The 57,500-nt window shown below is 42.5% G+C and overlaps 4 protein-coding genes across 8 annotated transcripts; all 4 read right to left on the reverse strand.

Moving 5' to 3' along the window:
• Window positions 1-4,836: 4,836 nt before the first annotated feature.
• On the reverse strand, window positions 4,837-10,001 carry tent5ba (terminal nucleotidyltransferase 5ba). Its single transcript, XM_046046166.1, has 2 exons — window positions 9,630-10,001; window positions 4,837-6,418 (listed from the first exon to the last, which is right to left on the reverse strand). Exons 1-2 carry the CDS (start codon window positions 9,783-9,785, stop codon window positions 5,390-5,392), a joined length of 1,185 nt encoding a protein of 394 aa, XP_045902122.1. The 5' UTR covers window positions 9,786-10,001; the 3' UTR covers window positions 4,837-5,389.
• Window positions 10,002-21,933: 11,932 nt separating this feature from the next.
• On the reverse strand, window positions 21,934-29,656 carry zdhhc18a (zinc finger DHHC-type palmitoyltransferase 18a). Of its 2 annotated transcripts, XM_046045549.1 has the most exons (10): window positions 29,047-29,656; window positions 28,700-28,860; window positions 28,281-28,430; window positions 27,365-27,502; window positions 27,192-27,243; window positions 26,268-26,370; window positions 26,053-26,165; window positions 25,777-25,882; window positions 24,489-24,559; window positions 23,625-23,763 (listed from the first exon to the last, which is right to left on the reverse strand). In XM_046045549.1, the coding sequence occupies exons 1-9, from the start codon at window positions 29,277-29,279 to the stop codon at window positions 24,518-24,520; spliced, it is 1,098 nt and encodes a 365-aa protein (XP_045901505.1). In that variant the 5' UTR covers window positions 29,280-29,656; the 3' UTR covers window positions 23,625-23,763; window positions 24,489-24,517. The 2 variants fall into 2 exon arrangements, with proteins under 2 accessions (XP_045901504.1, XP_045901505.1); XM_046045548.1 differs by lacking the exon at window positions 24,489-24,559 and having other exon boundaries at window positions 21,934-23,763.
• Window positions 29,657-33,048: 3,392 nt separating this feature from the next.
• pigv (phosphatidylinositol glycan anchor biosynthesis, class V) lies at window positions 33,049-36,564 on the reverse strand. Of its 2 annotated transcripts, none has more exons than XM_046043965.1 (4): window positions 36,433-36,564; window positions 36,171-36,349; window positions 34,706-35,872; window positions 33,049-34,604 (listed from the first exon to the last, which is right to left on the reverse strand). In XM_046043965.1, the coding sequence occupies exons 2-4, from the start codon at window positions 36,237-36,239 to the stop codon at window positions 34,317-34,319; spliced, it is 1,524 nt and encodes a 507-aa protein (XP_045899921.1). In that variant the 5' UTR covers window positions 36,240-36,349; window positions 36,433-36,564; the 3' UTR covers window positions 33,049-34,316. The 2 variants fall into 2 exon arrangements, with proteins under 2 accessions (XP_045899921.1, XP_045899920.1); XM_046043964.1 differs by having other exon boundaries at window positions 36,171-36,332; window positions 36,433-36,512.
• A 757-nt stretch (window positions 36,565-37,321) lies between these two features.
• On the reverse strand, window positions 37,322-55,546 carry arid1aa (AT rich interactive domain 1Aa (SWI-like)). Of its 3 annotated transcripts, none has more exons than XM_046043962.1 (20): window positions 54,329-55,546; window positions 51,622-51,840; window positions 50,902-51,498; window positions 50,686-50,781; window positions 49,259-49,499; window positions 48,285-48,374; window positions 48,011-48,181; window positions 46,979-47,312; window positions 46,656-46,801; window positions 46,482-46,564; window positions 46,133-46,342; window positions 45,828-46,032; window positions 45,517-45,670; window positions 45,205-45,374; window positions 44,904-45,090; window positions 42,731-42,856; window positions 41,969-42,062; window positions 40,886-41,738; window positions 40,596-40,726; window positions 37,322-40,497 (listed from the first exon to the last, which is right to left on the reverse strand). In XM_046043962.1, exons 1-20 carry the CDS (start codon window positions 55,253-55,255, stop codon window positions 38,605-38,607), a joined length of 6,927 nt encoding a protein of 2,308 aa, XP_045899918.1. In that variant the 5' UTR covers window positions 55,256-55,546; the 3' UTR covers window positions 37,322-38,604. The 3 variants fall into 3 exon arrangements, with proteins under 3 accessions (XP_045899918.1, XP_045899919.1, XP_045899917.1); XM_046043963.1 differs by having other exon boundaries at window positions 45,205-45,368; window positions 50,902-51,501; XM_046043961.1 differs by having other exon boundaries at window positions 50,902-51,501.
• Between the last annotated feature and the right edge of the window lie 1,954 nt (window positions 55,547-57,500).

Genomic DNA, 57,500 nt, shown 5'->3' on the forward strand with positions numbered 1-57,500 from the left:
CCCACGCTCCCTGAACTCTGAAGTGAAATACCAGATTCTATTTCTCTCCTGCAAGCTATTTTGGTACCCCAACGCACACACCCACCACCTCAAATTACCCCACTCTCTGCCTCACATTGCCCCAGTAGAGACTGTCCTGTCTCATTGGCATTTTCTAGCATGTTCCATCATGACATCACTTTCTAAGTGAGTAGACACATGAACATGAACACACATTCGTCTGGTGATTCACAATCACGGCTTGAGTCAAACCAGCATCCAACTGCATCTGAGTCCTGTTCAACTCTCTGATCCACCCTGAGTTTAGGGTTTAATACAGATTTAAGATGTTTGACATGATCTTTTTCATAAATTTACATTTAATTTATTCACAGGCATACTAAGTTTATAGGTTATTTTAATGGCATAATTAGTGGTAAGTATGGTTTTACCAGTCATAAAAAGTCATATAAAGCAAAACTGGGTTGCCAGGTGAACACATATGGTAGAAAGTCCAATATTTTGGGAAATTTGCTTAATCATTTTTAGGGATTTTCAAGAGTTAGATGAGAGGATTGATGCCACTTGCATGTCTGTAAGGTAAACATGAAACAAAGTCATTATTTGCCTATCAGCACATCTAGCTAGTTGTTTTACTGTTTTGTTTAATCAATAATAATGCATCATATATTATAAAGTGATCATACATTTTGTGTATGAACTTTAAAGTCCATAGTCCATCCACATAGGTGTTTTCACATGTTGAGTGATCGGACCTCTTCTGTGGACTGCGTGTGTGTACCAATTATGTCAACTTTTCCCCTCGCCCTTCTGTTGCTGTTGTTGCACTTTTTAGGGCAGGACAACGTAGCCCATTATCAATGTTATTTACTCAAGAACAGTACTTGACTATATGTACTTAGTTACATCCCAGCAGTGGTTAATGTTTGTGTATATTGTTTTTTTAAACCAGCCAGCCAACCAACCAAGAGCTCGTCCAAGGATTGCATGACCTCTTAACTCAATGGAACAAAGCTTTAACACATCCAGGCCAAAAGAGATTTTCACATTTTCATCACTATTTCCAAGTGTTCATGTTTTCAGACGTGTTTTCATGTTCCACATTTTCAGATAAGAATAAGACATACAAGCTTTTTTGTTAATGAGAAATGTATATGCTCATAACCCTTTCAAAAACCCATTGAATTAAAAATGCCTTTTGGAGATACAAGGTTTTCTCCTGACAACAGCAACTCATGATCTATAGTACTATTATTTATAACTGCAGGCTTCACAGCTTATTCTAAAGTGTGGGTTTCCTGTTCATAATACACTACGAGATAGCTATGGCCACAATTGTTTGGAGTCTCTCCCCTCTTGAAGAACTTGTGATGAATTTATGGACGTTTCTCAGCGCTGTACCTCAGCAACACAGCAACACACAGACGACGGCCCACGCATATCCTCCAGCTAAAGCTGCACTGTCAGCTTGCTCCAATCACGCTGTTCAGCAAACACATGTGTTTCCCCTTTGCACCCTCGGGATGATGTCACATCCACAGAGTCATGTGCTCTCCAAGTGCATCTTAATTTAAAACATCTCCATTTCCTGAGTCAGGTCAGTGTGATCTGAGTCAGGGGAGACAACATGGAGAGAAAGTATGCACCAAACAGAGGCACAAAGTGAGAAACTCCCTTTGGATAATGGGTAAGTGAGACATTATAATCGCTCCCTTAGGTGAATAAACCCTTTTTCAGAAGAGGCAATAGCACAGATAGCAGGCCAGGGTGGCTTTGATTTGTGTTGTGGCAAGAAATTATGAAATCTCTGTCATTACCGCGTCTCTGTCCTGTCATCACCATCCTTTCGTACAGACATGTGCACAGAACCTCAGCCCACACGCATTTAATGTCTCCAAAATCTCACACAGTTTTCCCTGAGATCAAATTTCATGGTAGTTGATAAAAGTTGTTGAAATCGCTGCTACTACTTCCTCTAGCGATGAAGTGTAATATTGCTTTATTCATACTCATGTTTTTATGATATGATAAGTAGATCAGGGTTTCAGCTGGAAGCCAGGGAAAGTGAAACTATCTTAAATGTCTTATATTCACCAGTCCAAAGAATCAATATTGTTCTACTGACAATAAAGATATTATGTTTCAGCTCAACTTATGTGCAAACAATATAGGAAAGTTACGAGAACACACCCTTTGTCTTGGCACCTTTCTTCTAAACACTCACTGCTGCTTGAAAAACACACACAAAGGAACAACTCACTGACACTTGGATATTGTGCCAGAACAAGCAGAGTCAGTGATCATGACAGATTACCAGGATGTTGGATTCAAAACCTCTCTATTGGAATAGGCCTCGCACCAGAAAGAAATAATTTCCAGCATGTTTAGTGCTAAACTACACCCCAAAGAACCCTTCAGCTCATAACATATCACTGTTCTCCAAACATTTTATCCTTTGTTGAAGCAATGTGCTGTTATTTTATATAATGGAAGAAAGGATTGTCATGTTCAGGGATAACCTAGACAATGAATAACAGGTAATAGATGATAATTAAGCACTGTAAGATTCCATAAACTATATGTCTCAGTGGACACAGGTAAATTGAAAAACCACATTAGGAAACTACTACTACTGTCATTCAGGTCATTTGCATGTAGCAGCGTGTAGATGGCGTGATCCTTAACATGCATGTGGCTTACCCCTATCTGCGAAGCTTTCATGTCAAATCCATTCTCTACCACGTTCACTCAGAGTTACAAGAGTTACAAATACAGAAGAAGACTGCATCATCTCTACTTGAGCAGTTGCTCTAATGTAAAGAATCCCCTGAGCCTTGAGAGCATTCATCATTTTGTATAAACCAATGTGAGTCATCTTAAAGCACTGACTAATGTTACTATAGATAAAAAAGTTGCAACAACTTGTAATAGTAAACTATCTTCTGTGTGAGCAGGGGCTCCAAAATCATCAGGGTCACTGCACATCACTTAAGGGGATCTCTACTGGTTTACTATTACACTAAACTCTTGTGAGTCCCTGAGTCTCTGGCTCACAAGAGTTTAGCGTATGAAGAAAATTCTGGTGAAAATTGATGCAGCAAAGGCTGACAAATTTTGACTTTCCCCCCCCCCCTATTATGGGGTCAACATCTGAAAACACTAAATCCTACAATTCCCATAATGCGGATTGATATTACAATAATCAGACCCTCACTGCCTGGTAAATGCCTATGTTTTACAAACTCTGCTCACAGTTTGTGATACAAGCATTTTTGTTAAGAATTTGTAGTCCAAGTCGAGATAAGAAAGCCAAAGAGAACATTACACAACTGTTTTCACAGGCTGAGTAGTACTGCCAATAACAATTGGTGGAGTGCCCCTTTAATTACATTATTTAGGAAATTTGCACCAGTTCAGCACATCAACTAAGGCTGGTTGCACCGGATTTAATGGAGGTGACGGAGTACATATACTGTGCATTAAATAAGGTGTCAGTAGGGGCCCAATCGCAAATCTTTGCCCTGCGTTCCCCTAACAGGTTAATCTGACCATGTGTGCAATAGAATGTGACATAAAAAGAAAGAATTTCATGTTAAGAACATTAACAGGCTTACATTACTTTATATTGACACCAGTACAGTACTGTTTCCTGTAAATCAATGGTTCTCAAACCTTTTGTGGCTGTGGACCCCCATTTGATAAGATTTTATCCCAGGATTGTACATCTGATGTTGACTTGTAGAAGTTTTATTCCAGCAAGTGTATAAAAACCATGACTAATATAGTCATACATTCAGACACTGTGTTACTTATTGATGTAATTGTAATGAAAATAAATTATTCTCCTTTTTGCTGGGAATCCCCAAAGGACCCTTTGGGGTCCCCGAACCCCTTTTGAGAGCCACTGCTGTGAACTGGAACTGTGACCACCACCGGCATCCCTGTATTTAACAGATTTATATAAAAGTTAAAGTAGTTCAAATATAGTCTTCAATAATACCACATTTCTAATGCTGTCTTTCAACACCTGACTTAAAAATCTACTTAGGAGTTCAGTGTGATGAAGGAATGAATGAGTGTGACACACAAATGGCAAAACAAACTATTTTTTGTTCTCAGTTTGCACAGTGGATGTAAATATTGACCCAAATGTGACCAGCAAGGCTTGTAAAGATCCAAGGTCTGCTAATAATCTATATGAGCTGTGTTGTTTCCACCATGTGTGTCTTTTGGTAAAAAAACGTTACGATTCTAGCTATACCTGTAGAGATTTTTGATTCTGACTCAGGCAAAATGACATGGACATGGTATCAGTCAAGCAAACAGGGCTGGGTTTCCAGTGGTAACATGGGTGGGAGAACAGGCCAGTCTTTGTTAAAAAGATTTAGTATCACTGAGGAGAGAGAAGCCATTGTGCTTTAGAAAAGCCCTTATTATGGTTCATGTCCTCGGATTGTAATGGATCCTCAGGCCCAGTTTAACAAATGCAACTCACTCAGGGTGACAGTATATGCATTTCAATGGGTCTGGTTGCTGGAAATGAGCCCCCTTGTTATCATCAGCTTATCAAGTATAGAACAAACAACCTCCCATCCATCCCATGCATCCAGAGTAAGGACAAAGGTCTAAGTCAAAGCTTCTGAAATTCTGCTTTTTTATGATGGCCATGTGAAAATACACAACTCGACTGTGTGAATGGTGAAGCAGATCAGATAATGATCAGTTCAAAATCACTGCAGCCCTTAGAACAGAAGATTAAAATGTCGACAATCATTTCAGGCCAAGGTTAAACTAAAATAACCATGATACAATAAAAAAAAACAAAAAAAAAAACACTTTGTTTTTCCTTTTTTTAATCTCACAAAAATGAATGCTTCTGTTCCTGAAAAGAGATGGAGTTATCTAGAAAACAGTAAATGCACAGTTCTCATTTTACAGATGTTTTTAGAACATTTCATGGTTCATTTTAGGCACTTGGAATCAAAACAACATTCCCTTTCTGAACAACAAAAATATCTTTGGTCCGGTATGTAATTCAAAAAATTAAAAGCCAGAGTATGAAAATAACACCAGCTTCAATGTTTGTCTCCTCAAAAAATGTATTTTTGACATGTATAAAGCTTCATAAAGACTTTTTTTTAATACTTAAAGATGATATTATCGCTACATCTCAGAAATGACCAGCAATCTTACAGATGTTTTGCAAGACAAAACAAGTAAGAAAAATCATTGTGTCGGCTCAATCAGATGTACAGCAGTACAGGATTGTTTAAGTCAAGTCATATTTGGCAAACATTAGTTTCTTTTTTTGTATTTTCAGTCCACTTCCTTTGAAAGATAAAGAGTGACGGAGACATGTCCAGGCAGGTCTGCCCTTCTCACAGCCAGTTCAGCTACAGGGCAGCCACGTTTGATATGAGTTACTGCAAGGCGAAACGTGCGGCGGCTGCACATGTGCAATATAGTAATTACTGAAGTTGATGTCCTGGACGTATGGAGCCGGCTGGTAGTAACATGTGACATTTGTTACAGTGGGGATGGCGTTCTGCTCAGCCAATACCCTCAGTGCCAGCATTGAGATGAGGCTGAGCGTCTGGCGCCGCTCGTGGCCCATCAGACACACAGTGCTCTCATTAACTACTTCGTGCAACGTCATCAGGCACTCGTACCGTTTGTGCTCCATCCCAGCAAAGTGGTTTTGCAGGTAGGCCTCCAGTTTCCTCTGCTGTTCACCTATGTCAGAGAAGTCAATGAAGAAGCGTGAGCACATGTAGCGCTGCATCTGCTTCATGTCCGCCTCTGAAGAGGGCCTGAACCCTCTCACCAGTAGGTGGCAGTACTTCAATAAGCCGCCCCCTCTGATTTCTTCCGGGTTGCGTGTAGCTATGGTCCTCTGGCACAGGTGGTCCATGGCCTCCTTGAAGTCCCCATACACACTCTCCCCGATCACAGTGGGGTGAAAACTCTCAGACATGGGCGTCTCGGAGCAGCGGTCAAACAAGAGCAGAGAATCAAGGCAAATCTGGAAGGAGTCCACGCTGAATTCAAACTGCCGCCGTAAAGAGTCCACAAATTTTAGCTCCACATTCTTGCCTGTGTTGTTAGACAGCGAGATGAGGCTCCAGCGGTCCGTGTCATTACAGACTTTCACCAGTTTCTGTACATAGGCCTCTTTGAGGGTCAGTGCTGTGATGCGTTCCTTAGAGACCCCGGCTGGCAAGAAGTCAAACAGGCAGTCCAGCACGACGTCCTTCACCAGACGGAAGGCCTGGTCGTCTTTCAAAGACACGCCAAAGATCAGGTCCAGATCCTTATAGCCCAGTCCGGTGTCCTGATGGAGCACGTGGCTGGCAGCCGAGCCGTTCAGCCTCACGTCCTTAACACACACCCCCCTCTCCTCCAACCTCGCCCGCACCACCTGCACAGGGACGAGACAGAGACACAGCATGTTACTAATGACAGGTTCTCTTTTAAGATGATAAGAGTAAAAAAAATGGGGGGTCAGAGGGAGCTCTGTAGTTGCAGAAATGATGAAAGAAACACACATCTAAAAAGACTCGAGTTAAACTAAATATGTCCAAATAAGCTCCACATGAGCCCAGTGGAAATCAATTGTTTGTGAAGGCAAGATCAATACCACTGCTCACAAAAGTCCATGAATGAAACCTAAAGAGCCCAAACAAAGAGCAGCAGAGCTGGTGAGTCTGTGCTCCACGGCCATCACCCTTTGGGTCAGATTGTCTTATCTTATCACAGAGATATGATTTATAATCCTGAATTTCATTCAAGAGAGAGTGAACACCAGCGTGCAGGTGAAGTGTAGTTGATCAAAATTTTTGCTTTAGGCTATACATCACAACCTCAGTTCATTAAGGTTCAGCAGCATTTCCCTTCCTCTGTCCCAGTGACCCGTAAGATGTTTAAACGACCTGGTCCCACCTCAGTGCGGTCACACTGGAAGAGGATAAGCAACAGCTGGACAGGGTATACCAACATCCCTGCTCGCAAGCACAAAGGGGAAACATGTCTGGGCTCTGAAATAAGACATCAAACATAGTTTCAGCGGAGTTGCCTGAAGGGAAATGATAATCCACCCTAAAAAACGTCCCGTTCTCAAAACATTTGGAAGAGATCAAAGTGTTCACCGGAAAGATCTGAATGATATGACACATCAACAACTAGCTGCAGCGCCCTTGTTTTATCTGGCAAGCTATTTGAGAGGTTTCTCATATTTATTCAGTGTATCCCTAGCAAGCAGGCACTTGTTGCTAAAAGATGGGATACATGTAGCTGACTGTGGCAACAAATGCATGCCCGACAGACTGTTCATGTAAGAAACACCTGCTCTACAAGCATTTCCACTGAGCAAATAACAATTGCACACAGTAAAGGGCAAAATCTGCAGCACAAATGAGTTGTACACACTCGCACACAATCCTAAATCTCCCTACTGGCACTGACCTGTCAGATTAGTGTCTGTCAACTCTCTCTCCCATGGTGATCAGATAACAAGCTGGCTCTATATATACATACTGGGTCAGGCTACAGACAAACAAACATTTGAAGGCAAATCAACCCCTCTAACAGGAGTGCTGAATGATTAATCGAAATATTATCGAAATAGCAATATTGCCCAGTGCAATCTACAAATTGCAGAAGCTGCACTGATTTGAGGAAGGTAAAATGTGTGACCAAACCGCATCTTAATGAAGTAGTGCAGTTTGTTTAGTACAGACCCCACCAAATGTCACACAATCATGATTTTAATATTTTTTTTAGTGCCACAAAAATGATCATTCCCACTGAAAAATGATGCAAATCATTATTTCTGTCAAAATAATTGCAATGGGATTTTTTTTTTTACAATGTCGTGCCACCCTACTTGGCGGCAATAGCACTGTAATCATTCTGCCATAAAGCCGTGCAGAATGGGTTCAAACTCCAATCAGAAGTGATAATATTTCTGTTTGTGTGCTTCTGTGGTCGTCTCCATATGTCAGCGCAGTCAGAGCCAAATTCAGGGTCAGGCGTACACTTAACACCTCTCCACCCTCTGACTACAGGTAGTCAGCCATACATACTTGAATACAGGTGAGTGGATAAGCCCCTGGCAGCACAGGTATGTCTCTGCTGGCTTTGCAAATCCTGCCAGAAACAAAACTCCCGTCTAATCAAGTTGGTCTCATTTCTTGAGATAAAAAAGGAGCTTAATAAAAGTTAAGTGGAGTAAAAGTGAAAAGGGTTGTGTAATATGGAGTGGCTCTCTCATAGGCTCTGAGCCACAGGTTTGAGTTGTCAAGCAGAACTTGTGTTGTAATCTTAGGTCTACAGTTACAGCTCTCACTCCTTCGTCTCCTGAGCTTCCTGATGCTGCGGGACAAAAGGTCCACACTCTCTTTCATGCCCTCTGTTATGCACCAAAACTGATTAAATATTTAGGCTTGACAGAATATTTTTAGGTTGCCATGACAGGAGACTTAATGTTGATCAATGTTCAGCCAACCACTGTCTGATTCTATGTGGCAGATGGCTGATTTTAGTTAAATAAAATTATGTGATTTCCACAAATCCCGGGGAAACGAGAGTCCCAAAATTTGGGGCTCAAACCTGCATTTAAGCCTCCTGCATACTCAATGGAGCATTCATGTTTCCACAACCACAAGCATGAAGTTCTGGGCTTCACAGGCTCGTTGAGCTCATCTTGAATATGTCAATGTGGAAATGAAATGGACAATTATACAACAGATTACCTGACTTGACTTTGGCGGTAGGAATCGGCTGTATGTTAAATTTGAAATTCTATGATGGCATTAATCTTGCACTTTCACACATACCCAACAATGTAGAAACACCACAGGAGAAGTGAAATGTGATCCAGCCACAATGCAGTAACAGACTGGAAATGTGGAGGGACTTTGGTATGTGTGTGTTTCATTTATTTTAAGTCAAACCAGGGGAGTATATAACTCAATATGTTCCCCTCAGTCTGCTGTTTGAATGTGACAATGATGGACACACAGACCAATCAGAATGAAGAAGACCTTTTCATATTTCATTTTAAATGGTCTGCTGGCTGTGCAATAAAATTAATATATATTTTAATTTAGTGTCACCAAGAGGCAAGATATACAAGCAATACATAGCAGTCAAAATTTCAAGTTCGCCCTCAAAACAGGAAACAGATCAAACCAAATTATGACATAATGTGTCACAGAAATACAATTAAGGAAGGAAGGATCCACAAGATCCTACACAGGCTATATCCTGGGTAGGTCAGTGGATCTCAAATTGGAAGTTGGAGACCACCAGGGGTCCTAGAGAGGTTTCCAAGAGTGTGCAAGATTAGTGTTCACAGTGTCTGACTATTTGATCCACATGTTTCACTGTATTCACTACTTACCCAACAACAGTGTGGTCACCTTTAATAATCAATGTAATATATAGTTACATAATATATGAATAATTTCATTCTAACTAACTCTAAAAAGAAGGGATGCCCAAACTTAGATCTGCAGCAAATAAACAAACAATTAAAACGTGTTGTGGAATACACAAGTGAGTGTATTAGTTATACGTGAAAACGTATGTGTGGGTTAGTACCATACACTGTATTGTAAAAAGGTTAGTACCTGGACAATCTCGCGGGGTTGCACGGACAGAGTGGGGAAGTTTCCTCGACCGTGGATGGGGACAGCCTCCCCCAGGATCGAGTCCAAGCGCTGCACCTGATCCCAAGACAACACGCAGAACCGCCGACTCTGATCCGACGCATCACCGCAAGACATCGCGATGTTAACTCTCGGGTCCCCCCAACAACAAATTAAAAAGAAAGAAAGAAAGAAAACAGCAGAATATGACGAGCTCTGTGTCTTCTCTCTTCAGTAAAATATTCCTGTGGATGTCAGCAGTGTGCCGGTCCGGTTATCTATCTTTAAGTGCTGAAAAGTTAGTTGAGTCAGAGGTGCGGAGGTGAGAGTGGGTCAGCCGTTTCTCCCGGTGCGTGCCGCTTTAATCCGGTCAGTCTGCAAAGCACCGATTCATCTGAGGGTTTAAAGCCTCTTCATTAGCATCAGCCCTGTGATTGGCTGCTTTGTTTGGTCATTGATTATGGACGCCCTGTCTGCAGGGAACACCCTTCATATGACGCATTTGACAGCCTCCTCCCCTCTGCTCCACTCACTGTGCATCCTACATGCTGACAGGGTTTCCCCTTAAGGATCTACTGATAGTCTAATCTACATCGCCTCAACTGCACCTCTGAGAAATGAGCATGTGTTAATATATGGCCGTTTGTGTCAGATTGAAACAGATAAGTGAAACGGATTGATGGTTACATAGATCATTGTACAGCTGTGCAAACACAACATCTCCTTTTGCTCCTGTGTATTTGTTTTATTTGACCAGGGAGCATGCAGGATGTTTTCTCAGCAACGCCCTGCTTCCAGATCATACATTTGTAAAAACATAATTTTATGTGTTTTGTAGGCTCATTATTAATCACTGGCACATATAAAAAAATACATTTTCATATTGAACAACCGGTCACAGGGAAATGCAGCATCAGGCCACTAGCAAAATGTGTTCTCCTTTCCTCTTCAGCTTTCTTGTACATTTGAACTAATGAACTACTTTAATAGATTTATATTTAATCAAATACATTTAAAAATGTGAGGCTGCAGAAACAGCAGTAAGCTAGGGTTTGCTTTTAACGGGACTAGTTCATCTGGTGTTACTTTGTTCTCCTTTATGATTAGATATAGCCTACTACCTTTTTTATGTGGTATAAAACACTCAGTTATTAAGATGTTGGAGCACCAAAATAGATGTTTCTGTCACAGGAAAACTTGGGTGAATTATCTTTAGCTAAGGCTATCTCACCATCTACCACAATCAGCCAGAGTGCACTGCAGTTTGGTTTTTACCCATTTTTTTTTTGTCAAAACTTACACCTATCTATGGCAACCCAGAACCACACCTATCTATGGCATAGTCTTTTTACATAAAAAAACACGTCAAAAAGTCTTTCTTTGTATTACCTCAATTTCTGACAAAATATAAAGGTAATACTACTACAGCATTTTGGCATTGTAGGACAGTAGCATATAGTCCTCTTCACTCACTGCCTCTAAAACATCCACACCAACATCAAAGATTCTGAAAAACTCCTATACTCCTCTGTAATAGGCCCACTATTAAAAACACATGATGCACATGGTTTTTTATCTTCATTGTTTTGTTAATAATAATGCATTTTGTTTAAAATAACTCATGTGCAGCCTCTTGCACCAGAGTCTGGAAATCCATGATCTATTTTGTTGAAATCCAGAAGTTCCTTGTCAGCCGCTGAGCACTTAATCTATGATAGCAGGCTTTTAAACTTTTAAACATTTAAATAAAATGTTGCTTGCTAATCACACATTTTTATAGGTCCTTATCATTTTTGGTCTGGCCTTGTTTGAAGTGGAGGGCCTTACCTTTATATTGTTTGTTTATCCAGCTAATGGAAAATTAAAGGCTACAACCACACGAGCAATCATTCATTCAATTTGCTCACGATTGTGCAGTGGCTTATGAAAAGGCTCTGATAACCTGCCATGCCCTTTAAGCTTTCCATTTACGTTTTCAGATACCTCACTGCCACTTCTTTCCACTCTGTGGTGCAGATTGTTTTTATTTTATTCGTTTGGTGCAGACACAGAGACATTTCCTGTGGTCTGAACCAAACGCTTGTCAGCTTTTTATGATTATAATGTTCAACTGAGGCATACAAAATCATTACAGTGAGAGGTTATTAGATTGCTTTATTTAGCTGTTGTCAGATGCAGTCAGTGTCTTCCAGTTTATTTGACCCATCTGAATTTCCCAAATCTGTCAGTCTCCTCTGCATCAGTTTGTGCAGGAGTGGATTGTGGTCACATCGTCACGGTCTTTGTATCTCATCCTGTCCTGCATGCAACTATGTTTAAATCCACTAAATATGCCCTAATGAAGGACCTCACACAATGGCAGACATTACTCTTTCAGTGGTGAGAAGGACTTAAGATTCTGCCAGCATGTAATTGCCAATGTATTGAACAATACAGGTGAAAACGTCTGTAATTTACTCTTTTAAAATGACCCACATACGTCATCATTTTTAAAATCCCTAACCGCTCATGCCTGTCCATAAAGCAGGTAAAAACCTGTTAAATGTTTACAAGAGAGTGAAGTTCACTTCATGATTGATCGTGTGGCTTTTTAGTGATGCAGCAATAAAACACAGACAGACGGAAACACACACTCCCCAAACATATGTGTGTGTGTGTGTGTGTGTGTGTGTGTGTGTGCGTGTGCGTGTGTGGGTGGGTGTTCATTCACACACTTCTCCACTGTTCTCCACTGTCCACAACACACAGCTGGAGGCTGACAGTGTCTCACGGGCCTCAGAGAGGCCAGGTTGTGGGCGTACCACAGATTTCTGGTCTCCACCGAAGATCACTCCAAATCCTGTGATGTCAACATAATCCTGTCTCCCTGGAAACAGCATCCGTGGTTGTCGGGCAGCTGGGGCAGAGGCGTCTCCTGCTGAGGGTCCTGCCAGGTGCCGATGTGAGACATCTGCGTCATCCGACTATAAATAACCCACCATGTGGCAGCTGCGCATCCTGGTAGAAGAGCCAGCCTTTACCTGAATATGAAACACTTGGGGAAAGAGAGAGAACAATGACGGTAGATAAATGTCAGGCCACTTTACATTCTCAGGTTCCCTCACAATCTCGTGGCAGAGGGCGCCAGTCGGATGCGAAGTTAAGATGTTCGTGCAGTGGAAGACAAACAACACAATTTAGAGAAAAAGCCTCCTGAGATGTGTTTACCTCTTTGTGCATAATTCCTGATCTCGCATTTTCTTCATTTATGTCCCTGTCACTGGATCCTCTGTTTGTCCCTGAGTTGACATCCTGGTGCCATGGTGACTGAGACTGTGAGTCTAGTAGGCGTGGTGAGATAACCAGTATTTAACCACACCTTAAACAAATGATGCGTTAGACAGGCGTATGTTCCAGACCTAGCCATGATCAAACATTATGAAGAACTCTTGGTAGTCTTGAGTACGTAATATTAAAGAGCCAGAATGAAAGCCTGTTGAAGACACGCGTTTGTGCTCAAAGACAGATAAAAGACATCACAGAGTTTTGTTGTCAAATATCTCTATCTGCAGTTGCAACATGGGCAGCAAGAGGAAGAGGAACAATGCTGGGCTTCTCTCAAGTGCAGGGACAAAATTGAACGTCACAGTGTGTCATAAAAGCGTGGCTGAAAATTGATGTCCCCAACAGTGAAGTGTCACAATGATCAATTGTGCGAAGACAGATAACACTCTGTCTGTTGCACAGGATGAGACGTGAAGCTCTTTTCACACTAGTCTGTCAGAGGCCCCTACAATCTAAGTGAATTATTTCCCCGAAAAGACTTTCCTCACCTGTCACTGAGCACATTCAGACAGGTCATACTAGAAGACCAAGTGTTTTCTATTATTAGAGTGTGTCTCACGTGTAACTTTGGACAGAACTGCCACAGCTAAAACAGTGATGCAGCTGCTTCTATTACATTGCATGTCTGATAATACACTGCGTGTTTAGTCTTGTGTGATTTTGAAAAAAGTTGGATTGTATCAGAGTTGCTTTTCAGGCTCAGTGTGCCCTGGCAGCAGATAACTGGTCTATACAGCCAGGTTGAGTTGACCCTTCAGGCTGGACACAGGTGGGGGGCTACTTTGGATAGAGAGAGTGTATGATAAGAGAGGTAAATTTACTTTTCCGGATTGCTCCAGATGACAAATCTATGGGACAGTGGAACAAGGTTATTTAAGCAGCCGTGCTGCTGACGTCAGGCTCCCTCCGCTGCCTGCTTGATTGATTATAGTAGTGCTTGGCAGAGTCAACCAGTGTGATGCTGGAAAAAATAAACAAACTATAGATTCAAGTGACCTTATACATGAGCTCTCCATCTGTCCACACCTGAATGGTGAAACGGAAAAATACAAAATTGTGAAAAAGGAAACGCACACTATTTGGTTTTCTGTTATAAGCTTTGTTACAACTATTGAACTTAAATCAAATCCTGACTAGTGTTGTCCTGTTGCCCATACCTGATCATTACTAATAACAAACCTGTGATTAGTGATTATTATATAGTGTTTTATGTTTATACAGAGATAATGAGTATGTTAACACTGGTTTAAGTAATAAAGCTGATGACTTTATGTCCTAAGATAATTTCTGTTCATTTCATTGATTCTACAAAAATTATTAAAAGAGTTAAAAAAAATTAAACTGAGAGCTGTGGCATTATTTTCTGCAGATCCATAGTTATGCAGCAGTACCTTTAGCTAAGAGAGTTATTGCATAGTTGAAGCGCTCTGAAGTTCAATGGTCAAATATACTGTTAGGCTATTATGTAAGGCTCGGCTCACTTTACTCTCTCAACGGGTGGAAAGGGGGATAAAGCTGACTCACACTGAGGTTATGTATAACGTCAAAAACACTATAGAAAGAGAACGTAAGTCAAATAGTGGAGTGTTTAGAAACACCTGTACAACAAGGAAAGACAAGAAATTCATTTAGATGGGGTGATTAAATCTCTATACCACCAATAAATGCCCAGTTTATGTGACATAGAACTGAGAACTGGGAGTCGTGCACCCATATTTTCCTGTATCTATGATGAATATGTTTTCTCTTTCTTTTCCTCAGACTCTCAGCCAGGTTGTGGATATTGCACATGTGAGCAATTCTGGCGTGTAGAGGAGCACATGTAGAAAAGAGGAATGTATGGCCCCGGTAATAAAACACCCTCGCCTCCTTCTGTATGTCTGGGACGTCCTAACTTGGATAGCTCCCTTCACTGGAGCATGTTATGCAATGGCCCAACACCCACCCCAATAGGACAATTAGGGTCCCTGTTGCAAAGTTACCTTGTCATATGCTACACAAAAAGAAAAAAAATCCCAGCTTCACTTCCCAACTTAAGTGTTGGTAGATTCGCTGTGAGGTTCTCACTCGGGTATTATTCTCCACCGCTCAAATACACCCAACTACACTACAGAGACGCAGAAACAAGTTGACAGCTGCCTGCAATGTGCAGATAACCGCTGAGTCAACAAATGCAACCATAAAACCTTATAAAATAAACATGTTCTGTAATTTTCTCAACACATGTGCCTGGTGTAGACATTGCATATTAAAAGCTACCAGAGAAGAGAACTGGAGCATTTTCCAGAAGTGAGAGGGAACCCCTATTTAGCAGCGAGCTCTGATTTCATTCCCAGAAAGCCTGCTCCTCACCCCCGGCCAGTAGCAGAGAGAAAAATTCAGCCCGAGCGGCGATAAAGAGTGGAACACGTCGGAGGGCTATTGTGTCAACTTTGGGGTTAAGTACAGCAGCGATACGGAGCAGGTCCCTCAGGGACGTGGCCTGTGAAGGTCATGATCGTACCAGCACAGTTTGACTCATGTAACTGATACTGCTCAATGTCTGAAGACAGCAGAGCCAGTTTTATCCAACCTTTCAGTCAGGTTAAAACCTCCACCCAATTGAGCAACTAATAAAAATGTCTATGCCGCACATTTCTCAGATCTTCATCCAGATTTCTTAAATCCTCCCCCTGGAAGGATTAAGGGATCGGTAAGAAAGTGTACACCCCATCATGCCTCGGGTCAGAGAGAGCCAGATGGCTGCTCCAAGAGCTGCAAAAAACTTTTATGATGCCTAAAGAACAAAGTACACTTAATAGATTCATATATTTACGATCATCAAGTTGCAGGGATTTCCAAATTTGTGACAGGTGTTTGTGTGTAGTAACAACAACACAAGCCTGGCTTGTTTTCCATAGTTTGAAAGATCCTTGTGAGGTTTTCTGGTGAAGGGTTGAGATTTATGTAGTGCTGTAACTGAAAGCAGGCAGGAGGCAGGCAGCATGTTGCACACATGGCCAAAAGCTGAGTTACAAACTGTACCCAGCAACTGGGGCTCAACAAACCACTCAAAAGTCACCCCACAGTCTCGAGCATTTTACTGTCTTTGCTACCTTTCTCCCCTTTACATAAGTTCCTTTTAAGTAACATATAGGTAAACTTTATATACGACAGGGAGCATTTAACCTGCTGTTTCCTCGTAAGGCTGTACTGTGGCTTTTGCTAAGACAGACATGCTGGGAATATGTCTGGTCATGCACTTCTAGTTACTCAGCAGCTACTATCTATCTGTCTGTCTGTCTGTGGGTCATCTCCTTTTCCCTCTCACTTTTTTGTCGTTGCTACATAAACCTGGCCATGACCAAGTGCATGAAATTCAGTGGCCTTTAAAGTTATTGCACAACCATCACCTGTACATAATCACATTCTTACAATGTATGGCTGCCTAAAGATCCATCCACACACTAATATAATAGATTATACTGTTAAAGCCAGTGGTGACATGTCCTTATACCTAAATAACAAAATAGGTTGTTTGTCAATGCTCCCCAAAAGGACACATCTGAGTGTTTCCCGCACCACTCTGACGACAGGCGTACCAGACGGTAACTGCGTTACGTAAAACACATGATGTTAAACTCGTGGTTAATGTTGTGATACAGTCGCAGTTTGGTTAGGTGTAGGCTACAAAACTACTTGGTTAGGTTTAGGAAAACACCATGGTTTGGGTTAAAGTAAGTATGTTACGTAAGTCACGTAAATCATCAGTAATGCTTTTTAACATAAAACTCTTTACTTGGTTTCACATGGGACTTGAAAGCCAGTCTCCTGTGTGAAAGTCCTGGTATTTGACCCATCCATCCACACCTTTTTTTATACAGTCTATGATCCACACCCGTGTGTGGACTTTCTCACTCTTTATAATACGTCACCTGACTTCCTCATTTACTACTGTCATACTGCCATTAGAGGTCACATCCACAAAAAAAGTAAATATGGGTCATAATAAGCTGCTTGGACTGGTGAGGACAGGCTGGAAGTACAAATATTTCATGATTACTTATGTAAATGTATTAAGTTAGGTTCCATTACTGATTAAAGCAAAAACAAACATTGTAATCATCTGCTATCGAAGCAGCTGAATTGGTTTAGCCAGTAAAGATGCACAATGTCAAACTGCAGTATAAACCTGAAATATTTTAACTCAAATATATCAATATAAATACATCATTTACAGATTTTTGTATAAGATTAATCATACAGTCCACTCAGATAATACCTTTTAAATGAAACAAAACAATACACATTTTTTTAGGAATGAGACCAACAAAAAGCAGGAGGCTTCACCTATCATTATACATTACACATTACACTATAACAGTAAATAAAGGTATTTAATTTTATTAAAACCATTGTTACAATTGTATATAGAGCAAGCATTTTAGCAGTACAAAATAAATGATACAATTGGGCTTAACATGATTCCTATGCTATCAGAAACTGCCATGGTGTGAGTGATAGATGCACAGTGTTTAATGTTAACATGATGGTTTATGTTACAGAGAAATGTGCACATTGATGCATTTCTGTCCGGTGCAGAGGTCAGGTTGCAGGTTTTCTTTCGTGTTTTATAGTGGAAGTACTATGTACACATGAAAGCTGATCAGCATATCCCTTTTCAAAATCGTCCTGGCCAAGAAAGAACAAACAGTGATGAGTTATCAGACGGCATTTGAGCCTTAATATTTTTATTATTTTTAAATGACCTATCAGCAACCAAAGCATTTTTTTAGAAGATTGATCGAGGCCATATCAAAAAGTCTGCATAATAATGGCTGCTGTGATAAGGTCTGACCCTATGGTACCCTGGTACACTAATCCAGCTCCATGGCACATATTCAGGTTTCCATGGGGAGCTCTTTCCACTTCATCACGCACAGCTGAAGTTTTTCCACTGCAAGTCCCGAGGATATCTTAAGTCTTTTTTACTTATTCACTTATCTAATCTGTGCACTGACAAAAAAACAGTCAAATACCAAATGTTTCAGTTTTACAGATACGGTATCTTGGGAAAGTGGAAATAGTTTTCTATGATTATTTAGGAGATATGACAACAGGGGGGTGATTATTAGAGCTATATATCAAGACAAAGATTTTTATGTAGAACAGTAAGAGTTGCAGCTGCATGTCTGGGATGCAGTGGCAGCCCAAAGCAAAATGCAATAATTAAATAACAATGTAGAGTATGCACAAAAAGATCTCACTAACTAACCTGTGCAAAGGACACTGGGCAGTGAGATCTGTAACCCTGCACTCCTCTCTAATCTTTCAACAAATTGGATTGGTCAGTACGCCTAATTCACAGCCAACCAATAACCAACACTAAACTCATCTATCATAGGCTTTATGTACTAAATAGCTTTCAGGGCTTATTAGGTGTTTACACATATAAGCTGACATAAGACACCATGCCCAAACACACAGATAATCAAACGTTACACCCAGACACATTCCAGGAATAGCAGTGCACAAACACATGGTTAAGTACTGACCAAACTCCATGCATGATATACTAGGAAGAAATCTTTACTTCATTTGGTGTTCATCTGTTTGATGCAGGAGATTACATTTGTATCTGTTTTGACCCTTGTCAGGAGATTAAACACTTTGCAGTTTTGTTATGGAAATTTTGCAGCATGCATCCCCTTGTAGGAAAACACAAGTGTGCAAGAACCACAGGCTATTTGGTTGCATTTCAAATTGAACATCCAGGATGGAGACGTTTTAACCACCATGTGCAAGTTACCCAGAGGATTCAGTCGTTTAATGTTCCACCGGCAGTGGCAACAAACTATGTCTGCTGGCAGCTGCAGCCTCCTGGGAGCTGGTTCAAGGTCGAGCTTCACCACCCAGCACGGAGGCACACTTTAAGCTCTCGAAATCACATTGACTGTGATGTTGACGGCAGCCCTGACTGTGAGTCATCTTTTTTATTTTCGCAGGGGTACTTCACTTCTGCTCTGGTCAGGCCAGCGAGCGATAAGGAGAAGACTTGTGTGAGTGTGGCACACGGCTGCACACATGACAGCACCAAATGTGGCTCGCTGAAGAGGAACGAGCAGGATGAATCACAGTGTGGGCAGCCGGAGGTAAATTGGTAGTGGGTTATTTAGTTTATTCGTTGTAAGTGAAATGGGTGGCTTTCCCGGCTGATCCATTACTGTCCGTTGCTCATGCGTTTCAAGAAAAGAGAAGTCAAGTAAAAGGGTCACATTAGACAATGAAGTTTGGTCGAGGCTGAGTCTATGACAATATTTAAAAGGCCTGTCTGATCGAACCCCTTCTACGCAGTCACCTTTTTTGATTAGAGTACATCCTCCAGCAGCAAAGCAGGCCACTCTCCCCCGCTGACTGTGTGGCCGTATCTGTCTCTATGACACAGCAGTTGGGGTTAAAGAGCATGGCACACTCCAGCAAGCGAATAATCACCTGCAGCCAGCGAGGACTCAAATAATCCACATGTCAACACTGCTGACAAATAAACCCACTGCATGCTGATGGCCTGGTGCATTTACAGCTGTTGTTAAATTGAACTCATCTTCACATATGTCTTCCTCTGCAAACAATGTTTTTTCTTCTAGGCGATGGAGGGCTGTGGTCAAAATGCAACACAGCTGCTGAGGCAGTGATGCTTTGGCTTTTTTCTTCTGCCAGATACTGGGCAAAAAGTCTGAACATCTGTTGTGTGTTAGCTTAATATACACAGGTTGCTATACTGACATGCATCAGCAAGGAGTCTTTGGAAGTCAGATTAGGTAATAGATGCATAAAGAGCTTGAGAAATCCATTACGCTTATCATATTTCACAACAAAATATGTTGTTCTGTTGTGCAAGGTCCGTGCCTTGCCAACATGACATCCTCTGTCTGAATCCAGCCAGAGTTTTAGTTTGTCTTCAGCCAACTTTTTCTTCCTCCGTCACCCCTTCTAGATAGGGTAGACCGGGTATGGTTGTAACACTTTTTGCTTCAGCAACTATAACTCGAAGAATTTTTTTAGCTAGAGTTCTCAAACTTTCATACAAAGTACACACATTTGTTCACTACAAATGGCACCAATTCAATTCTCTACAAGAATATCACAGACCTCGATTTGATGTCAAATCCATGGTGTTCCGTTGTTACAACCTACCCCACTACCGGGGTATGTTTTAACACGTGCTGGGTTAAGTTGTAATAATTAGACAAAATAAGTAAAAATGGATGCCAGACCATATCAACTAGGTTGGTATAGCCGATTGACTTGCCCGTGTGTGTGTGTGTGTGTAGATTTGTCAATCAGAACATACTTACTTAACAGCATACTTAATAAACTCTACTACAATGTACCTAATTAAAGAAAATCTTTGTACATCCTTCGATCTAACAAAAACAAACATCTGTATGTGTGTATATTCTTGATCAGAGTCACAGTCAGTGCTTGCACTGCATACCGATGAGTATAGGCACTACTACATTTTACATTATTTGGTGTCCTGGGACTTTTTCTTGCGCACCAGCACTTCTCACAAGCTGCTGGTACTCTTTTCAGCCCTCTCCATCGGTGGAGACTGAGTAGGGAGAAGATCAGGTGCAGATACATGCACCAGCATGTGAACTACATGTGAATGGAGAGTACTGGTCACAGAGCTGACAAATGAATGCTGGTGAACTCTGGAGTGCAGGCTTGGTAAGCCCAGAGTAAAAACATTAAAATCAACAATCAATCAGCAATCAAAACTCCCTAGTTGTGTTACAACCCACCCCACCCCGGTTAGCCATTGTTTAGCTAGCTGTATTAGCATAGTGATTTGAAATTATCAGGGTAAAAATGATTCACGTTGCCCAAGAAACTACATTTTATTCTGATATAAGTCATACAATTTTATCTGCAATAGTATAGATACTACACAAAACATAGTCCAGGGAGGAAGTAGGGAAATACTGATAGGATCTCTCCTATCTTATCTGTAATTGGTGGAATTGGTGTTGTTACAACCATACCCGGTGTCCCCTGCAGTAAAAATGGTATTAAGATACATTTTTAAAAATTGCTGTAAAGTAAAAATAAAGTCCTAAAATTGCATCCTAACTAAATACATATTTGTTTTATATGTAAAGACTTCTCTCCTCTATGAAAGGAGACAGCAGCCGCCACATGCAGACACTCAATGGTGATTTTGGTGTAGCTTAATGCAACATTCTCACTTTATTGCACCCAGTAGTGACAGCTGAGAGCAGTCAGACTCCAACCTCAGCTGCCACGGTCAATCCGTCGTCCTCACCGGCCTTCAGGATATTTTTCTCCAGTTTTCAATTTCAATAATTACAGGCGAAAATAAAAGCGTCTTTTTAAAAAGTAAAACCCGGAGCACAGAATAAACATCATGCCATCAGCTATGCCAAAGAAACAATTCACCACACTGAAAAAATATATCTATTTTGCATGGCTATTTCCAACAGAGGGAAAAAAGTCCAAAAGACTTAATCTTATTATTGGGCAGATGGAGAGAGGATACAGTTATACGGTCTTTAATTTTTGGCTTCTGGTGAATATATAATGCATATGATCTGGTTTGTTAACAAAAGACTTAGAGGTTTATTAGCTAACAAAATGTGTGTATCCCATCCTGAGTTACCCTGTCACCTCATTGTAACTATATCATAGGCAAATTTATCTAGTCCTAACCACACATTTTTTGTATTACCAGATCTTCGCCTCCTCATTGTTTCCATGAGGGAGCTGTCAGAAAGGATGAACCCAAAAATCACTGGTGAAGCAAACTGAACATTATAGTTTGACATTATTTCATGCCTGTTTAAAGGCACTGTAGTTTCATTAAAGCGAACACAGCCTTTGCATGCTAACTCTACATATTTTTAATGATGGAAATCTGAAACAAAAATAAACTGGAGGTAAAAAGAGCCCAAAAAAGCCCAAATCAACAAAACTCATCATTTTTATTAACCAAATGTTACAGTTCCACTGTTACATCCTACGAAATACGAACAAGTTTGTTCATACAAGCACTGCTTGTAATTGTTTATACAACCTATGGGTCTTGATGCAGACTGATAAATGACTATGGCAACGTGGTTCTTCACAAACTCACAACCTATGTACAGCTTCAACGCTCAATTACAAAAAATAAATATGACATCAAAAGGCCTTTCTGTTAATGGTGTGTTACTAAATTGCCCCCTTACTAGGCTGCAGTCCGTATTCACAGGCTGCCCCCTAGTGGCACATACTAACTCTTGCTGTTTCCTCCTACAAGAAATGTGTTGCCTACTCATCGTCATGAAACAGAGGGTGAAGTTCCATCCTGTAAAAAGTAGGAAAATAAGGTTGCAGCCATGAAAATTGCCCTGCATGTAAAGAGGTCTCATAAACATTCCTACAACATTACTCTGCTTGACACAGTCCACACGTTGGGCCCGTGCTGTAATAAACAACATACTCAGGAAAATAAAAAGCAGGTGCTCAGTCGTACCAAAAGCATCTCAGTAAATCATATTCACAAAAAACTGGCAGCAACAAATTTGATTTTGAGTTCAAATAAATACTGGGTTTTGACATCCAACTAAAGCAATATGTAGAGGAACTACTTCTGAAAATGCTCCAGTCAGTTAGTGTCCAGTCATACATGAAAAATATCTGCACAAATTCACTGTTTCACCTGTTTTAAGTCTAAAGTGATACACCTCACAAAAAGAAAACGGTATACGGTGTAAGAGCAGCAGACATTCAAGACATGCAGAACTGATTACAAAATACAGCAAAAACCTCGATATGTATACATTATACATAAAATAAAAACCTGCACCTCGCCATCCCTCTTCAAACTCTGGAAATCCTGTCAAGCTGCATCCACCTGATGATGATGCTGTGATGATGTAGATCTAGACGACAGGAAATGGCAGCACATGACATAAGGCTAAACTCTTGAGTCGATAATCCTGAAATGGCTCACTATCCAGAGCTTGCCAGTTTAGTCAATCAAAACTTTCTTTTCTCTGTACATCCACACTCAGACTTTAAGTATTCACAGATTTAAAGACATTTGCATAAGGTATTAGCGAGAACCTAAACACTGCGGTTGTGACGTATGGCTTGAGGTTGTGTGGAAGGTGTAGAGGCATGTTCAGGGTGTCTTCGTAAAAAGGTGTTAAAAAAATATCTCTATATTGTGCTTCCAAGTATTACTAAGATTTACCTCCATCCTGAAGGACACACATAGTATAGTAGGACGCTGTTGATAAAACTCACAGAAGATAAAAACCCTCCAGTTAACGCTCAATCAACTCATCAATGACATCTTGAGATACCAAGTGGCAAAAAACAGCTCGACCACAACTATGAAAAAATTTATATGTAGCCAGAAACATTGCCAGTGTTACAGAGTGGCATTACGTGCAACAGGACGAGCGCACGATGACTCCTTCTGTTCTCTTATGGTTACTGGGTGTACTCAGGGTGGCGGGATAAAGCCAATGTCAGGTGCATTGCCTAGAATCAAGGTGGCGCGGCCCAGCGACGGGGAGGGAGAAGCCAGACGGAAGGCCGGGTTGATGGAGTGCAGCGAGTCCCTCTTGCTACTTCTGCTGAACGTGGGACAGCCAGTGGAGGGTGACGCTTCTGTGAAAATCGCTGCCGTGCTGGAAACCTCCTGGCCCAGAGGGGTGGTCTTTGGGGTGCCAGGGGGGCACAAGCCATGAAAGTCGAAGGTGTGGACCATCCTCTCCAGCACATCCTTGGTGCTCTGAGTGCACTGTGTGAGAAGGGGGAAAAAAAGAGTCAAGAAAAAGCACTGAAATGGGCCACATCATCAGTTTGTGTTATTAATGACTGAACAGTAGGAACAGGACAAACACATATAGAAAATTCTGCAATGTGATTTAAATGATTAGGACTCATAAAAGCACAGTGAAAGCGATAACAGCACCAATGAGAGCATTGTCAAAAGCTTCAAATGGAGGAGCATGGAAGAAGTGAGGCAGATGCAGACAATACAACACAGGTAGAATGTGTGGAGAAGCTGCTTCTCCCTGGGTTTCTTCTGGCTCTGATCACAGTAGAAAGGAAGATGTACAGTTTATGCAGACTAACTTGCATCACCATGCATGCACAATAATGCCCCAGGCACACTCATCTAACAGAGAGTACAAGAGTAGGATCACCAGCCTTCAAACATGAGCTCCGTCCCCATACCAGAGTGAGCGAGCGAGTGTTAATGACAGGAGAATGAATGGTAGTGAAAGCATGCACGTTAAGGCAGCGTACCCCTCCACACCATCACTACAGCCCAATCACAAGATCTGCCCCACCTGCGCTTGAGTTTATGCAACACCAACAAAAAAAGATATTTCTTAGAAAGGAAAATAACTATAAAGATGGTGGCGATTCCAAACCTAAACACAAACCATGTGTTATCAAAAATAAAAGACACAATGAAGAGATGTTGTGATTGGTTTAAAGTTCAAACCCTACTCTTACCATCAACCGTCTACATGCGGCAGTGCCCTTCAGGCTGTGCAGGAAATAGCAAAATCCTGACAGTTCTCCTCCTAGCAGGGTGGAATGGATACAACACTGAGTGTCAGACCTTTCGTCTAGCAGTTATGTTACAGACAAACGAAACAATGAACTCCAAAGAATAACCTCAGAAATTACAACTTTTCTTCTTCTCCTTTAAATATGCAGTAAGGAGCATGGAGGACTGAAAAAAAAAAAATGAAGAGGCAAAGTAAACTCAAAACAGAGGCCAAAATACAAAAATAATGTTTATTTAAACACATAAAAGAAACTTTTAAGGTAAATAATATAAGTAGGTCAAAATAGAGCAATATAGCTAATTATATATCAGACATTTAATATCCCGACAAAACAGTGACAAATGTATTGAAGACCTGTGACAAATAATGTGTGATAAAGTGCTGAAAAACCAAATACATAATATGATCGAATATCATCTGCATGTCCTACTAAAAAGCAGTAATTAAGTCCTTTGTGTGTGCACCTTCACCACAACATACAAGCAAACCCAGTACTACAGCAACAGGGAGGTAGATACAGCAATAAGTTGAAATGTAAGCAACCAAAAATGCAAATCAAATATAAAAAAAAGGTGCAACGATTGACATGTTTACTGTCCCACAGCACCAAATGACCATAATATATGTGCGGCAGTCTGACTGGGTAACCTCAACAGATGGTTTCATTTCTGGCTGTAAAAACTCTTAAAGCTCTCTGCCCATGTTCTTGCACTGTGAATTGCTCAATGATGTCAAACAGTGTTACAGGTGGTTTCCAAAACATTTTGTTCCGAAGCTCAAAGAACAAGCGACACAGCAGTATTATTTCAGCCTGCTGATAAGTAACCTCTTCAGTAGAAGTTTCTGTTGAATGCCAGCTCTAATTAGCAAGCTCAATCATTTCTACTGTGGATATGGATGTCAGCATAAGCTGAGCCCTGGTGATGTTTTTCCAGTCTAGTCATAGACAACCTAAGAGGCCATCGATTATTTTAAAAAATCCATGATCTGCTTTCTGTTGTCATAAACAATACAAAAATAAATGTACAAGTTTCATAAACCTGTGCGCAGATTCAACACACCACATGTTGACAACTCTAGTTGAGGGAGTGAAGTTGGTAGTCTGGAGGGTGAAGGAGTGGACACACAGTGGAGAAGGCACACGGGGGGAGGGGTGGGCAGCCTAACAACAACACAGGAGCTATGGGGAAGTTGGGACTTGGGAGGGACCACAAGCTGGTTCACCCTACCATGTGCGTGTCATTCTTGGCCACGAAGGGAGGCAGCTCGATCTCCGTGGCAGAAGAGGTAGGGACTGTCTCGTCAAGGGACAGGAAACCTCTTCGGTCAATCAGACTAGAGAAGAGAACAGAGGATTGTGTTATGATGCACTAACATGAACTGTAACTGATGCTATCGTCAAGGAAGTGATAACGAAGCCACTGGTACTGAAAAGAGGAACATGTTGGATTAAAGAAAAATGTGTTGTTCAGCTTATATCCCATATGGGGGACATCTTAACTCACCTTGGGGGCATGGGGCCACATAACGTCGCACAGCAGTTGGTTATAATACTGTTGTAACTGTACGGGTTCCCAGACTCCTCTGCACCCCTTTTACTTGACCAGGAGCCCTTTATCTGCACAGTGAATGAATAAAGTAAGCTGTCAGTTAGAGGATCAAGTCTATTTTACACAATCATGACCCAAACTGTATCATATATAGATGCAGGAGTACTTACATCTTCATTTGTTGTGAGATTGGAGGCCACTAAGTAAGTATGGAAGCCTGAGAGGCCCATTATAGACCAGATGGAGAAGAAACAAATCACCAACTCCACCACAGTGCACAAGGAAGAGGAGTCAAGGCATGATAATTTTACCAATGATTATTTAAGACAGATTAAGCAATTAAAACCTGATGAGTAAAAGCTATAACAAAGCTCAATGTGTGTAAGTTGTTTTTCTGCCACTGCTACACACAGGCTGCTTTTTTTCTTCCTGCACAAAGCACGACATCTAAGAGATACTGCCACTGTGTGAAGATTTGTTGAAATAAAACTAGTTATATACTTGTGTCATTTATTTAGACATAGAATAGAATCACTGAATTGTAAACATGTCTATGCAGACAGTTGCAAATAATATTTGATTTGTAAATTGGCTAAAAATGGCATTATCGCCTTGGAAGCCCAATATTCACAGGAGATTCATGAAATCATTGTTTTTTATTTTAATATGAAAACTGATGTAATGTGTTGCTAAAAAATGTTATCAGAACATCTTCTCTATGAGGTAACTAGATAACTAAAGATGACATGTCATGCATACCATGAGGAAATGAACACACACCCTGTCTATGAATAACAAAACGACCTTCTCTGCAGTCACTCAGCCTATATTTGTCTAGCCACTGACATCATCTCATAAGGACATGAGGCAGCAAACCTACTGGAAAGCCATCTGCCTAAAAGCACGTCTTTGCTGGATGCTAACTCTCTGATCCTATTAAGCGCTGGCTTAGGCTGAGGAGCAGCGGGAAATGCCTTGTCAACAGTGTAACGTGTGTTGTTTCTTGGCACAAAACAGTAGCATATTTAAAGAAGATGTCATATATCTCAAAAACAGTTTGATGATGTGAACACTTGGTATGTACAAAAGGATATCTAGCAGGGCTCTCTTGAATGGCTTGAACAAGGCTTTTACCTGCTTGAGAACCTGGACAAAAAAAGACAAATCAGAAATAAAATAATCTTTAGAGTGGTTCTTGATAACATGGCTGGAGCATCCCACAACTACTGAGTGCATGTGTGTCTTCATACGGAGTGAAAATACTTACGCAGGGTAATGTGTGTGATGACACAGCCAAATATGAAAGATGTCAGAAAAGACAGAGAGATGATGAAGCTGTAGAAAAAGCGGTAATTGCGCTTGCCCACACAGTTCCCCACCCATGGGCAGTGATGATCAAATCGCTCTGAAGACGGAAAAAACAGTACACATACCAGAGATTAGAGGCACATTTATAGTAGTTGTACAGCTGTAAAGCTTAATAACAAACATGCTGTATACTGAATTATTATAAAACACAATCACTACTTCAGCTAAATGACAGGTTCACAATTTTTCAAGTAAAACTGACAATCAGGTGTTGATATGATCATTGAAACCGTGTTTTCTTGCTGTGATCATTCCTCCTGTTGATACCAACACATACAGAGAATCCTTCCATTGTAAGTGATGGGGGACAAAATCCCAGGTCTTCGTTCTGTGCAAAAACTAAATCTAAGGTTTAGCTTTGGTTAATTTGAGGCTTTGTGTTACTATGCCTCAACCACAGGCCAGCAAGTAAACACTGTCAGGCAAACGCAAAGTGGAACTTTGTGCTAAAATGCTGTAACTTTATGAGAAACACACATGATTTGATTAACTCAGACTGGCTTCAGATGAACTTATGAATAAATTTTTGCACTGAAGGAGGTCTGTATATTTTGTGCGCCCCATCTCTTCCACTGAAAGGAGGTTAGCAAGGGATATTTTAACAGCCGGTATAGAGGGGGAATGGTTGCAGGAAGCACATGGTGTGATCACTGTTTTAAGATCATCGTTTAAAAGGTGTATTGTCCTCTAACAGCTCCAACCTTTCAGTCTGGCAAAAGACACACTTTGCATTCAAAACCTTGGCAATGCTATTAGGTTGTTAAGTTTAATTAGTGCGGTTGCGATAAGTGGTAACTTCCCCGCTAAATCCTTACCCACACAGTTGTCACACAGGCTGCAGTGGGAGGTCCGAGGAGGCCGGAACATTTTACAAGTGAAGCAGTATTTGAGCTTTACCACCTGCTGGTTGATAAGGATCTCTTTGGTCCGCGGAGGGGGGCGATACGTAGAGGATCCTGAGGTATCTTAAAATAGAGAAGCATAAGGGGAGAGACTCACTGGGACTTGCATTTTTGATCAAAACAGTTCACACAAGACACAGTCAAATTATATAACAAGGAATAAATAAACACAGACAAAGTTATGTCTGGCTTTTGTGCTCTTCATCCATGAAATAAGCCTCTTAGGTCTAGGTGTGCAGTTCAACAACAAACTCTCAGAGATCCCCCATATGGCAAAGCTCTTTTACCCAATCTGTCCCACAGCAAGTATGCAATTCCAGGGTGTGCCTTACCTATCTGCTTCTCTATGTCTGCTGCTTCATCTGGAGTGGCCCTAGGTAAGATGCCTGGATCTGTAAAGCTGGTTCTCAGCAGGGAGAGGACCACAAACACAAAAAGCACCGCACCAATCACAGGTATGAAGACGGTCAGATGCTTCACCAGGAATGGGCAACTGTAAGAGAAAAATATGGGTTTGTTTCAATCTGCCATAGTCAAAAACGCCTTTAATCCAAGTATATTGTCACAAAAAGATTAAGCAACGGTAATGTGACTTCCACACGCCTGTAAGCAGCAACGACCTTTCGTGTTGCATTCAGGGCTCACAGGAAAGAAACAAAGAAAATGTCTAGTTACTCACTCGAATGCAAAGAAAAGGCCACAAGTGACAACAATAAGGCCCAGTGTCAGAGGAAGGACACCGCTCTGTCTGGCCAGCATGATCCGTCCATCGCAGAAAAACCTGTTCTTCCCCGGGAACACTTCCCATTTCCTCCGCGGCCGCTGCACTTTCTTCTCGGTGTGGTTCTGTGCGGACGAGGGCGACACCGACAGCGCTCTCGGGTCGATCTGCTGGTACTCGCAGTTCTTCATCGTGTAAACAGTATCGACACAGTATCGGAGGTAGCTAAAGGCACACACGTAAACTCTCTTTTCTCGCCGCGCTATCGAGAGACAATACTCTCAAGATTCAGTCATTCTACACTGATATTTTTCCTTGAGAGCGGTTAGCGTTCAGTTGCCCATCCTGAAACCTAACGCTAGCTAGCTAGCAAACCAGCAAAGGCAGAGTTTTATGAGCTGACTCAGGTCCCGGGTTGATTCAAGGTTAACTACCATCTTTGGTAGTTAAATTAAAGCCATTCGTAAATAGAAGTACTCATTTGGTTATATTAACTCGCTTTTCATCAACAAAAAAATCAACACAAACAGACGTGCTTCGGCTCAAGCTTCTTACAGCAGTTCACATTTCCTTTTTTTTTTTTTTTTTGCCGTCAGACAATTTACGTCACGGTGTTGAAGTCTTCTTCTTCTTCTTTGGGTTTTTACGGCAGCTGGCATCCATTGAGTTGCATTACTGCCACCTTCAGGTTTTATTTACCCTTTGCTTCCATTCATACTAAATCCGCCTATCTAATCCAGTCGCCCTCAGAAAACCAAATATCCATTTCCTACCCTCCACACTTTCTCCATACTCCAATAAACCTTTTACTGTATTATCTATCCGCCCTATTTTTTTTAACTGTGTTATCATTTCTTGTCTTTCCTGAGTAAATTTCCTGCATGTTATAAGAATATGTTCTACTGTTTCAGCCTCCTGACATTGTCCACACATTCCTGTAGGATGTTTTCCTGTAATTAAAAGTGTGCTGTTAAGATTGCTATACCCAATTCTCAGCCTACTTATTATCACCTGCTCTTTCCTCTTTGCTCCCCTGCTTCTTGATATACCTACTTTGCTTTGGATTCCATGTAAATGTCTCCCTTTTATTGCGTTATCCCAGCTCTGTTGCCATTGTTGATTTACACTTCTCCACACTATGCCTTTCCCCTCTGATTTTGATAATTTAATGTTGACTTCAACATCTCCTTTTTTAACTGCTTCTTTTGCCACCTTATCTGCTTTCTCATTTGCCTGAATTCCCGAGTGTGCAGGGACCCACAGAAATATGACATTTTTCCCCTACCTAGCTATTCTTGAGTTCATAAATAAGACTTCATAAAGCAAGTCCAGGTGACTTCTAGTTGTGCATGTCTTCATGCTTATAAGAGCTGACACAGAGTCACTACATATTAATATTTCCTTATCACTAATTTGTTCTGTCCATTCCAACGCCATCAATATGGCAAACAATTCAACTGCAAACACACTCAGACAATCAGATGTTCTTTTGCTAAGTTCTAACTGATACTTAGGAACAACAACTGCAGACCCTGTTGTATCTGTTTGCATGTCCTTTGACCCATCTGTGAAAATCTGAATACTTTCCTTATACATACATTCCCTATAGCTATAATATACACTAGTTAAATCGGCATTCTTATTATTGCGTTTAATCTCAAGTAGTTCCAAATCTACACATGGTACTTCTAATTCCCAGACAGGTCTGATAGGACACACCACATTTGCACCAAACTCTTTATCATATACCCCTGTATCCCTTGCCATTTGCTCTCCTGTCCACCCAAAACTTGTTTTTTGTGTTGTCTGCTTCTCCCAGCACGTCTGCAGCACCCTTTTTGCTGGATGGCTATCTCCATGCCCTCTTAAATTTACCCAATAATTAGCCCCCAGCTGCTTCTTCCTCAGCCACAATGGCATTTCACCTGCTTCTACTTGGAGAGCACATACTGGGGAGGTTCTAACCGCTCCTACACACACTCTTAAAGCCCGAGCTTGTATAACATCCAGGTCTGCTAACACAGATTTGGCTGCCGAACCATATATAATACTTCCATAGTCTAACCTTGATCTTATTAAGGCTATATATATGTATTTCAGCGATGCTACATCCGCTCCCCACCCCAATCCTGCAAGACACCTCATGATATTTATAACTTTTTTACACATATCAACTACATATCTAATATGCTCCCTCCATGTTAATATCACATCAAAATATACTCCCAAAAAACGAAAACTTTCAACTCTCTCTAAATTATTTCCACACAATTTCAAATACCATTCCCTGACTTTCTTTCTTGTGAAGAACATAACTTTTGTTTTTTCCACTGAAAACTTAAATCCCCATTTTGTTCCCCACTTTTCAACATGATTAATTCCATCTTGCATTTTCTTAGCTACATATTCCACATTTCTCCCTTTTTTCCACAATGCTCCATCATCTGCAAACAATGATCTCCCCATATCAGTTGGAATGTTTACAAATACATCATTTATCATAATGGAAAATAAAGTTGGACTTATTACACTCCCCTGAGGTGTCCCGTTTTCTACTATATATTGGCTAGATAGTTCTGCTCCTATATTCCGGTGTTGACATCAACACGCAGACCCCGTGATGATTATCTGTTTGGTTTTGATTGACATGGGCAGCCCAAAGTGTTTTTCCTACATAGAATAATTAAAGCCCTTAATATCAATCAATCAATTAATCAGTGTTTATTTGTATAGCACTTTTAATACAACAGCCATGTAACAGAAAGTGCTTCACATTATAAATGAAGAAGACAATGACAATGATGCCTGTAACACCACAATCTGTGACCTATCAGATTCTGTGACTACACCCAAACGACGATGTTTTCCCTACCATAACCAAGTACTTTTGGAACCTAAACACAACCAAACTGCAACCGCTTCTCATCGTCAACAAAGCCTCTGGCGCGTAACTTCCCATTTGGGTCACAGAATCTGATCACATATTGTGGTGTCACGCCTCACCCCCCCTCAAGACACACATACACACACACACACACACACACACACACACAGCTTTAAAGTAAAAGGCAATAAAAAAAATGAGGTTTAAATTTAACAATTCATTTCAAAAAAGCAAAAAAGCATTTTGTACTCAGTTCATACCGTCAGCTCATACCAGTATTTTATGAGGTTATTGGGGGGGTTACATACACATGGTGGGTGTTATAGGCTGTTTGCAGTATTTTATAGATACAAAAATTCCCAGTTAATGTGTAGTACTTTTATTAATTCATAATTCATCCCAGCCCAGACATTATATGACACATACCAGGTACTACTTACTTATCTAAATTTAGCTTAATCATTTTTAAAATGATTGGCTTCTGCTTCTTGGTTCTGCTAAACCTCATCCTGTGTATTGTGCATTCCAGAGACAGAGAAAAGCATTACCAAGAGGGCATCATTGACTACTCTGGTATTTTTATTATTTTGCTGAGCCTGTTTCCAGTCTTTGTTTATGTCTGATAGGAAGAGATGAAGTTGAGGAATATATGATGTATATCTACAGTATAGTAGTACTAGTAAAGCAATCTGCATTTTAGCAAATTGCCAAATACACCTGTCAAACCCATACATACCACTATATATATTGTGCTGTTTGACTACAAGTCCAATGTTCTGTGTGCATATCAGCTGTGACATTATTCAGTATGTTTCCAACTTTGTTACACCACGAAGATTAGAGTTCACGACACTTTTGGAACAGGGTTGAGGTGTTTATTAGTTTCATTTGTGTTTGGTAATATTGCACAACTTAGTAGACTTACAGTGGGGAGAACAAGTATTTGATACTGCTGATTTTGCAGGTTTTCCTACTTACAAAGCATGTAGAAGTCTGTCATTTTTATCATAGGTACACTTCAACTGTGAGAGACGGGAATCTAAAACAAAAATCCAGAAAATCACATTGTCTGATTTTTAAATAATTAATTTGCATTTTATTGCATTCCTGTAGTTCTTGATTCTTTGTGGACAATTGTTCTTATACAAAATATTTTTTTTTAAACAGGCCATATAATTTAAACCTATACAACCAATGACAATGCACACCAGAGGAACACCATGAGTAACAGCTTTCATTGTATTCATTTTTGTCAAAACTCTTGCTTTGATTACATGATTGTTTAGAAAAGGTGTACAAATAGCCAGGGGTCCACTTAAATTGTTAATGTTTGTATTGGGTTTTCCCTAAAACATCCCCAAATAAAAGTTCAGAAGTGCTAGGTGGTGCATTCAAGTGTTTCATGAGTAACAGCAGCCTCTAGTGGTTTAAAAGAAATGTCTGCAAGTGTCAAGCAAGGGGGATACTCTACACTTGACATGTCTGTGTCCATTACAGTGTAGTAAAGGACCTGTTTTGTAAGGAAACCATGAAAAAAGACAAAAAAATAATAAATAAAACTGTTTACACACTGTAATTAGAAAGAAAGACAATATTTTACATGTGAAAATATATGCACACATTTAAAGTAAATGTCTGAATTCATGCTTGTTTAGAATTGTCAAATGTTTAATTTTTAAATTCCAGGCTTAACTTTTGCAACCAATGTACTTTACAACAAAACACAATACAGCAGTTTTACATTAATGCCTCAACAAAAAACATGACCTTTACATAAAAAATTAAAGCTAAAATGAGGATCCTTTTACAGCAACAAAAACATCCAAAACCCCCCAAAATATAATTTGGAAGAATTCTTCCAAACATGCAGTGCAATATTAACGTGAGAAGATAAAATTCAACGCTTCAGCAAGAAATAGTACAACCAGTCTTCCTAAGATTTACAACTAAACAGTGTTCAATAAAGTTTCAGGTATATTGTACATGTGAGTTTGTTCTCAAACGGTTGCAAACACATTTAACTGAGACTCATTCATGCAGTAGTAAACACAGCTGACTATTGCATGAATGAATCTGCATCAAAAATGTAATCATGTCTATAAGTTCTATGTAGGACTGAGCAGTATAATCATAATATGAGGCAAAGTATCTGATAATTGATAAAATGTTGCATCCATGTATATGATTATAATCACAGCAATTTCTTTGTAATGCTACTGCAATGAACAATTTAACAATTGATTGATGTGCTGAAAAAAACACCTGTGCGTGGATTTATGGCATTTAAAATGTGGTATACAGCCCAGTCCTACATAGAAATATTGCATTTAAAGCCCAGAGTAAGTCATGTCCATGGCAAGAAGTTACAATGCAGTGCGAGGCCCAGCACCCAGTAAGAGAGGAAGTATCCCAGGATGCTCTGTGTGGTAGGAGAACAAGTTGTAAAGTGTGGCAGCAGAGCAATGATGGGGTTTTGAGGCGTGTGCTTGCATCCATTTCGTGAATGTGTCTGTAGCTGTACGTTGGGGTTTGAGGTTTTCCTTCGATGGAGAAGTGGTTCATTGAGCAGGAGCAGATGAGCACTTATCCAGAAGGGCACGGGAGACGAGGAGGCCATGAATCTGGTTAAAACCTAGAAATGTAGATTAAAAATGTGAATGAGTGGAATGAGTTGTTCCTCTCACCCGGACAGATTAAATGTGCCACAAGAAGATGATTATACAATTTACTTACCTGCACATGCATGCACAGTGTTCCAAACACCAGGAGTACTGTTGAATGTACAACATACACAAACACCCTGGGGTTGAACAGTCCCGGTGTGGGTTTGTCAAGCCCTTTACTTGCGCCGCTCTCCCAAAGTCCGAGTCTCAGACACAGCTCTGGGTTAGCTTGAAAGTATGCATAAGCTGCCATTATGCCGAGGGTAGCCATGGGTAGAGCCAGAATAAAGTTTGGTATTTGCTTCAGCTCAAAGTAGCGGAGGAAGCCCACGTCCCAGTACACATCCTGGATATGAGAATAAAGCAGGGGGAGGGGTCTCATGCACCAGAGTGGTGGTGGACCATTTTCATCAGGAACCCTGTAGCCCTTCCGCTCAGCTAGTGACAGAAGAGCATGGGGGATCCGTTCCAAGGAGACGGATGGTGTGCAAAACGTCCTATACCCGTAATACTGGAACGCACAGAAGGGAAGGGCAATAATTGCAGTTCCCAAGAGGGAGGTTAGCAGGAGACGGATGATGACCCAAATGTAGTGCAAGACTTTAGTGTGGCCTTTTGTTGTTGTTCTATATACACGAATTTGGGAAATAGCGTGCAGTGATGGAAGATATAGTAGGAATCCTATGTTAACAAGTCCATTGGATCGTGCTGCAGTGGCTATACTGAGCGCCAGGCAGGCCCGGAAGGTGAATCCTTTTTCCAGGAGGAACAGGCCACCGAATGTGAGCGCAGCAAACAGGCTCTCTGAGTATCCGGCAGTCATGAAAACATTGGCAGGTGTGATGCAGTAGAGCAGGCTGGAGAGCAGAGCAAGGCGCCTGTCCTGAAGAACTATCCTACTAAGCGCATGCAAGGCGACCACACTCAGCAAGAAGAGGGCACTGTTCCCCAGGGCCACAGCCACCAGCAAACGCCCCCGCACACTCAGCCAGCTGCTCAGGGGCCACAGTACCGTGTCTGCCAGGCCTCGCAGGACGACAGGGAAGAGCGGGAAGAAAGCAAAGTTGTGCTCATAAAGGTATCCTCTCTCAGCAATGAAGAGGTAATGCTCGGCATCCCAGTGAGAGAGCCCACCCAACAACCACTCCACCGCACAGTCCAAGTACAGAGGCTCCTCTGTCCGGGGGGGCCTGAACGCATCAGCATCATGGTCAGGAATGGCAGCATTCAGGACCGCCTGAGAAGAAATATTTTTCAATAAACAGAGGTTTGCTGAACAGAGAAACAAAACACACACACACACACACACACACACACACACACACGTGTACAGTCACTTTGTCTGTGACCTACTTATCACACACTGTATTCCCATGAGCACTATTCGTTAACTACCACACAAACATAAAATTGCCAAGGTGACTTCAACATCAGAGGGATTTAAGGTTAATAACCTTAGTTTATAGCTATAACATTATAGCTATAAACTGGGGAAGCTAGATTTGCAAATTACATCCACCTCGCCTGAAACTTACCTGCAGGAACAGTGACAGACCCCTGGCAACTGTGGCAAACTCCAGAACTGCTCTGACATCCATGGTCATTGATGTGATGGACAAAATCTGAACAAGCCAGCTGTGACAGGCCTGAACATTATCGCTCCTACGAGACAGCCACTGTCGGCTTCGTCGTGTTTTCTAGAAAACATAGCTTTCTGTGAAAAAAATATTCGACAAATGACATTTCGCGTTTTCATTGATTCGACAAATTTCAGAGACGGTAACGTTAAACACTCGCTTTGTTAAGATAGCCACGGGTCTTCAAGCAGCGTTTGTTTTCTCTGGGTGCAATCTTTGTCCTCATATCCTCACCCTGCAGCTGCCTGCCTCTTTCGAAAGGCACTTTTCACTTCCGGTGTATCCCAGAACGCATTTCAAAATAAAACCGCATGAGCCCGGGCGAGGAAAACCTTCATGGAGTTTTCGTAATATATAGCGTGATAGTTAATTGTTTAGCTATTATTGACCTAAGTTTTATAACATATCTGCTTTGATTTTACTGTAACATTGTAAGTCAAATCTTGTGATGACGTGACGGGTGAGATATTTTCTCTGTCCAGCAGGCGGCGCTCCACACCGTCTGATGGACTAGTTTCTCCAAGTGGGGCAGCTATGTCATTTTAAAAATGGGAAAACATTTGTTTTTGCCAACCTTTTAAGTCTCTCTTGTCTATTAATTGTGATTGGCTCAGATTTAAGGTGAATATTCTCACACAGGTCTTTGTAAGTAATCTTACAAATGTGGGTTTTATAGAATATTTTCACCTTATTAAATGTGCATTAAGTGGTTTCTTACCCATTATTTGTCTTGCCCGATTAGGGTATAAGCAGAAATGTTTAACTTTCATGGAGTAGAGTACTGTTTAGATAAGTAAGTTAATACAAAGAGAAATCGGTCCTACTTCCTCAAACTTGCTGATGGCTCTGGTGCATTGCAGTTTTATTTTTTTAACATGTATGCTAGTTTTTACTGAAACATAAAACCAGAATTAAAGCTAATGCAAACAGGGAATCCCTGAACACTGCCGCAAAGATACATCCATGTCAGAAATTCTTTTGAACCCAATTTGGATTTGATTGTCCAGACGAGCTCATTCCAGAAGAACAAAACCATCAAACAGCTTACGAAGATTTAATGTACATTTATTCTTACCACGTGGAACATATAGTATAAAGATTTCATACTGAATAAATGATATTCATTGAGCCAAAAAAGGGAAAGGGGGGAATTTACATGTTGTATTAGCTACATAGTCTGAAATACAAATATGCAGAATCCATGACTGAAGAAAAATTGTCAAATGTGTACTTCATCTAGTTTATTTTTGTTGTACCAGGAGATAACAGGTTTGAGCCGTGTCTGCCGTACTACGGAGCTGTGGAGAGACCAGGCGAGTGGGTCTAATCAGCAGGGACTGGAGGTCACAGACCAAACTCACATGTCAGCCTCAATCCCTCACCGATAACAAGTGTGAGAATAGTGACACAGACAGGGACAGACACAGAGAAAGGAAGTGTAATGTACAACATTATTATATACACCACAGCAAAGCTGTATCTGAAGCTGAAAACCAGTCCTAAGAGGTGATTTCTTTTCATTAGGGAATTCATACAATCAAGGGATAAGAGGAGGTAAGGGTGTTGTAGGTTCTTGATACTTTGGGGAAGAAAGCCATTTTCTGTTTAACACCAAACTAAAATGACCTCAAAATTCTAGAAGAGCTGCATCTTCTGCTTCTGTGTGAAACGTGTTACAGAATGCTTACACTCAAGAGCAGTACGGTACAGAAAATGTCCTACAATCTACTGCACACTGCACAGGCCTCCCCGGTGAAGGTGTCTATTGACAGCACTTTGTCTACGGTCGGGCTGACTGGTGAGAATCCAACTACAGCAACTACAACCATTAGGCCACTTGTCAGTCTGCTTCACCTCTGAACGTCAACCACTTACAGACTCATTGTGCCCTCGAGGGGAGAGCTAGGGCACACTGTGTCTCCCAAACTCACTGTAAACGAGACAGCAACTTTGGTTACAGTTTTTGTTTTTCAGCTATTTATTTATTTATTCATTTATTTAACTTTATTAAAAAGTACTTTCCCCCAAGAGCAGAACAGTCTCCAAACCGTGGTGCTCTGCTCTGTGTCATCCAGATGGCATTCGTGTTGCAAGTAGTGTCATTTTATGGGCATCTTTCTGGTTTGTAATCCACCACAGCTCTGTGATTACCCTCCTCGAGCAAGGACGGCCTGGGGAGGGCTCAGAGAATGGAATCTGAAGGATTTTCATAAATTAAAGACAGTCACTTGAACTCTCCTTGCCCCTGTTACGCACACAAGCCAGGTTTCCAGGGAAGAGGGGACTGGGGATTGAAAACCCCAAAAAGTGGAGCCACAGCTCCCTACATCTGTCATGACTGGCCAATCAAAAAGAGTACATCACAGATAACATGAGAAACCAGCGAGTTCATTAGGGGAGACACTGAAAGGTCGAGGAGTCGGGACTCGTGTAGTGTGAACTCTGAGTGGTTCTCCTCCACCTTGGCTAAGGCGTGCAGAGCCCGGGCAGCTCGCCGCATCATGTCCGGGCTTGTGGGCTCGAAGTGCATACCCTGTAGGTGTAGTAAAGAGCTCTGGCTCTGCTGAAGCTGTGTGGCAGCCAGACTGTCCTCCAGGAAGCCCAGCAAGTTGCCCACACTGCCTTTCTGAACAGCAATTGCTCGGGCTGCCATAGTATCACCCTGGGCCAGGTTGGCCAGTAGGACCACCGCCATCTCCCTGCAGACTGCAACCTTTCTGTCTCCGATTTGCCGCACCAGGTTCCCGTACAGCTTCTCCAACCGACTGAATGGCGGAGTGGCCAAGATGAGGTCCACGTTGTTGTCTTGGATGCTTAGTTTGCTTAGCGTCTCCAGGACCAGTCTCTGAGGTGACAAAGCACTATGGGGGCCCAGGGTGGGGAAGGGGTCCTGGGCCTCTGCTGAAGGGCAGACAGCCCAGTGGAGAAGACCATCCAACAGAGGCAAGCAGATGCTCTCGGGGTAGACAGAGAGGTCCAGTTGGCCTGAGATGTTCGCCAAAGTGACCAGTGTGTTCTCTCTCAGGAGCCCGAGGCAGTCCCACCACCATTCATCCCTTTGGCCCATTCCCTCCTCTGAATCCTCATCTTTCTCATAGGTGAGTGGAGCCTGTTTGCGCTCCGGGTGCCTGTGGTGGAGCAGGATCAAGCGACCTAGTAGCAGCAGCAGCCCTGGATGTTTGGACATCTCGTGGTCATTGCCTGGCACAAAGGAGAGGCTGCGGACAATATTGGAGACACAAATGCAGCGGCGGGCTAAAGAATCCTGCCAGTTAGCCAGTGCAATGAGTGGCCCCTCATCTTTACTGTGAGGCTCATCCTCCAGGATAGTGCCAGTCGGCTGTGACTGCTGGGTTAAAACACTGCCGGAGGAAAGAACGGGTCTATTATTCTCCTGGTGACTTTTAACACCTTGCTCAACTGTCTTTGTCTCAGAATCTGTTTTCCTGTCTTCCTCATTACTGAATGAGGGGTTGGCCTTCTCTGAGACTGCAGCTTTCTCTAATGAGGAAGAAGTCTCTTTTGGCCTTTCTTCTTCATCCTGATGCTTCCTTTTCTCTTCCTCAGTTGGCAAGCAATTTTCCAGTATCTGTTCTTCGGGGACTCGTCGCCTCAGCAAAATTTGGGGCACAGGTATTCGTTCCCGTGGCTCCAAGAAGTCTTTGCGTGGTTCAAAGTGGGTCTGGATGTGTTCTGTTGAGTCTCCCCCTCCAGCGCTCCAGTGAACCAACCCGCTGTCAAACTCTTGCTGTTTCCCATGATTACTGGACTGGCCAGCTACAAATGGGTCTTTCTTTCGTACCACTTTGAGGGGAAACTTGTCAAACTTGCTGGCCTGTTGGGGTCTCTCATGGGCAGCTAAGGACTGTGAGGAACCGGACTGCTGGGATGAAGAACCCTTGCTCTTCCTCTCCTCATCTTCTGTCTTCTCATCTCGACCCCGAGCCTCAGAGCACTGCTCTTGTTCTAACTCCTCTTTCACATGAGCTGGCCGCTCCATTTCTCGTTCCTCTTCTTCTTCGTCGTCGCCATCTTCTTCCTCTTGTTCCATGTCCTCTGCCCGTGGTTCCTCTTCTTCCGTGCTGTCCCAGTCTCGTTTCAAGGCATCAGGATCAAGTAGTGTCCTCTGACCAGGGTCTCCCACCTCATACTCCCGCAGAATGCCAAAGATTTCAATGAGGCAGCGTCTGAAATACTCAACCACCAACTCTAGCAGGCCAGGTAACTGAAGAAAGAACATAAATATTTATTTATAATTTATTCTATAATATTAGATGATTACTATGCATAGGGTACTGTTATAAACTGTCATTAAGGGCTCACCGTGTTGAGATCAAAGGTGGAAATACTGCTGTCATCATACAGGAGAATGTTGATGGTATCTAAGGCCCATGTACTCTCAGCCAATAAACCAGACTTTAATGACATCATGACTCTCCAGGCCTCCGGAGTTCCTAAGAAGTCAAGACAAAAAAAACAAAAACACAATTAGTACCAAATATGCTCTAAGCAACAATTTATTGGTGGGCTAAGCAACATTAGGCAGTGCTGTCAATAATAAACAAGGTCAATATCACAAGATGGATACGATTTTTATAAATCTAAAGTCATACCGATATCTTTAACGGTGAGCCTCCGACGTGGTTTCAGGACAGGATGGGTAGCTTCTATAGAGCCCGGGGGAAAAGGCATGTCTCGCCTTATTAGAGGCGACTGCACCGGAGGGGGCACTATGTGAGATGCTGGCACTGGAGGGCCGGCCTTCTGCATCTTCATTACTCCGTGCATATAAGGAGATTTACTAGGCGATGTTCTGCTCTCCATGGGGCGGGGCATGGAGGCGAGGCTGGACACCTGTGGAATGTGGTTCTGCACACCCTGAGGGGGCTGGTAGTTGGACTGTACTGAACGAGGCATGGGTTGGCCAGGCCCTGCTGGACCATAAGGGGGCTGTCGTGGGCCCATCTGACCCCCCCACTGGCCATCATGATTCATGCGCTGTTCTGATGACATCATTTCCTCTGAGCGGTTCATGCCAGGGAAACCGGGTGCCTGGGGTGGACCCCCAGAGCCACCCTGACGGCCTGGATAGTTCTGATAGTTAATGTCTCGTGGTCCCTGCCACATACCTCCCTGAGGACCGTCAGGGCCTGACTGCATCATCTGAGGGGGCATGTTGGGCTGAGCGTTAGGCCCCGTCGCTCCCTGCATCCGTTCACGACCAAAGGCAAAGGGGAACTGATTGCCTGGGCCAGGTGGACGGCGATCAGAGCCAGGGTAGGGCCCACTGCCGCTGTACTGATTGTACGGCTCCTGCTGTGCTGAAGAGGGTGCAGAGGCACCTCCTTGCGGTTGCTGCTGCTGTGGTGGTGGTTGTTGTTGTTGTCCGCCATGGAAGGGCCCACTGTACTCCGTCTCATGACGTTTCGATGGAGGGTAACCCCCTTCAACAGGACGCTTGTAACTCTACACATAAAAAAAAAAAAAAGGTACAGAGAGACACACAATTACTTTCATTATTTTGCACAATTTCAGTATAAATCTTGTAAAAATTAATACATATCACTGATTCCTGCTCAAAAAAACAAAATGCTAATATTTGATAGCATCTCAGTCAAAGGGAAAAACATACTAAAACAATAAATAACGTTATTTGAGCACAGTGAGAAATCATGTAGCGCATAAGGATCATTGACCTGTTGTTGTGGGTACATTCCAGGCGGCTGATTTGGGTAGGAGCCAGTAGGGGGCGTTCCCTGTCCAGGATACTGATTACCATAGGAATCATGCCTGCAAACATTAAGCCTTGTCAGTATAACCATGAAAATATTGTGCATCTCTAAATCACTGGATTAAAGCCATGGCCCACTGTTACACATGTACAGTCACACACACAGCCAACATTGATATATACAGTGATTTACGAACAAAATACATCCAGTAGGGTTTCTTTGTTTACAGCTTCACACTCAATTTCATTGCACTGAATCTCTATTATTCCCGTCTCCTTTGTATCATCATGATTCATTGTTTTTCTCCAATCTAAAATTTGATTATACCCAACTCTTTTTGTTAACTGTACTACTTACTAGTTGGTAAATAATAAAAAAAACTCTATGCTTACATCACATACAATACGCCTTAACCAAAGAGCTGTGAAGATTAAGCAAGATTTGGAGTAACTATTTTACCCATGAAAGGTGGCAACAATGTTCATGATGTGATCATGTTTTGATTAATATTTGTGAAAATAATAAATATCAAAATAATGACAAATTACAATGTCTAACAAAATGGTACAACCGGAATAAAATAGGCTGTCTTGTAACGACACTGAAAAACCCTTTACATTACAACTACAAAAGCAATACGTTTGTTTTATATGAAGAATGATCAGTGTTCATTGACAGCAGCTTTAAATCTAAGAAGCTCGGCAAATAAGTGCCATGTGAACTGACCGTGGCTGCTGTGGTGGGAAGCGATTTGGCGAATACATCCCCGTGTCGGCGTTGGCAGGCATCATAGGGTTTGGCTGAGGAGCACCGGTTCCCATGTTGCCCTCTGGGCCCATCCCTTGCTCTGATCTTAGAAAATCAGAACAATACACGTGGTGAGTTTTTTTCATATTTTGCTACACACAGACATACAAATTACGCTAGAGCTTATCCAGAAAAAAGCAGGACAAAAACGGTTCAGAACTTCAACATGAATACTTTGGTTGCAATTTCATATCCAAAATGAGTTGTTCAGTTTATTTATTATTTAAGCATGTGACTATTTCCAGTCAAACATGTACAAGTAGGTGACTACTTCATAGATAGCCGGTTTTACACATGGAGTTCAATGGCGTCAGAACTGCTTGTGCAAGAATCAGCCATAAGATAAACTCAAATTCTCCATAAGAAAACTGTAAGAAATGTAAATACTTGTACTTCATGCTCATCTCTGAATACATATCAAATTTATTTTCTTTATAGTTTGCTCATTCATTAACTGCTCTGTATCCATTTAAAGCATTAATTATTAATTGTAAACTTCTGTTTAAAGTCTAAGATTTAATTTGGTTAGTTGAGACAACAACTAAAATATCGTATCCTGAATCTTAAATAGTTACGAACTTATTACTTTATAAATCACATCATGCAGCATAAATCTAGTGCAGGACCCTTCTACTATAACAAAGACAAAATACTAGTACCCTCAAGATACTGAGCAATATCACAATGATGCCGCAGTGGATAAGATACATGCCTTTGGTGTGAGAGACCCAGGTTCGAATCCACTGTAAGGCACCAATGTGTCCCTGAGCAAGACACTAAACCCCTAGTTGCTCTAGAGGCGTGTGACCTCTGACATTAGCAATTGTAAGTCGCTTTGGATAAAAGAGTCAGCTAAATGAATAAAAATGTAAAAAAATAAAATAAAATAAAAAGTTAAACTAATAATAGAGAGCCAAAGTCACTCGCTTACGCTTCCGGCCCATGGGAGCTTATTTCAGGGAAATATGTACGGTAGTCAATGGCGAGAGACAACTTATCTTTTTATCCCGTTAGAATTGAGCCCTGAATTACACATATGATGTTGGTCAATTAAAAATATAATTTTGCAAGTCAAGAAAGTCACAGTTTGTCGTAAAACAGTGAAGTTACATGTTGTTTTGTGTGAAACCCATTCAATGAACTACATCTCTCGTCTTGTACAATATAATGACGTTGGCAACATGTTAGTGCAGTAATGCTAGCTAACGTTCATTGTTGAACGTTAGCTAGCATTACTTGCATTACTTTCTTGCTACTAGCTAGATAACTTAGCTATGTTACATGCAGAAATATCTCTCACCTGGTAAGTTTAATCCAACGACTCATTGTCCTCTTATCACATCATCCTCTCATTTAAGTTTTTTGACATTAGCTTCAGTCATTGAAACAGTTGCAACTGTCATCAACATCACATACGCACCTTTTGGGTTTGTGGTCTTTGCAATTATGTATTTTCACAGTCTTCTACCTCAGTAGTATTACAATAAATTGCGAGTTTCTTGACTTTAAAATATATCTTTTAAATTGACAAACATATGTGTAATTCAGGGCACAATTCAACGGAATCAAAATATTTGTTGTCTCCTGCCATTGACTACTGTACAATTTGTTTTCCGAAATAAGGTCCCATGGTGGTCCACCGGAAGGGGAGGGACTTAGGATCTCTATGATAAAATTAAACAAAATTGGAAGAAAGGTTACGATTTCATCAACAATATAGTAAAGGGTTCTCACAGGATGGGCAGATACATGACATATCTACCACAGTCCAACCACATCTTCCTTTTCTGTGCAACTTTTTCAGATGTGCTCGACTAAATCTGGAGATTGTTGTTGGTTCTTCACAACAAAACACTGTCAATCTCTGGCAGTACATCGAAGCATAATTAAGTGTGTAAGATTCCATTGCAAATTCCCATACATTTCTTGAAATCCAATTCAACAAATTCAGTCTTGAAAGTTATTAATTAGACATACATTTCCTGACCTGTTTAGGATATTTGAGGTTTGACTGATCATAAAATTGCTGCTGGCTATAACAAGCACTGTTCAATGACTTTGAAAATGCCATCTTCCATTCAATGGTTCTTACCTCCTGTCATAGCCTGGTCCATAAGGATACTGCTGTCTGGGCCCCATTGGCATCGTGCCCATGGCCCCTGGTGGCCCCCTGTTGAATGGAGGCTGCTGCTGTTGCTGCTGCTGCGGGGGTTGCTGCTGCTGTTGGTCTCCTACCCCGCTGTTCGGGCCCTGGTTAGCATGTCCAAACTGCTCTCCAACTGGAAATGCATTTAGAATGAAAGCCCATTTAAAACTGATTGGGTAATTAACAAAGTACTTTAGTTTCTAGGATAACATAATCCATTCAGCTCCCGTCCCGTCAGTGTGCCCACCTTTACGCATGTTACCAAAGGGATCCTTATTGGGCTCATAGGTGCCCATGCGCCCTTGCATGTCAGGTGTGTTCATGCCCGACTGATAGGCAGAGTTGGGCGTCATGTTCTTCCTGGGGAAAGCGGGGTCATTTCCTTCAGAGAAGGGGTCCTGCAGGTTAACGCTGCTCCTACAGAGAAGCAGTGGTGAGGGGAAGTTAGGAGATAAGAGACAGACAAACAAAAAGGCAGAAAGAAATTAGTTTCTCTAATTAAAGTGTCTTTCAGAAGCTAGAACCAGCTGGTATAATCAGGTGTTTTAATGAGAGTCACCTGGACCCAGGTGGCATGGGGGGCATCTGGGTATGAGGAGTGGAGGCTGGAGTGGGAGGCTTTAGGTCTCCTCCCTCAGCCATGGAGCTGCTGGTGGACTGGGGTGTCTGAGGACCCTGCAGAGAACCTGACCCCGCTGTGGAGCACAGGGATGCTTCAGTTCGAAATGAGAGGAGCAGACAGACAAGGTACATGACATTAATGACACAGCAAGTTATATTTTAGTTGGTTTTAAAGTACATGGGTTACTGGATTTGAACCGCACCGAAACCCCTGTTCATTTGAAAAAATGGCATGAGTACGACTCTAACCTGGAGAGGGTGGCTGGACCTTAGCAGTTTGGTTCTTTTTGTTGTCTGCAAAAATCTCAGGAGGGGGGTCCTCACCACGCTCAATCTTGCACTCAAAGGCATACAGACACTGGATGTACTGTTTCTTCAAAGAACTGGCAGCGCTGCTGGATGTACCCACATTCAGGGAAGTGGCTAGGTCACGCCATTTCTTATTCTTATTCACCTGTGAGACACACAAGACATATTTAGAACAGAGATCACAATACGGGGCAAGCAATAAGTGTACGTTGGGATTTAATGTAGTTAATTAATGCCATATTAACCTGTGCCATGCCTCCGATGTCTTTTACTGACATATAGAGCCGGAAGAGGTCGAGGGGTTTGCGCCCCACAGCGGGCAGGTTGGTCATGCCCATGGCTTTCTCTTCAATGAAGGCCAAATAACGGTCCACCCACATCTTCCTGTCTGGCTCTGGTCCTAACTCATACAGGCGTGCTATCTTTTCATTGGTTGTGGTGGAAGAGTTGGACTTCTGTTTTGTACAAGAGAAATAAACAACAATTTTAAAGCAGAGTAGAAATTTGGCAGATGCACCAACAGACCACACTTGAGTTGTTCAAACTTTCAAGGATTTTCACAAATACGGTTGTTAACATCTAGTAGACAGTGACCTTTTTGGACTCTGGCTTGGGTGTTCCACTCCCATCTACTTTGTTATTCATCTTATTGTTCATCTCTGGGGTGGGGGCCATACCTAGACACAATGATAGGGCTCAGAATTAGCTGTGAAATTGCCACATTAAAGGGTGAATAAAGCTAGGTGCAGTCATCTCTGTACAATTTACCGCTGGAATTATTGGCCATGTTGGGCCCCATTGGATAAGGTGATCCACCTTGAGTGTTTATCATTCCAGGCATGTTGTTCATAGGGGGGCCATAAGGGGGACCGGAGCCTATCATGCCAGGAGACATGTTGGGGTAACCCGGCATCCTGGGCGGAAGAGAAAATATGAGCTTCTTGTATTAATACATTAATATAAAAGTGACAACGTGTGGTACAGGTATGAAGTTAATAAAGTTAGGCACTTAAGGATATATCATAAAGTCACTTTGGACAAAAGCATCTGCTAAATTCCCTAAATGTAAGTGTAACTTGTCATAAACCAACCTGTTGTGCATGGAGTTGGTGGCAGGGTGTTGCATGGCTGCAGGGTCTTGGGGCTTTCGGTTCATGCCTGGAGGAGGACACATTCCTGAGCCTACCTGGGGTGGCATATTGCCCATGTTAGGAGGCATGTTTGGACCCATGTTCGGGCCCATATTTGGACCCATGTTGGGGCCATAGGGACGTGCCCCCATTTGATTAGGAGGTATCCTTCCTGGAGGTATTCCAGCATATGGTGGCCCCCCACCCTGTCCTGCCATGGGGTTCATTGGGCCCATGCCCGGCCCAGTGTAGTTGGCGTTGGGCATGTTGCCATAGCCCGGTTGACGGGGATAACCTAAGGATGAAATTATAACAAATCAGGTAATGTAATCACTTGGCTGTAAGTGTATACTGGTCTGGAAAAATCACTGCAGCAAAGAACGTTATATGTGTACAACATTAAAAAAGTGGAGTCTTTTCCTGAAGAGCTGTGTGAGGCAGACTTTTTCCCCTACAGTGTGCTAGCAGAGAGCTATGCACCCTGAGCAACAAGCCTTCATCACAGTCTCAGCTCTACTGACAGGAGGCTCTGCTACGTCAGCTGACTCTCTGCTTCATGGCTATAAATAGCTGCAACAGAGTCAGAGGGAGGGGCCAATGATAGCATGGTACTCCTATGAAGCATAGAGAGCTATATTTCATATGTTTGTCTAACGGGAAATATACATGATTAAACAGATAAATGAATACTGTTACTTTACTTACCTATATTTTATTTGTTTTTTATTGCACAATTCTTCTGCTTATGTTTTTATTTCACACTTGCTTTGGCAACTTAAAGGTATGTATATTCCCATGGCAATAAAGTCCCTTTGAATTGAACGTAAGTGGAAAACCTCTAAATATCTAAAATTAAGCCTTAAAAGTTCCATCTCTAGAGGGCTTTTTGATGAATCTTTACACAACACCATACCAGAATTTAAAAAATAAAAATAAATTAAAGCACTTTCTTTTCAAGTCAGATCCTGACAGTGACTATTTGAAAGTACACACCTTGGGGCCCATATTGTCCTCCCTGCTGTCCATAGCCACCCATGGAGTTGTTCTGCTGATATGGGCCCATCCCAGGGTGCATCTGTCCCCCTGAGGACTGGCGAGGCGACAGTGCAGAGGCTGACTGGGGGGAGCCATAAGGGGGCATCTGAGGGTTTCTCTGCATAAACCCTGAAAGAGGGCAAGAGAGGAAGAACAGTGATCAGACTCAGATGCTACAGCAAACCAAAAATGTTAATCTCTACGCACACTTTGCATTTAGACTGCAGCATACCTCTCTCCTGGGCCATAGGAGACTGGCTCATTGCAGGGTGCATGCTCCCATCTGACTGCACACTTGATGGCCTGGGAGGCATCTGGGTCCCTAAACATTAATATTTAAGGTAAGTTTGTGTGAGTTCAGAAAAGGTACAAGTACAGAGATCCAAGCTATGGTGGGTATAATGTAGTACACAGTGGTCAAAGGCTGAATTCCATTCTGAAGCAATGAACAAAACTGAAACCAGAATATTTATCGCTTAAAAAAAAAGGTGTATCCTGTTATCTTTTTGAGTAGGAAGTTCAGTAATATTACTCCATTATAATGATGTATTTGGCTGAAAATACAGCAAAAAAGTGGCTATCAATGTTGTGGGTGGACAAAAATAAACCAACGTGAAAGCATGTTACAATTTCAAACTTCTGCGTTTGAGAAATACGCCAACAAGAAAACCATGGCAAGGAACACAAACAATGGTTAGTATTTGGCTCCGCATTCTTGTCAAGCTTTTGTCAATCATGTCCAAGTTGTCAACCTCCCAAACATATTTAGGATCTTTGACCCTGCCGGATCCATTGGCTCAGTCCTTATAAATGCATGTTCTGTGAACAAGCATTGTCCAGCGTAGTCAAGAGGTGATTGAGGAAACCAAATACATCCGGCTGAGTTAAAAAGGAAAACTGTAATTACAGAACATCTTTACTGTTATGTGAAGCAGCCATAAAAGCAGAGCTTTATATAGAGAGTATTAAAGCTTCAATGATGTTTCGGAAAAAATATACAGGAAATGGTACTGACACAGTGTGGCGATGCGTCTTTTCTAACTTTAAATGCTACTTAAGGAGGGATTTTAAATCAGGATAATGGGGTGTAATTAAGTATGCTAGTAGAGTTTTGTTCTTCTTAGTGTAAAATATGTAGACAAAATTCAAGAACTTAATGATAAAAATTTAAGTTGTCTTGTTTCAGCGTGTGAGGGATCAGCCCACCTGGCATGTTGGCGGGTGACAGTGGTCCTGTGCGGGGTGTGCTGGCGCTGGCAGGGGAGCCAGCTGGGGAAGGTGAAGGCCCTCGGATGCCCGGCAGGTGGGGTGACGTGTGAGGAGAGAAAGGCGACTGAGCCTGGTTACTCTGCTCGCCCTGGCTGCTCGACACACCCGACGTGCTCACACCAGGACTCAGAGCACCCTCTGTACCGGTAGGCAGGTCATCGATGGACCCTGACAGGTCCTGAAAACACCGGACAGGAAGAGGTCAACAAACACAGTATATTTAAGAAAAAAGGGGGGGGGTTAAAATTTATGACTTCAGTAGATTCAGCTTCTGTGTATTTTGACACAGACTGTATCTTTACAGATGAATCATAACTTTTCATAGTATTGTATTGTTTATTTCATATACTTGCTGAAGTATCAACATGTTGCAATTTGTTCTCTGTTGTTTAGATACGAGTGGCACACAAGTACCACACACACAGGCCCAGAGGCCTTTGTCCTTATTTATCTTTTGAAAGGAAAAAAAAAAAAAAAATGAGTGGTTGTCATGGTTACCAAGGTTTGTAGGATTCCAGCTGAGTCAGCATGTAGCAACAGCAGCCTTGCCATGTGATTTCAATACACAAACAAACTCTTGTGTTCATCTCCGATTTACTCGTTTACCCAGCACCTTTTCCAGCATCAGCCACACACACACAGCAGTCTCTCAACAACCACTAACATGCAGCCGCACACAAAGTCTAAATTGATCAAGGGACAGAAAACACAGCAGCAAAATATCTGACATTCAAAGTAACACAATGGGAATTTTAAATGTAATGAGCCTCATATCTTCATGTGTTTGATAAGTAGTAAAATGAACTTGTACTGTGTAATCTAAACTACAAGACACACCGTCTAACATGATGGTGAAAAGCAAAAAAGAGGGCTCTACAGTGAGAATTTCTCTTGCATTTGCCCCTAAAAATCATATGCGCAAACAGGAAAAATCCTTTATGAGCACAGCATGTGAATAAAGATTATAACCTTTCCCCTGCTGCTGATTGTTTAAAAACTACAAGTCCCACATTCCACAAGCCGCAATGTGCCAATCACAGTAGAGTTTTCCATGATGAGCAACCAGTGTCAAGTGAGAGAAAGGTGAACAACAGTGAAAATCATATCATTGAGATCCATCAGTAGGCTATAACTTCTGTTATATGTGCAGACATCACAAAAATTAAACACCATTAATTACCCCCGCTGTCACTTCAACGTCTACTTGTCCCGGCAGAGAGAGCGCACACACGCCCAGTATAAATATGCATGTAATAAACAAGCACACATACTCCTTGTGGGGGGAAAGGGTTAGCGTAGAGCCCCAGAAAACGGTGTGAAAAGGCTTTTTATGTTCCAGCAGTAGCATAACAAGAATGACTTACCGGAAGGCTGGAGGGGCGGCCTTGACTGTCTTCTGGACCCGACTTGGGCTGAGTGGATGGAGGGGCATTGGACTGAAATGAGTCCTGGGACACCTCCTGAAAGAAATCAGAACAAATGCTTGAGCATACTGTCAGAGTTATGGGAAAGAATACATGTGAACGCACAGAGAAAGATAATCAAGTATGATGAATATGATCCCAGACTGAGGGTGGTACCTGCTGTTGTGGAGGAGGAAAGCGCTGATAAGGTGACTGTTGTGCTTGCTGCTGAGGGTTCTGTGGGTACGCTGCAGGCTGGCCCTGTGGGTGTTGGCTGTGTCCCGGTGGTTGCTGTGGAGGTTGAGACTGTGCCTGCTGTTGCTGCGAGGGGGGCTGCTGAGCCCCCTGTGTGGATCCTGGGTAGTTGGACTGGCCCTGTGATCCAGGGGGATCCTGGGAACTTGGCTGCTGCGGGGCCTGACTGGGAGGACCCTGCTGCTGGGCGTAGAGAGACTGGCCAGACTGTGGGGCTGAGGTTTGGGAATAAGGTGGCTGAGACTGTGGGGGCCCTTGGGATGGGCCTGGCAGTGGCCCCTGGGACTGTGGGGGCATGTGGGGCTGCTGATATGGTGGTCCTCCCTGGGTAAGTGGTGCAGAAGTTGGTGGAGGGTGGGGTTGCCCTGTGTACGGCGTCTGGCTACCCGATTGTCCAGGTGGGGTCTGGGTGTAGGGGGTTTGCTGCTGGCCTGGGTGAGGAGCCTGGCCAGGCTGGCCGTAATATGGTGCCTGGCCCTGAGAGCCATAGCCTCCTGGTCCCTGCTGTCCATAAGATCCCATCTAAACAAAATACAGAGACACAAAATACCTCAGACAAAACTGAAGAAAACACACACAACATCAAAATCAAATTAACACAATGATGACTTATTTATGAATAATATCAATCATGTGAAATACCTGTGGACCATACGGCATGCCACCCATGCCTCCAGGAGTACGTCCTTGCATTCCCACTGGGTATCGCTGGGGACCTGGAGAGCCATAACCCTGGCCAGGGTAACCAGACCCTTGTTGGGGACCTGTGGGAGGCCCCTGCTGCGACTGCTGACCGTATGGACTGCCTGCTCCGTATGGTTGACCTCTCATTTTTCCCATCGAGTCAATGGGACCAGGTGGCTGGACATGGAGAGAACACCAGACAATACTTTAAGTCAACAATCAAGCAGCATAGGAAAAATCTAGACAGTAAGTGCTACAACTTACATCAACCCTCCTCATACTTATACAACTTAATTCTGTATTTGCCATTTCTTCAGTCAATAAAATACATGGCTGTATTTTGCAGGACTAAAAGTGTAAAAACAAACTCCAATGAATGGGAAAATTGTGCTTTTCACCTTATTTCCCACGGTCATTACCCTGATTTTTTTTCACCTCATTTTGCCATAGTTTCGGAAGTCAACAGAGCTATATATATCTACTTTCGAATGGAGGGCAGTCTGCCCAATCTTAAACATATCCCAGCTGTGCTCCTGTTTTGAGCCTGGTCCAAGTAGATTTTTCCCCCCAGAGAATGCAGTTTGGCTCTGGATGAATGACACAAGAAATGAAGGAAGTACTCTCACAACAGCCGGCGAGAGTGAAAAATGCATGAGAACATACTTTGTACAAACCCTTTACTTAGTTTAAATGTTCTTTCTCAGGTAAAAAAAAGGAAAAAAGCGTTATGTCTCAATCATCAACACTATCAACGTACTGCAGCGCTATTACATTTAGGATACAATAATTTTCTCACATACACCAAAACTATACAGCACTAAAAGGTTGGGAATTTTATGATAATTTCAACAGAAGAACATCTACTTGAAAACAAAGTATCCCCTTACATCAAGTGAATTCCCACGGGCACACTTTGCTTTGAAGAGCGTCCTCAGTTTAACAACAGCCCTTTACAAGTAGTATGCAAAGTACCTTAGGTGACATTTTGCAGATCCAAGATAATGAAGTGAAATAAATAAGTGCAGCACATGGCTAATCTGCATAAGACAGAGAGGAAACTCCCTTGGCTGGTGAGAGATGGTGGACTGCCTTCTGATTGGCTTGGGGGGAGGATTGGGGGCGAATTCTTTGCAGTCACACAGTCAAACTTGTGTGGCATGCCAGACACAACAGCAACACACATGTCCTCACAGACAGTCTAATCTGCCTTTTGCTACCTGTGTCACAAGTTCCAATATAAAAAACAAAAAGGTGTCTATCAGTGTTTAATTTGTTTACCTAGGGAACCTCAAGGACAATAAATAAGGCGGTATGTAAATAAAAAAAACAAATGGAATAGCAGATGTTGCCTTAAGTCATTGTGTTGTAAACATTTAATGACTTGAGTAATACTGTTATGTGGTTTTTAATGTGGGTTTGATACAAACACATGGCACTCTACCTGTGGTATTAAATGATGCAGACTGCAGTTGTCACTTGAGTTCATACATTGGCCATCAAGCTGCAGCCTAGGCTATGTGACAGAACTGGTTCTGATGGCATCTATGCTACATGCATGCAACAAACAGCTAATAACCAGGAGTTTCCTCATCTGAGGAAATATTTCCCCAAAGATTAAACAAAAAAGATATAAAACCACACATAATCCATTGTCCCTGTTGCTCCAACACTGCGCGTTTTGTTGCAATGTGGAGCAGAGCAGAGGAGTGAAGCAATAATACCTCTGGTGACCCTGTGATGACTTAATGCTGCGTGCTCTTATCAGCAACTGTTGCCTTGCATCACATGTAATTATAAATGGCCATGAGCAGCGGATGAGGAGCCAATCAGATTTCAGCTAGCATGTCAACCAAAGACCAACTATCTCCTGGCTTTGACAGCAGGATTTTACCTCCACAATTCAAATCCCACTGCAATCTGCAGTCACTCACTCATGTATGGCTGAGCTGACTGTTTACAGGCAGCATGCACGGGAAGCCCAGCAGCCTTTCAGCACATGGAAACCCATGAAATCAATCTATGATCAAAGTGTAATAATTGACACACTTTTCCCTGACATCTTGCAGGACATTTAAGTCATTTAAAGTGAACCTACACACGCCTTTTTTAACTAACCGCGAGAGGCTGATTCGGCATGCAACACATTCCTTCCTTCGTAACCACAAAATTATAGTTTATAGGGCTAGAAAACAAAACAACCTGGGTGCATAAGCAACTATCATAAACTAACATGTGTAGGAACACGTTACCCTTTATATACCCATGTAGTATAAACACATTTATACCAGAATACACTGTAAATGTGAGATAATGCGCGGAGGAAAGCTATCGGAGAAAAAACGAGCCGTTGCTCTTCGGTGAGTCTTTCCGTCCCTTTTCAAAGTCGGGCCTTCTTGGCTCCCTGAACGTCCTTACATCGTTTCAACAACTTATTTCTTCTTCAAGCGGCGCTCTTGTATTGCCACATACCTTCAGAGATATATTAAAAACAACAACTATTGAACGGTCTGGTGTAAAGGGGAAACACACACGAGAGGCAGCCATTTTAGAGTCTTTGCGAACTAGTATTAGACAATGGCTGGCCTGCTACGTTGTGAACTAGCTAGGAGGAGGGAAGGAGACGTGCTATAGCCCGCATCATGGTCCTGTAATAATGTTACTTTACCTGGTTTCTAACTAGAGGCTGCCCGGCACTTCCCGGACTCATGGGCGACGGGAGATGGCTTCTTTGTTGCCAGCCCGGATTGCTCCCTCCATAGAGACTGCTACTGCCCATGTCTGCTGGTCCCTTACTAACGTTAGCTCCGTCTTGGCTACTGTAGTCGCTAGACGGGTAGTTTGGATATGCCCGCGTCGAGCTGGGGGCGGTCAGGAGTTTGTTGAGGGTCGGTGTGGATGTAGGTTGAGGGTTTCCAATGTTGTATCTCTGGTTATTGTAAGATCCAGCCATCGCCGTGGGTCCTCCCGCTGGTGGCTGCTGCTTAACGTTAGCTGGCTGCCCCCCAGCTGTCGGCGCCTGGGTACTGCGAGGGGAGTTCATGGCGTATGCTTGACCGGGATAAGGAGTCCTGTTCGGGAATGAGTTGTAGTTGTTAAACTGGTGGTTTGAAAAGCCATGGTCGTGTGAATTAGGTTGATACGGGTCCATCATGTTGCTCGACTGTACGACCGGACCCGCAGCAGCTGCCATGCCAGGGCTTTGTTGTCCGCCATGTTGATGAAAAGGGGCCCGACCGTAGTGCTGACTGTATCCGTACGAAGGTGGAGGAAAAGCGGGGCCGTGGTGATGCACCAAACCGGGATGGTTATTTCCCTCCGGTCCGACAGAGTCATTCTGATTATTACTGTTAGCCCTGGGCGGGTTCCCATTCCCGTTCTTCATCTCAGGTTCCCCTCCTCCCCCTGCATTTCCACCGTCGGTCCCGTCCTGCAGATCCCCCCGGCCCGGCGATCCGCTGTCCAAGCCCGGCTGCTTTTTGTCTGACTGCTTCTCCCCAGGTACCGACTCCTCCTTCGAGTCTCGGTCCGGCTTTTTGAGTTCGGAAGGCGGGCTAGTGTTCAGAGTGGCGGCGCTGACGACCTGAGCGGCCATGATATACCCCCCCCTCCCCACCTCGCTCCCTCTCTCGGCGGGTCAGTCACTATCAAAATCTAGCATTGAATATAAATAATTGTTTATAACCATTTATCCTTGTGTCGATTCATTCCCACCCCTTATACCGGACCGAATCCGGCGGCCATCCCCCCGGTTCCGGTTCCGTAAACGGGTTAGAGATATGATGGAGGCTCCATACAATGCGTAAAAAAGCGACAGAAATTGTTGTGGGAGTTGTGTTACTGAGCCCGGGTAGAGGCAGGGAGCGAACCCAACCAACACGAGGCTCCGGTGGATACAGCCATTTTACTGAGCCGCACAGATGGCTGCAAAACACGGACTGAATCCACTCCGACGCGGACTGGACTTTCTTGTCTTACCGCACATTGTCTTTTTTTGTTGTTGCTCTACATAGGTGGAATATTTTCTCTACATGAAGATATGTTCACACAACTCATTAATGTTGCGTTACCAACCTATTAAAACTAAGTATTTTAAATAATCCATCATCCAGTAGGCTGTGTAAAAATATGCATGGTAGATTTCATTCGTGATCAGTGCAGGGGGAAACTAAATAGAGAACTGCACATGTAAAGATCTGTACTGCACACTGCAAGATGGGTATTAAATAAAACTATGTAATTTAGCCTGGCTTGCCATACACGCAGTTATTTGGGGGGAAAATATATATATATATATATATATATATATATATATATATATATATATTTAGCTCATAAATCTGCCTTTGTACACACTGTTGCTTTTAGTAAATTCCCAACAGTGTTTCTGAGTGGTATTTAGGCAAGCAACGGCAAAACACACAGGTTTTTCCAGACCAGAAGGAGGAAGCCTTGCAGCAAGCAAACGAGACTACCAATGCACATTCCCTCTTATTCCCTCCCCTGCCTGCTCTGCTCTCCTCTACCACCCCCTCTCCTCTCCTCTCCTCTCTGTCTGTCTCTCACTCCAGCAGAAGCACTCCTCTGCTGAGTGTGGGGGGATGGGTGCGCAGGCTCGCTCAACCTACTAACATTGAACTACGCCGTACAGGGGGGAGAAAAAAACCCCAGACCTTATCTTCCAGACAGAGGATGCATGAACAGTTTCAAAGTCTCCCAACAATTAGAAAAATGGAGCATTTGCCCCGCCACCCCTCCTCAGTCAAATGAACCAGACATTTTTGACATCCACAAAACGCACAGGGTGTGTGCACAGTACGAGCAAGGATGGGATGGCAATGAGAAATGTGTGTGTGTGTGTGTGTGTGTGTGTTAGGCAGAGGGAGTTGTGTTAAATAACCAATGAAATGCAAATGCTTGACAAGGTTAATGAGGCGTTTAATAGTTCGATTGGGTATTGATCGAAATTCAGAATGTGGGTGTACGTGGGACGAGATTGCCTTTCGGTTTCTTTTTTCACTCTCGACGCGCACACACACAAACTGTCTCTCCTGCGCTCGTTTACACACGTGCACGCGCGCGTACGTACACGCACACACCCCTACCTCTAGGGGGCTTATGGGGGGGGGGGTGCAGGAAGTACCAGTGAGAAGGCATTCTCGATCACATGTACAAACATCGGAACACAATTTAACATTCTGCCTGACACACCCCCCTAATGCACGGAGAGCGCAGAGCTTTGCAGGCGAGCAGCAGGCCAAATATAATTTCACAGCCACATCACACCACACAGGGTTGAATGTGATTTCCCCACATCAGTGCGAGCTCGCAAACTGGATCACGCTTTATTTTAGTCTGACTGCAAGGATGCACGAGTAGCGCACACACACGAAGGGTAGAATGTGTGTATGAGGGCGTCTAGACTTTGTGATTTAAAGTACATTTAAAATGCGGATGTCAGGTTTTAAACTGGGTTTCACAGTAAAGGCAGAGTACACCAGCAGCTGCGGACTGTGAAATCTCCTCCATGTTCAGAAAGAAAGCTCGAGTTGCTTTTAGAAAGACAGAGGATCTTCCATCCCTGAGAACAGACACAGGACCAGTTGTGCAGAAACAGATTTAATGTAGCTTCCTCTCCCCGCCTGACTTAATTTTTCTGCTCTTGCTGCTCGGAAAAGCTGTGGCAGACTTTTGTGGATCCGGGGGGAAAGATTAGCAAGCACATGTGCCATCTGCTGGACAGAAGATAGACTCAGTACAAGGACTTGGCCATGTTACTTCTCATGTGTTGAGATGTTTTTGTTTCACCTTGTATTTGTTCAAAATTGCTCCATGGACGT

Source organism: Micropterus dolomieu, linkage group LG03 (assembly GCF_021292245.1).
Source record: "Micropterus dolomieu isolate WLL.071019.BEF.003 ecotype Adirondacks linkage group LG03, ASM2129224v1, whole genome shotgun sequence".
Classification (NCBI taxonomy): domain Eukaryota; kingdom Metazoa; phylum Chordata; class Actinopteri; order Centrarchiformes; family Centrarchidae; genus Micropterus; species Micropterus dolomieu.

What these genes read in the sequence shown, in the direction of transcription:
- arid1aa (XM_046043961.1), bottom strand. Translation starts at nt 55,255, where the DNA reads ATGGCCGCTCAGGTCGTCAGCGCCGCCACTCTGAACACTAGCCCGCCT. An exon ending in TTCCTCCTCCACAACAGCAG is followed by an intron (nt 50,782 to 50,901) that starts GTACCACCCTCA and finishes GATTTCTTTCAG; the next exon opens with GAGGTGTCCCAGGACTCATT. An exon ending in GGTCCAGCCACCCTCTCCAG is followed by an intron (nt 45,671 to 45,827) that starts GTTAGAGTCGTA and finishes TTCGAACTGAAG; the next exon opens with CATCCCTGTGCTCCACAGCG.
- tent5ba (XM_046046166.1), bottom strand. Translation starts at nt 9,785, where the DNA reads ATGTCTTGCGGTGATGCGTCGGATCAGAGTCGGCGGTTCTGCGTGTTG. An exon ending in AACCCCGCGAGATTGTCCAG is followed by an intron (nt 6,419 to 9,629) that starts GTACTAACCTTT and finishes GTCCCTGTGCAG; the next exon opens with GTGGTGCGGGCGAGGTTGGA.
- zdhhc18a (XM_046045548.1), bottom strand. Translation starts at nt 29,279, where the DNA reads ATGAAGAACTGCGAGTACCAGCAGATCGACCCGAGAGCGCTGTCGGTG. An exon ending in AGACATAGAGAAGCAGATAG is followed by an intron (nt 28,431 to 28,699) that starts GTAAGGCACACC and finishes CTCTATTTTAAG; the next exon opens with ATACCTCAGGATCCTCTACG. An exon ending in CATCACACACATTACCCTGC is followed by an intron (nt 27,244 to 27,364) that starts GTAAGTATTTTC and finishes TTTTTTGTCCAG; the next exon opens with GTTCTCAAGCAGGTAAAAGC.
- pigv (XM_046043964.1), bottom strand. Translation starts at nt 36,498, where the DNA reads ATGAGGACAAAGATTGCACCCAGAGAAAACAAACGCTGCTTGAAGACC. An exon ending in GTCTGTCACTGTTCCTGCAG is followed by an intron (nt 35,873 to 36,170) that starts GTAAGTTTCAGG and finishes ATTTCTTCTCAG; the next exon opens with GCGGTCCTGAATGCTGCCAT. An exon ending in CACTGTGCATGCATGTGCAG is followed by an intron (nt 34,605 to 34,705) that starts GTAAGTAAATTG and finishes CTACATTTCTAG; the next exon opens with GTTTTAACCAGATTCATGGC.